Source organism: Beta vulgaris, chromosome 8 (assembly GCF_026745355.1).
Source record: "Beta vulgaris subsp. vulgaris cultivar EL10 chromosome 8, EL10.2, whole genome shotgun sequence".
Lineage (NCBI taxonomy): Eukaryota > Viridiplantae > Streptophyta > Magnoliopsida > Caryophyllales > Amaranthaceae > Beta > Beta vulgaris.
Window position 1 is genome coordinate 29,672,347 of NC_079209.1, and position 70,000 is coordinate 29,742,346.

Sequence of the window (70,000 nt, forward strand, 5' to 3'; positions counted from 1 at the left end):
CAATACTAACATAAATATTGAACCTCTATCAAAATATTAATTTATTACTTTTGCATCTTTGTTTGGTGTCTAATTTCTACATAACTGATATTGTACTATTGTAGACATGTAATACTGTCTAACGTTTAAGAATCCGATGATGAAACATACCGTGGTCTTAACGGTCCGACCCAAGGGTAGAGCAGTCTGAAAATCCTTCCAAAAACTATTTCAAAACACTAGTAGAATAAATGTTTATTGCTGCGGTTAAAAAGTGGCATATTGCGGCGGTTTTGGGCGCGCAGCAATTAAGGGGGCAACAATAGGTATTAATTATATTGCTACGGTTTTTAGGCCAAACCGCAGTAATATTATAATTTTTTATCTGGATAACACGTAATATTGCTGCGGTTTCTGGCCCAAAACCGCAGCAATATTGTTAATTAATAACAATAAAAGTAACATTGTTGCGGTTTTGGGCCAGAAACCGCAGCAATATTACTTTTATTGTTATTTAATTAACAATATTGCTGCGGTTTTGGGCCAGAAACCGCAGCAATATTGTTAATTAAATAACAATAAAAGTAATATTGTTGTGGTTTCTGGCCCAAAACCGCATCAATATTACTTTTTTGTTTTTTTTTTAATTTTTTTTGTTATATAATAGTGATTGGGAAGCTATATATATGCAACCTTGAGGAAGCTATGCAACAATATGCTATTAAATTTTCTGCATAAATTTCAGCAAAGCTCCATTTGTAAATTGGATAAACCCATAATAGGGAATTAACCTGTACAACAACCAATAACATCTCCGAGATCCACCATCCAAGCAAATCCAAAATTCCATCAAACAACCACCATTATCTCCAACATCCATCATCCAATATTCAAGCCAACAACCAACATCATATTCAACCCAACAACCAACATCATAAATACAATTCCATAATAATCTAACAAAAATATTTAGCGAATCCAACCTGTATATATATATATATATATCATGAAATCCAAAGCACTACATACAATGTTGGTTGTTACAAGTTGCAATAATGTATATGTTCGTCTAAAGTTAGAAAAACAAAGAAAATTAACATAAACTAACTAACCTACGCAATGCACTCATAAATAAAGTATCTTGCCCACTTATTCTTCACCTCATTGATTTGATCCTCCGTATAAGGATCTTTGGTAAAGGTTTGAGCAACCTGAAAATAATTTACCAAAGTTAGCATCAAATAGTTAAATATATTAAATATGAAATGAATAATTATATGAACTTACTTTGTCCATATCCCCCGAACAAAAATATGAAGCGAGTACGTCAAAAATGTATAACCGCACTCCGTGCCTCCTTGTTGTTGCGGGCACTTTATCAAAAGTTTTAAGAAAATGAGAAAATTTACCGTATAATGAGAATAAATTAAGCTTTAAATTGAATCAAGCAATTTTATTATATATACCTCAACATTTTTCCACAAAAGTTCTCCCGAGAACTTTGTAGCCCTCATCCGAAACCTCCTAAAACACTTGATAATACAACATCAAATGATTTAGTCTTTAATTGTTGTATGTTATAATCTCAATCCATTTAAAGTATATCAAACGTATACCAACTTACGCTATCATAGGCGTTCTAAGCTTTAACTTCCGCGGTTTGTGAAAGCTGGCAGAATCGAAGGTATAAATCATCCCGAGCAAGGGATATATGACAAGGAGCATCCAATGTTGGCTATTGCAAAATTGAACAACAATAATTACTTAAAAAATCACATATCATGCAACAATCAATATTTGTAGATATTAAGATAGAATATTACTCTTGAAAGATTGGCGCGAACATGATACTAGCATCTACATCGACGCATCCAATCATAGCCTGCACAATGTACTGCGTTACCTCCTCCGATGAATGCACCTCCGTAACGGTGCTTTGCGGACACATCCAACAAACACGTCCAATAGCATCCCCAAATCCATCCAAGTCCGACTACGTAGCCCTAAAAATTGGCAAAAGTAAACTATATGTGAAAAATACAACTACCATATAATTAAATGTAAAAAAAAATCATAACTTTGATTATTGTTACCTCATGTACACTTGGATAATAGAAATATTAATCATTTCTCCTTTCAAAAACTGACCAATATCCTCCTTGGTCAGAAAAGCGGTGCCATCATCTTTCGAATAATGGAACAAGGATCTCGGCAAGGTAACACCAACAGCATCATCGTCTGCGACGGCAAGGGCAAGCGTAACTGCTAACTCCCTGCAGTCTTCAGTGAGGGAGTCCAAGAACGATCGATCGTCGATAGATGGACTAAACTGAGAAGCCGAACCGGCTGAATGCAGCTGGCTAGAAGATCTAACAGCCTCCCCCGAAATCCCTTTTTGTTTTTTAGGTGTCGGTGTAACCTAATAATTATTTTTCAAAACGCGCATAAGATTATGAAATTTTTAAATTGAAAGCTATTATTTTTACAAAAATGGAGGCCTATATGAACAATTACCTCATCACTTAACATTTGTGCTAAATTTTTTGGCCATTGCACCCAAGTACCCAAAGCAGTAGCTGTAGTGTCGATCTCATATGCAGGGACGGGAACAGGTAGTGGCAAATGACCATATTTCTCTATAATTCGATGAATTTTTCGCTTTCAGGTGATCATTCATCATTCTAGACCCATGAACTGTAGTGGTCTCATCAAAAGCATAAGAATATGCATCTGCCACTAGACAAGTCTCTCCACTAGTTGGATCTACCAAATACAATCGACATGGAACCTCGTCCTAACAGCAACGTAAAGTTCATGTATATAAGATATTATTTGATATTATTTGAATAAAACACACATGTAAATATGATAATTATTTGTATAAAGGACATGTATATAGATAATTTTTGTTATAAAGCACATGTATATTTAATAATTATATGTACCTTCAGCTGAGGAGAATGAGTGTCGAAAAATCCAGATAGTGGAGTACGTAGCTGAGTGGGCTGTGAAGCAGCTACCTCAAGAGATGGCCCAGGATATTACCCAGGAGATGGCCCAGGAGATGGCGAGGAGATGGCCCACGATATGGCCCAGGAGATGGCCCAGCAAATGGTGAAGCAGATGGTGGAACAAATGATCGAATAGGTGGCTGAGTCGGCTGTGTAGAAGATGGCATAGTAAATGGTGGAATAAATGACGGAATAGGTGGCTGAGTGGGCTGTGTAGGAGATGACACAACAAATGGTGAAAGGAAAAAATGATATAGCCCAACAGGTGACTGAGTAGGTGGCTGAGTAGGTGTCTGTACATGTGAAGGAGATGGCCCAGCAGATGGTGAAGGATATGGCCCGGTAGGTGGATGTGTAGGTGACTGAGTGGGCTGTGAAATCATCACATTCTTCATATATGTGGCGATATCCTTCATGGTTTGGTTAGTCCTCTTAGTTTGACCATCAGTCGCAGGGTGAAAGCAGTTACAATAACCTAAATAGTATCATTACCACTCCTCGTTCTAGGCAAAGCAGTTACAAAATCCATAGAAATAGAATCCCACTTCCATGCAGGAACCTCTAAGGATTGAACCTTCCCCATGGGTTTCTTATGATCTATCTTCACTTTCTTACAGGTTAGGCACTTAGACGCATATTCGGCTACCTCACGCTTCATGTCTTCAAAGGCTTAGATACTCTAGTACCTACATGAATTCATTGATGCATGTCATCATTTTTCACGGTCTAACCTTGAATCTCAACTTGAAAAATATACCCTTTCACTTCTTCCCCCCCCCACCTTACTATGGAGATTATTTCCTCTAGATCTTCTTATATCTTCCCAAAGCTTTACTCCAGGTCTTCTTTTTTTTTTTCGGAAAATTACGTACAAAGAACTAGGTTAGATTTCCTCAAAGTGGTTTGGGAGAATGAACACGGAAGAAGAAGAAAAAAAAAGAGGGAGGGAGGAGGAACCTTCTGGTTAACGTGCAACAAGGGTTAGAGGAGGGAGAGTGTGTAGCTACCAAACGGTGGAATTTAAGAGTTTTGAAAGTTGTGTTGTCAACCTAGAGGTGTTTACTACTTAGTCCAATCCCCAATTTGACTTTTCCCTTTATTTTGAATGAAATAATCTCTCCCTCTTCAAAATGTTATCTAGCATTCCCTAACCCAACTTAACTCCATATTCGGGCTCCAAAATCTCTTGTTAATATAACTAAATGATGGATATATACTTAGCCTGTAATAGCCCATATTTTGATCATGTTTTAGTTAACGTTAATTATGTTTATTAGTTATTAAGTTTTCATATCAAATGGGAATCTACTTGAGAATTATTATTTTATATTCTATTATCTCATTGTGGGTTTTATGAAAATGAGGGTATTTGAGTTTAGTTTTAAGTAAAAGAAAAGAAATTATTATATTTTAAAGAGATCTTCATTCTCTCTCTCTTCGTGGCTGTTCAAGAGAAGCTTTTTACTTCTTTTCCTCTTTGTGTCATTTTGTGATGCATCCAACCAAGGTCTTATTTTTTATGTGTCAATTATTCATAAATCAACTAGGTTCTATCAATCTAGAAAAAAAATACTTGTTGATATAATCTCCTTCTAGAAATCTAGAGAATTAAACCCCACTCCTCTATTTTATCCACCTCCTTCTAATTCAATCTCTCTCCTCTAATTTTCTTGGTCCTAAAGTTGCTGCCGAATTATTTGCTCAAAAGCGATGGCATACAGTTGGTTTTTGGAAATATATGCTAAATGAAAGTTGTAGATCTCTTCAAGATATTCAATTTAGGCTCAAAAATCACTCAATTCCGACTTGTGTACTATGAGTTATGCCTATTGCAACTTTGGTGTTGCTACCTTCATTTCTCTCTCCTCTGTTTTCGTCAATCTGTTTCTGCGATTTTCTCCAATATTCAATCCAAATTTTCTCCTTGTTTCTTCATCAAAGTTGTAGATCTCTTTGAGTTATTGAATTTAGCCACAAAAATTGTCCAATTCGGAGTTCGGAGCTGTGAGTTATGACCTTTGCAAGTTTGGTCTTGCTGCTGTCATTTTCCTTCGAGGTTTTGCGATTTTTGCTGCAGTTTCGTGGTTGCTGCTGCTGTTATTGTGTTCATGTTGGTGCTCCTACTTCATTTCTTCTACTCTTTAGTGTATTAATGAATGTATAAAGTTAAAATCTTACTTCATTTTTCTTCAAAATGCTAAGAACAAATTCAAATGTATTATTGTTGGATTGAATTAGCAAATTCAGCTCTAAACCTTGGTTTTCTTGGTTTTGATGGCAAAAATCAACATGTGGTTGTATGTTAGAGCTAAAGATTGAATCTTTCTTTTTTTTTATCCATGGATTGAAGTTGTTTTGGAATTTGTAAATCCTAGTTTATAATCATCTTCATTTTCCTATATTAACTTTAGTAAATCAGATAATATACATTATATTTCTATGAAACTCTAGACCATGATTTCGTATTGCCAATTAGTGTCAAAATTTCCAGAGATTCCGTTAATTAAATTGGGTTTATAAGATTCTTGTTGATTAGTGAAAAATGTGAGTAGACTAGTGAGATGGTTTGTGCATAAGGGTTGTATTAGTTTATAAAGGAGTTTAGAAAGTATGGCAAGTCAATTTATTTATGAGAATTGAGTAATAAGAACGAATGTTAATTATTGTTATTATTGTTGTGGACCCATAACCCACAGGTCCAGGATCATTTTATAGATTATATTTCCGCTGTGATGAATGTAAATTCGAGGTTATTAAGTGTTAATTGAGATTTATAAATGTTAAGTGTAATTAGCTAGCAGCTCGGAAGTGCGGGCTGTTACATAGCCCATACATGGAAGGGTTCAAAATATTTTTTTTTTGGATTTTTCTCCCCTTCATCTTTGCGCCTTATAGGGATTATAGTCTAAGGTTTCAAATCTGATATAGAACTTGTTATTAATCAATGTTGTCTTCTAAATTTCCTTCCAAGATTTGTTTATTCCTCCTATTTTCTCCAAATATAATTTAATCAAATTAACTACTTCATAACTTAGGTAGTCCTTCACTCTTGTTTGGCCTACTATGGTTATATAAAGGAACTTTTCTATGATGACTTTGATCCTAAGTGAAACCTTTGCACGGTTAAAATTTATAAGAAAATTTTGTCAGAAACCACCTTTTAGAATTACTTTTTTGTGAGAAACCATCTTTTAAAAAAATTTGGTTAAACATCCACCTTTTTGGTTCTTTTTTTTGTTGGAAGCCACCACTTGCCGGAATCTGGCATTGACCATCAGATTTTCGCCATTTTTTCAGATTTGCGTCATTTCTTCCACCTGAGATGTCGGGGGATGCGAGGGAGGTGATGGGCTAGGGCTAGGAGGGTGGGGATGGTCGTGGGGGGGGGGGTGTTTGTCGGCGGGTTGCGAGGGAGGAGGGGGGTTGCCGGGGGATGTGAGAAGGAAGGGGGGTTGCCGGGAATGCGAGGGGGAAGGGTGGGTTGCTGGGGATGTGAGGGGGGAGGGTGGGTTGCCGGGGATGCGAGGGGGGAGGGGGAGAAAGATAAAGCGGGGAAAATGGCAAAAATCTGATGGTCAACGCCGGAAAATCAAGGTCAACGCTGGATTCCGACAAGTGGTGGCTTCCAACAAAAAAAAGAACCAAAAAGGTGGCTAATTAACCTATTTTTTTAAAAAGGTGGTTTCTCACAAAAAAGTGATTATAAAAGGTGGTTTCTGACAAATTTTTTCAAATTTATATGCAAGTTGATTTCCTTATTCAAAAACGATTTCTACAACAATATTACTAACAATACTTATGTGTAATATTTTTGTGCACACATATAAAGTGATAAAAGTGTTTTCACTAGGTTATTGGTTTCAAGTCGTTACAGTCAGACATAAATTGGAACTTAATTAGACATTAGTATCTATAGCAGTGATTACTTAGAACGTGGGATTACAACATTCCTCAACTAGAGGAGCACATTCCGTTGTAGTACCCATGATCTCCATGATCTATGTGAAACGTGGGTGATGGAAATGTTGATGTTTCCTTAATTTAAGTAACTACTTAAGTTGTAAATCGAAACCCTGATTTAATTAAAAAGTATTGTACTCCCTCCGTGTAATACCCCAAATTTTCAAAGTTATTTTACAAAGATAGACAAAACTCACATTAGAGAACTTGGCATATATTTGGTTTTTCCTCAATGTCTCCAAAATAATCCTCAAGTGCTCATAATGCTCAGCTTCATTCCTCGAATATATTAGTATGCCATCAATGAAAACCACCACAAACTTATCTAGAAACTCATGAAAGATCCTATTCAGTAAATCCATAAATATAGCAGGAGCATTTGTTAACCCAAATGGCATCACAGTGAACGCATAGTGACCATAACGCGTTCTAAAGGCAGTCTTAGGTACATCCTTATCGGCTACCCTCAATTGATGATATCCTGAACGTAAGTCGATCTTTGATAACACACTTGCTCCATTTAATTGGTCTAATAGGTCATCTGTTCTAGGCAAAGGGTATTTATTTTTTATGGTTACATTGTTCAACTCCCTATAATCAATACATTGCCTCATGCTTCCATCCTTTTTCTTTACAAATAACACATGAGCTCCCCAAGGTGATGCACTCGGCCTAATATAACCTTTATCTAAGAGCTCTTGCAATTGCATCTTCAACTCACTCATCTCAGGAGGTGCCATTCTATAGGGTGCCTTAAATATAGGTGCAGTTCCAGGGACTAAGTCTATAGTGAACTCAACAGCTCTAGCAGGTGGCATACCTGAAATCTCACTTGCAAACACATCCATAAATTCGTTCATTATCGGGACATCCTCAAGTTTTAACTCGGTTTCCTTACTCACATCCTGCACACTACAGAAAAATAGCTCACACCGCTTTCTCATCAATTTCCTCACTTGCATAGCAGAGATAACTCCAAACTTCTTTGGTTTCCCAAAACGTCTATAGGAGGTCAATTTTCCCCAAAGGGTTTCTCAACACTACCTTCTGAATCTCACAATCGATATTGGCCTTATAACGACTTAACCAATTCATCCCAAAAATCACATCTAGGTCTCCCAAATCAAATTCTATTAAGTCAGACGGAAAGACACAACCTCCTATTTTCAAAGGCATATTTCTAAACAACTTGGTACATACACCTTATGATTTCTCCAGTAGGTATACTAATAGGCAAATCAATCACTTTGAAATCTACTAACCCCAATTGAATTTCCTTAGTCAACCCTTGCTCAAATCACTGAGCCTTTAACTCCTCAGTGGCTATTACTCCAAGTGCAAATCTAGACAATGCTATGAATTTGCTATAATACTCAGACATGGTCATACTTCCCATCCTAAGGTTGATAAACTCTTGCACCTTTAATTTCCTCATAAAAGTAGGGTAAAATTTTTCTCTTAAAACAGCAATAAAGGATTCCCAAATAAACTCTTTCACAATACTAAGTATAATCTCATTCTCTTTCCACCATAAGTCAGTCTCATCTTTCAGATACGGTATAACTTGACCTACTTTCATACTCTCAGGACAATTCACAACCCCAAAAATCTTTTCAAACGCGCTAATCCGACTCTCTAAGAGGATAGGTCAGCTTACCCCTTAAGGTACGACGGTTTAATCTTAGTTAGTCTCTCAATCATGTCCCCATCAAAATCGGGATTCTCAGGTCTTTCTTGAGTCAATTTCTCTGCCAATAGGCGAGTAGCAAAAGCTAATTAAGGCATCATTGTTGTTTGACACTCTACTTCGCAACTGAAATTTTACGTAACTCTACTTTGGTTTCGGTTTAGACTTACTTGCCATTTCCTACAAAGGCAACATTTGATTTGACCATAAAGATCGCCTCAACAAACAATTTCTCGACTAGTTTCAAGTTCAACATGAATTGTTCTCTAATAATCACACAATCATCCATGTAAAATATATTCACATCAACATGCAAGTAGAAACAAACAGGCAATAATATAATCACATAATGAAAAATAATTAAATAATAAAAAATTTCCCATCACGTGCCCAGTATAAATTCTTACTCACGCATATAAATAAATAATAGCTTTTATTCCTCAATCAATAATAAGAATATTCTCCCAATCCAAAATAACCAACTTATATATTCCTTAACAATATAAGATGCTAAATAAGGAAATTTAACCCATTGTAGCGTGACTACTTTCTAACAACTAATCTTAAAGCATAAATAAATACTCTATGGAATTACACCATCATTCTCATCCTTATTTCCTTTATATGGAGTAAACATTTCATCTTCAAAGTCTACATAGTCTTCACTATAATAATATTAATAACAATAATAATCTGAATTCCTAGATCTAGTAGATCTTCAAAACCTTTTGGGTTGATGTCCATTTTCATCCACCTCTAAATCACTTACATCACTCAGATAAGGTCTCCAAATAATATTGTAGATGTCCTTTCAGGTTTGCACTCTAGTACAATCAAACTCTTGAATTACTTCATATATCGCTAACAGGGATGCCTACTTTTAACACATAATGTCTAATGATCGCCAGGCTAATGGAACTATAACTTCCAGGCTCATGACATCGAAAATTATCATCATCACTCAATACAATTAGGTTATGATGGCTTCCTACTCTATTAACTTGTCTGACAGACATAGTTAGGGATCTACAATAAATAAACTTATTCTAATGGATATACTTAGTACTCGCCCTGAACGCAATTCCCAACAATAAACAATAAAGGTTGCCATTAACATCATAGGCATAAGAATATAACACTTAACAGGCAAGAAAAATATAAACAGCTACTAGGGAAGAAAAATATAATGCATCAGTTAGCAGGGAAGAAAAATATAATGCATCATTAGCAGGGAAGAAAAATAATAATGCATCATTAGCAGGGAAGAAAAATAATAATGATGCTGAACTAACTATTCAATGCAGGCATATAATAAATCTATCATATATGCTCTTCCTATACTACCCATTCTCACAATGCAATAATATAAACTCTGAAGGCATGAAAATATAATGCAGACACTTTTGTAAATAATATTACTTAAAGTGTCTAAAAAAAAAATTTCGAGTTGGGAAAAAAAAATTTCGGACTATTTCTTTCGAGAAAAGAAAAATTTCGAATTACAAAAAAAAAATTCGGACTTACCAACATATTCGAAAACAAAATCCCGAAGCACTATGATTTTTCGAAAAATTTCGAACACTAAAAGAAATTTCGAATAAAAAAAAATTCGAACCATCCAGATTTCGGTTATGTAAAAAATTTCAGTCTAAAAACCAAATATATACTCTATATAAGTTTTCAAAATGAATAAGTAGGAGCAATTCTAAAGTTTCCTTCAAATAACTAGTAAGCTAGTTAGTTAATTAGGCGCCTATAAGTTTTAAAATAACATAAAGCTCTGATACCACTTTGTAACACCCCGATAATTCTCTCTTTTTAGAAATACCTCTATAATATAAACCTTAGAGAATTACGCAGGCATTATCGCCCGTGTGATAACGTATCGGCTTATTCAGAATTTTGCAGCGGAAAAACGATTAACAAAAACCAACTTTATTAAAACTTACTAAGTAAATGACAAATGTCGAGAATCTAAACAAACCAACTTAAATATCAACAACTGAAATAACACATGTTCCTACGAAAGCAGAAATTAAACTATGTACATACAAGTCTCTCCACTCCAGATTCCCAATGAGATGCACCTCAGCGAACCTGTAATGTCAATGCTATATCGACTCTGCTCACCAGAAGGATCATCACAGGATCAATAGGCAAAGCCATGATCACACACACAAATAAAGCACGTAATCAGCAAAACTGAGTACTACATCTCAAACATACACATTCCTAAACATGATACTAAATAATAACATGTAGGAATAAATAATAAATAAACATATAATAATCTGCAGGCAACTTTTACTGAACTAAACTCAAAACATCTTTTATTTACTTTAATGGAATAGTTATTGGACGAGTTGACTTATCTACTAATGTGAAATACGGGAGCGACTCCATACTTCAGAGTGACCTACGATATCGAGGAACCATTGAACTAAAAGAGGATGGTGATCAATCCATTCCTAGAAAAGTCATGGGCTACCACCATGTACTCTAACCCTTAATGTCCAACTCTAGACGTGCACCAGTTTAAAGTTTATAACTTATTCTCGTTACATTTTACGTTATTTACATATTATTACTTGTGTTGACTCTCACATATAAGTAACACATACATAAATAATCAGACAAACATAACTGGACTTCTTTTATCTCTGGATTTAACAAGTGATCACAACTCACAATCCAAGACTACTTTAATTCCTTTTTACACTTAACTTTCTTTACTTGTTGAACCTAGCCAACAATAATCTCACCTTTATATAGGTATAACTTATAAACTTACCAAATAAGGTCCACGGTCCTCATAAGCTAATCAAAATAATACTTCTCAAAGAATACATGAATAATATGATTCACTTTATAGCATATACTAATTCTTATGCGAATTAATAAATAAACTTTCTTAACATGCTTGCATCAATTATTCCATACAAACATATAATTCGATATTCATAATCAATTCCAAGTCACATGTTGCACACAGGCATAAAACATGTAAAATAATTTCCAGAAATCACATATACGAACAAAAATAGGTTCCTATACATGATACTAAAATTTAAATCTCCCTTAGAACATGATACTAAGCCACATAGCACGTAATTATGTACGTACCTCGTGTATACTAGCCTGTAGGCCACTTTTAAATCGTTAAAAGTCTCCTAATACGATGTATTCTCCGCCTAGAAAACAAGGTAACTAAAATTAATAACTTAAAATAAAAATTACAGCAGCTTTAAATAACTTAAAACATCCTTAAAACACGTTTAAAAAAATCGATTTTAGGTGTCAAACTTAAGTTATTTTTAATTCCTAGCAAAGTACTACTATTCTAGCAATTAAAAATTCTTAAAAACCCTTTAAATAAGCCTTTTTCTGAAATTACAGCATCTTTAAAATTCAATAACCTTCCTTAAAACATGTATAACGTATTTAGAATTACATACTAAGTAAATCTCATAGCACATAATATACTACTATAGTTTTTTTTAGCAATTTAAAACCCTAAAACTCATGTTTTCATGGTTAAAATTAGAAATCTACTCATAATAATAAATCTGAAATTTTTTATTTCTAATATAAACTATAGATGAATCCAAATTACTTAATAAAACAGTAAGTAAAACTAATAAACATGATTAATAATAATAAAACAACATAAAAATCTAGTCTTTTAATGGAATCTTAAGAAGGAAGAAAGAAAATAACCAACAAAAGAGGAGGAGGAGAGGGGCGCCGGCAGCAACAACTCCCACAGCAGCACGGCGGCTGAATTTTCAGATTCAAGGGAAGGCATGTGACGTTTCTTGTTGAAGAAGAAACGTTACTTGAAGAAAAAGAAAGGTGATTTGAGAGAGAACTAAGAACGACGGACGAAGAGGAGAGAGAAAAATAAATCTTTGTGTGGAATAAATAATCGGGTATTAAGATATTTATAAAGAGCTTTATTTTTGGGATTAGGAAAAAGAGATAAGGTTTAATGAAATTTGATGATGAACAAGATAAATAACTTGGGACTTTAATCATCAACATGACTCTTTTTCCTTTTATCCTTTTAGGATTTTTTAGGTTCCTCAATTCCATTAGACTTCTTTTTCAATATAAATTAGTATTTAAAACTTTTATCAAAGCATGCTTAATTAAAATATTTTCAACTTTATTAAGTCATGAAAATAATTTCATTTGACTTTTGAAATAGTCAACTTTTTTAAATAGTCAAGTCATTTCAAAACTAATTTGGGTTTAAATATAAATATATAAATACTTAAATATATTTATAAAATCCTTTAAAAATTATGGGGTATTACACCCACTTACAGCCTATAAGCTTCTTTCCAAGTGGAAGATCAACTAAGTTCCATGTGTGATTATTTTGCAATGCAGAAAGTTCTTTGTCCATTGCTTCTATCCATGTAGGATCATTAACAACTTTTTTATAGGACACGGGTTCAGTAAGAAGCTCAGTGGAAGAAATTAGAGCTTGGTGGTCAGTAGGTAAAGAAGTATAAGTAACAAGAGCACACCATTGATTGGAGGAAGAAACTGCATTACATATGAAGTCAGAGAGGTGTGCAGGTGGAAGAATGGTTCTAGAACTCCTTCTAACTGGAAGTGGAGAACTAATATCAACCATGTTGTCAAGATCATTGTTGTGAACAGAAGAATTTGGAAGAGAGCTAGTAAGAGGAGAAGAATTAGGAGAGGAAGATGATGGTAAGATAAGGGATGTATCAGGCTGTGAGGGAGAATTTGAGGGAGAATTTTCAAGAGTGTGAAATATATCTGGTATGTCATCATGAGATATGAGAATGTAGTTGGTAAAGATAGGTAAAAAGAATTGAAAAGTAGAAGTGGAATTTTTATAGTGATAAGGGAAATGTTGTTCATGAAAAACAACATCTCTTGAGATAGTAATCTTAAAGGTCTGAAGATTGAGGACTTTATATGCTTTGTGACCACTAGGATAGCCAAGAAAAACATGAGGGATAGCTTTAGGATGGAATTTGGATCTGTTATGTGTAGGTGTGGAGACAAAACATAAGTAATCAAAGACTCTCAAGTGGTCTAGGTTAGGTATTTCTCCATATAACTTCTCATAGGGACTTACATTGTTTAGAACAGGTAATGGCGTCCTATTCATGAGATGCACTGCACATAAGACACATTCACCCCAGTACTTGGCAGGAAGTTTAGCTTGGAAGAACAATGCTCTAGAAACCTCCAAAATATGCCTATGTTTTCTCTCAATAACTCCATTTTGTTGAGGAGTATCAGGGCAACTTCTCTGATTGATAATGCCTTTGCTCAAATGAAATTGTTTTACGAAACCCTCACATAATTTAGGAGCATTATCAGTTCTAACAAATTGAACAACAGCTTTAAAATGTATTTCAATATATTGCACAAAGTGAGGAAAAATAGTAACAACATCTGATTTGTTATGAAGTAAAACACCCATGTAATCCTAGTGAAGTCATCAACTATTGTAAGAAATAATCTATATCCATGACTTGTTTGAACTCTATATGCACCCCATACAACTACATGTAAAATTTGAAAAGCAGTGGTAGTCTTTATACTACTAGAAGGAAAACAGACTCTAGGCTGTTTAGCTACAGGGCATATTTGACACATACAGTCTAAGGTTGTCTTGTTGTTAAATATGGGTAAGATGTGATGTAGTTGACCAACTGGTAAGTGGCCCAACCTAAGGTGCCAAAGCTTGGTTTTGTTAGCATCATTTACATTCATCAATGTTGTTGAAAAACCTAATCCTGAACTGGATAAAGGTGCTAAGGAGGCTTCCAAGTAATATAGACCATTCTCCAATTTACCAAGAAGTTGTGGCCTCGTTGAAAGGCCCTGTATGTAACAAATACTGTGAAAAAAAACTGCAGAACACTTCAAATCTTTGCAAATTCTAGGAATAGAAACAAAATTAAACTTGAATTCTGGTACAAATAACACATTATGCAGTTTTAGACCATTTTTCAAGTCTATATTGCCAACATGTGTTACTTTGACTTTATTTCCATTAGGAATTGTTATAAATTGTTCTTTAGATGCAGCTTTGTATGATGTAAATATAGACAAATCATAGCACAGATGATCACTTGCTCCACTATCAACTATCCATGATGTATTGAAAATAGAGGTGAAACAATGTGTACTTGCCACATGTGCTGAAGATGTAGTTTGATCTTCTGTAGTAGATTTATGTTGATTCATCATCTGTATGAACCTATCATAATGACTTGGTGTGTATGATGCAGAATGTTTCACATCTTCTCTGTCGTCATTGTAAGCTACAACAACCTTTTTCTTGAACTGGTTGGCTGGATGATTGGCTGGGTAACCAACAAGTTTGTAGCATTTTTGTTTGGTGTGCCCAGTCATGTGACAATGATCACAATGGAGATTGTTGTTCCATCTCTTATTCTCACCTCCAAACCTCTGTTGGTTATTATTGTTGTTGTAAGAATTATTGTTGTTCCTATTTCTGTCTGCATATTCTCCAAATCTCTTCTTATACACAGCAAAAGCCATGTTATCTTCAGTACCATTGTAATGGTGAGAAAGTTGTCTGTGTTTCTCCTCTTGCATTAACAGCCTGTAAGCTTGAGTTATCATAGGCAATGGTGACATCATTAATATACTGCCTCTGATGACTTCATATCCATCACTGAATTTCATCATGAATTCAATCAACCTTCTATCTTGCTGAGATTTGAGTAATTTTCTTGTAATTGTACATGTGCAATTTTTGCACTCACACTGAGGTGTTGGATCAATTGAATCAAGCTGATCCCACAACATCTTCAACTTAGTGTAATAAGTTAAAATATCATCTTGTCCTTGTTTAAGATCATTTAAAGATTTTTTGAGAGAAAATAATTGAGTTCCAGAGGACTGACCATATCTTTCTTCAAGATTTGTCCAGATTTCATGTGCTGTTCTAAAATACAACACACTTCTTGCAATATTCTGATCTAACACTCCAAGTAACCATGAAATCAGCATATTATTGCATCTCTCCCAAGCATTAAAAATAGGACTAGAAGGCAAAGGTTTAGTGATTGAACCATCTACAAATCCTAGTTTATTTTTGGCAAATAAACTGATTAACATGGAGCGTTTTCAGTCACTGTAAGATCTCCCATCAAATTGGAGAGAAATCAATTTCATTCTTGGATTATCTTAAGGATGTATATAGTAGGGTGAAGTGGGATTTTGTATGTTTTCAGTTGGAGAAGTTTCAATAGTAGAAGAAGACATCTTAGAGATTTCAGTTAATCTTCAAAGATTCTAGAATTTTGACAGCAAGAATGATGAAATTGCATATTCTACTTTAAAGGAAGTATTCAAAACAACAAATTCACAAGTAATTACTGATTGTGCAAAGAATACAGAAGATCAAGATTCAATTTGAAGAATTATCGAGAAAGAAGACTGTGAAGATTACCTTTCACAGATTTGATCAATATCAAGCACCTGGTGCTCTGATACCATGTTACAATTCTGAGAATTGTTTCAGTAATGAAAACGCAACAAGAAATAACAATGGAGGACACACAAGATTTTCTCCATCACTGCTCTACATTGGGAGCTCAAGCTTAGAACTAATTCTTATTATTTGAGAGAATATTTACAATGTTGAAATGCTATATTTTCTGAATGAATAGAACCACTGCATCATGTGTTCTATTTTTACAACAATGTGATAGAAAAAACTAGCTAATAACCAAAAGAAGAAGCTAACAAACTAACTGAAAATATCAGTAACAAACTTAACAAACTTATAACTACTTGTAACTGATTATGCTGAGCTGGCAAAGTTAGTTATCATCAGGTGGCTGTGGTTGTGGCTGCTGCTGATGATTTGTCATTTCATCACATTCTGTGATGTTATATTTAACAAATACTTATAAAAGACCCATAACTCCATTCAAGTCATCCTAGAAGATCTTCATGGCCTATGCAACATAATCTCTCATCTCAAGAAAAGTATCCCTTTTTTGTTTCTTTCACCTTTCCTCTTTCTTCCTTCCTTTCTAACATTGACTCTAACGGCATTTGAAAACTTAATAGCGTTTCTTAAACGCCTTCAACCATCAATTAGATGATTATTTCTTTTTTCTACCATTATTTTAAAATTATATTTCTCCTAAAGTATTACAATTATAGCACTTGATGTGGTTCTAACACATCTCCAAGATGAACTAGCACCTCGTATAAATGATACAAATCTTTATCAAATAACAAATAAAGTGAAGTATGAGAACCATTTGAAAATGGACTTTTAACAGAAAAATCTACAGAAAACAAAAGGAGTAGTTTGTTTGTTCACTTCTACAATAAAATCTTAATAATCTATCAAAGAATGAATATAATTATTAGTTGATTGAACGTTCACAATCTTCTATTAATATTCAACCAACGTTAATTATCTAATGAATTTAACAACCATCATGCACCTTGTTTAAGCAAACAAGAAGTGGGCTAACATTTGCTGCTTCCCGTGGAGAGCACATTTTCTATTCGTCTCAATTGTGTTAGTTAAGCTCAGAAAATTCCAGCTTAGAAGAGCCTAGCCTTATCCCCAAGGATCCTATTTAGATATATACCTCGCCACAATCTCCTATATCGGCATATCTTAACAAGTTATTAGATAGCTATATATCTCTGCCACAATCTTCTATGTCCGTAATATCTTAACAATAAATGTTCTCTTGAGTGTACTAGATCTACCGACGTTGGGTCCTCAATCCATACAACTGTGTACAAAAATATTGAGCCAAATAAGGAAAGGAAAATTTACAAACGAAGAATCACATCTCATCCAAAGCAGGAAAGGAGCCTGATAGAAATTTTCATGTCATTTTCAATGCACAGCACATTTTATAATTTTATATCCTATATGGTGAACTACATGATGAACATACATTAATAGATAGAAAAACAAACTAGTATGAGCAGGCAAACACGAGCTGCAGAGAACGTTGCAGAGTACTGTGATGCATCAACCTTTAACTTGTTACCGTTGAATTATAGGGTAAATCAACTGGGAATGCAAACAGCTCAAATCCTATGCCAATCGGGAGCTCAGATCACAAGAACTGAACATAACTTGGAAGACGAAAATAGACAAAATGGTATTAGGATCAAAGTAGAAGGCTGGGCTGCTTCCTGATCAACTTCTTCAGTGCAATCTGGTCAACTCCTCCACTCTCTTGCTAAGTTCCTCTATTGAAACACCCATTGCCTTTGATATCTCTTCCATACGACTACGACTGAGATCGAGGAAAGATTCAATCAGATCTCCATCGAGGAAGTTTCTTGCATCTACTGTTTTCTTCTCATTATAAAATGACCGCCAATGTTCATGACTCAGTCCTCCTACACCTTTTATAACCTTTCTCAAACTTGACTGCAGTTTTTCCAGGAAAATGTACTGGTCATGTGGAAGGGAAGCAATGACCCCTATTACGCCATTAACAGTTCCAAAGATAACAGTTGGTATTTGACCAATATCAGAGTCCGGCAACCGCATAACAAGAGAGCCATGGCGAAAACGATTGATGAATTCTCCAAGGTGGTATTCCCCAACCACTTCAAGACGTGCACGCTCCTCATCAGTGGCACCTTCGCTGTTTTTTCTCACGGTGAACAGATTGAAATTATTTTCTGCACCAAGATATATATCATCATCAAGAATCTCTACAGCCGACATCCAATTAGCATTGTAGTCCCGTGCACGCTCTTCAATTGCACCTTCCTCATGCTGCCATCAAGGAAGAATTAATGATTTCAAATTGCTACTGGTAAAGAATAAAACAATGCACAATTCAGAAAACATGCATGCATACATACACACACACACATACATGGAGAGATATAATACATTCCAAGATAATTTTCCCAGCTCCTTACCTTATATATTAGCAGAGAGATTGATTTCATCAAGTCCCCAACAACAATGAAATCACCACGAGTCTGCACATACAAGGCAAGAATGTGCCCATGGTGTCCACACTCAGACTGTAACTCATGAGATCCATCGTCCCGAAGCATCCACTTATAAAGCTGAATTTTCTGATTGATGGCAGCAAGCAGCTTGCCATTGAAAGCATTAAGCGAGTAAACAGCACCTTTAGTTTCCTTCTCTGCAATGAGTTGCAGCTTTCCATCCTCCACGATGAAAACCAGAATTCTTCCCTACATCATTTGGATGATAAAATGTTAATAACTATTCAAGGGATTCAAAGATCAGAGGGAGATTCCAGAAAAATATGCACAGATGAAAGGGACTCCTAATTTCATAATTTTACAAGATCCCTCCTGCCAAATAAGAACCCTTCATTCCGTTCATGCCACATACTGACACATGGATGGCTGGACAACTAAAAACAGTACAAGGGGAGCAACCTTCAGTAGTTGCAATCCTCACAAGAAAGGTAAGGCACAAAAAGACTTGGGCCTTCCATTACAAGATGCCCAAGATATCTCTTTATATTTTTCACTCATGCCATATGTTACCTGAAGACAGATAAATGAAAATCCATGACAAATTATCTGTACCTTGGTCGGCTCATTTTCTTCCGGTAAAACGTATGCAGTCCCAACACAATAGTAAACATTGCTGTCATCTGAGAATGAGCAACTCAGTATTGAGCAACCACATTCATAAGTATCAAGTGGATAAGTTGATATGATCTCAAAACTTTGGCCATCTAACAAGCGCACAAAATGCATTTCTGATTCCTCTGCACTAGCTTGGTTGTACTTCAAACTACAAATAGCAAAAGTGCGAGTTTGTTCCTGGTGGCAGATACGTCGAGCATGCTCGCCAAGAGGGATAGACCGAATATGAAGCTTCTGAATATCATCAATGGTGCCAATTGTAAGTTCACCTTCTTTTGCAATTGCAAGGCTGTAGATAGAGTGAAAAGAATGTTACCACAAAAAACACAAAATTTGGATATCCTACAGAACAATAGATGGTCACAGATTGGCCAATGGCCCGATATCAAACACGCGCAAGCAGGTATTATTCAGAAAGCATATGTCTCCTTAATTTCTACATGCTTCTCATTTGAAATAGTGTTTATGGGAACAAATCATGTATTACAATTGGAAGCTACTTAATTGCTGAAGAGAGTGACTAAAGTGATGCATATAAAAGCAACACCAACAAAGGCAAACAGAAAGAAGAAACAAGGCATAAGAATTTGTGAGACTCATGAGTCATGACCTCATCGCCCATGATCTTAATGCATTTCCCCTTCACAAAGAACTAGCAATATTCAGATCAAAGATTAATTGCATAATTTTAGCGAATAAGTATACTTCTATTTTCCATTGAGTAAACAGCACAAACAAAACCTTTTATTTTCTACAACATTTTTTGCTGATCTAGTAAAAAGAATAATAGCACATACAAGTCCTGGTAATATCAAAGAAATAAAATTTTAATAAATTATATAAGCATATTCAATTATAATGGTAATACTAAAAAAAGAAAAATTTAATAACAGATATAGGCATATTCACTTAAAAGAAATGAATTAAACAGAATCAAATGCGGAAAAAGGCTGGCTTGCATTTGAGTACAACTGTCAGCACTAGAAAAGCTGACTAGCTTAAGTACAAAGACAGGTCAACTTCTCGGAATAAAAATAAAATCAGTAACTCAGAGGAAGTGTAATTCTATGTAGTTGAGGTTCCAGATAGATTGTGACTGAAAAAAGGTAAACGCAGCTCATGCTAGACAATCTAATTCTTGCACAACGACCATAGACTAGATACGTGATATGGCACCATTAATTCAATTTTGAAAAAACAACAGAGAAGGTCAATTAAAATCACTCATTTCAAATGCTGAACATAAATTAGCTAATAAGTTGTAAGCATCGAAAAATTAGATCACAAAGACAGCAATTATATCTAAGTTGTCAACACGACTGCAAAGATAGAATCACTGAATCAACAATTCAGCATGGTGCTACAGTGGCATTACATTCCCTTACTGACAACGAAGTTGGCAGAGATATCCTGCCCAGCAAATTTTTAAAATGACATTATCACTAACAAAACTATGAAGCATCACATGTTTACTTCAATATACCAACCCGCACAACGAATGGACAGGCAATTTTTCACAAAATATCAATCTCCTTTCTATCACAGGACCAGGAATCATAAATTTACCACAAACGTATGAATATCAGCTATACCTGTCAGGGAAAGCCGCTGAATTAAAAGGGCACATATGACTGACTTCCTTAAGGTTGACATTACTGTAAAGTAACTTTTTGTTGCTGCTGTATATAACAGTTGGTCGATCAGAGGCTGCAAATACATGAGTAGCATTCTTGGAGGAGAATGTCCTAAGTGTAATAGGCTGTGTACCCAGTGATACCTTCTTCCTGTCGGTCAGTTCACCAGTACCCATGTTCAATATGAAGTTCAGAAGATGGCCATCTCCAAGAGCACACAGTAAATAAGATATCTGAAAACAAGGAATTAGAATGTTGGAATCAAGTATATATAATATATAGCACCAAATCATGCTGTCACAACAACCAAAACAGAGACATTAGCAAATGATACTTATGTCTAGCAGCACATGATTTCTAGTATCAGACCATATTGTTTTTATAAATGGGCTTTAATGATACTCGGAACCTCCTATATTTTTTCACAAAATAGCACGAAGCAGTATATATTCCAAGTATAACAAATATTCTATAGAAAATAAAGTCCCAAAACTCTATAATTATGACTTAATCTTTTCCAATTTGACCATTCACACTTTTTGATGGCCATCAACCAGGCCATTAACAACTGCAAGATGCTGTTTTCCTGCTTCTGTATTACTGCAATTGTTACCACAATCATGACCATACTTCTCAGATTTAAAACATCTCGGATTGAATACTTCTTTGAAAAGATACAGTTTTGTATACTTTTCAATATCTGCCCATGTCCAGTCCAATTGTTAAGACCAGTGTCACATAATTCCCTAATCTCCCCGCAAATTGCGATCCGAAAAAAGAGAATCATGGTCGTGTTCGCCTATTTTTTACCCATTTTGGGCGAACCGCGAACTGAAAAAACGAATTACATAACGTATTATGTGACACTGTGTTAGACCAAACTGTTGTCCTCATACTAGCATCTTCAGAGATTTGATGCAACTATATGAAAGTTAAACATCTAGATACTACCTCTGTTTTTATTTAGTTGCAACGTTTTGACTTTCACGCTTGCCAATGTATAATTTCAAATCGTTTTATCTCTAATTGTATGTAAGTAAAAATTATAAAAATTTGATATTATGAAAGCTTACATCGAAACGAATCAAACAAGACCCCACATGACTACATTTTGTTTAACATATAAATCAATAAATGTGGTCAAATAAGAGAACATGAATAGTGCAATTTGTCAAACGTTGCAACTAAAAGAGAATGGAGGTAGTATTATTACAAAGTATCAAGTCAAAATTAATCAAACCTCGCTAAAAAGCACCCAACATCAAAGTGTTCTGATGAAACTTTTCGTTCTATTATCTGCATGTTCTATGCTAGATATATACAACACCATCAACAAGAAACCAAAAACCTGAGAATCTAAACAGTTTGCAATAAAGTAAAATGAACACAGAGATACTATGCCTCATAGTCATGTTCCAGAACAAAATCGAAGCAAACAGATTCACTATTATCATAGAGATTTCAACACCCTTCACTGAATCAGAGTTGGACAAAATGAACACGAGTTGCATGAATATGGACTCATACAAGCATGCTGAACTACTTACCCCTTCAAAAGAGCATAGAAGAACAGAGCGAGGAATTATCTCTCCTCCCAGATTCTCCTTGGTGATTAGATTAAGATCTGGAAGCGAAAATATCCTAACACTTATATCTGTCCACATTCCAACAGCAGCTAGCTGACTATAATTTGGATTTTGACCGATTGGATTTATGTCAAGAGATGATATCTCATACTCCAATTGTGCATGTTTCACTTCTGTCAAAACTCCATCACCAATTTCCAAGTAAACAAGATGCCCACCACCAGTGGCAAGTAGAACCTGCAAAAGCATGTGGTCTCAAGCAGATCAGAGATTAAGGGTCTTTAGATGGGGAACAATATACTGCACATTGACCTCTGCTTTGATTCTATCCAGATTTGAATAGAAATTTTTACATTGTTGGCAACAAGATATAATTACTTGAGCGGGGTAAAGGGCAAATATTGCTTGCAGCACAAGGCAATGACTACTGAGGATTGAATACTGAGAATTAATTTTTTGCATTTTCCCAAGATCATTAGAATATTATTGTTTACCAGTTTCTTCTCTTCCATTAACAGAAACATCAAATAACTGCCTTCAGAACTCATAAATGAACAAGGAACCTGAGATTACAACAGTATGAAGATCCATTGGGAAACATTGAAATAAGCAGATGAAAGGGAAAATTTTAAGACATTACCTGAGAGGCATTAGCAGTAGCAACATTCACAGAATATCCTGTTGGGGCTTTCCACTCATGTCGTAGTTCTCTAGATATTGAGCTGACCAGTCTAACTGAGCCTGAAGTGACCTGCCAGAATATTCAGCAACCAACATTAAGTACACTACAAAAGAAGTACCAAGAATGTTAGGGAAAAGAACCTACATTTAATTATGGAATGGAGAAGGGGGAAGTGGGAAGGGGGGTGAGGAGAAAACACCAGAAGCTCACACCAATTAGTTGTATCCTGACAATATGATTCAGCAAAAAGCTGGATCGTAAATTTTTTTTCTTAATTAGTATCCATTCATAGTCCCTGGTGGGGAGATCCAAACTCAGGTCCAGGTGTATTGATTAGGAGTAAGAGCGTAATAGTGGTTGCATTTGCATATGCATTTTCCATCAAAAGTTCAGCTATCCTAATAACCAAAAAAAAAAACCCCCCGAATTGAATGATCCTGTATTAAGGGTTAGATTAGCAAAAGGTATGGGGTATAATTATTATGGGGAGCCCGCATGGCCGATTGATCTTTTATATATTTTTCATGTAGTAATTTTTAGGTACTATTGTGTGTAACGTAGGCTTAGCGGTTTTAAAACCACCAATGATTGGTGAGCCGGCGGATAATTTGCAACTCCTTCGGAAATATTACCCGAATGGTATTTTCTTTTCCAGTATTTCAAGTACTACATACAGTACCAACCAACTAAGTTATTAGGCGTTCTTTTTATGATTACCGTCCCTTCGGATTAATACTAGTTCCTATTTAGAGGATGTTAATTAATTCCAAACTCCATTTTGTCGTCTAGTAGCTACAACTGTCTTTTAGGTTGGTACCGTAGTCATGGTGTCAAAATAAGACCGCATCGTATTTTATCGCCCGTGTCGTAAAGGGTTTTAAAACACCGAACCGATAACATCCGCATCGTACAGGTGTAAAAATACCGCGTTTTAGGGGGTTATAAGAGATATCTCACGGTCTAAGGCGATATTTGGCGGTACGACAGAAACCGCATTTTCAAACCATGACCATAGTGGCCCTTTGGTTAGGTATAAATGCTTTAAGAATTAATAATTGGACCTTAGCAAAGGCCTAATTTATCACAATGGCTGTAAAAATGTCAAACCACCAATCCAACTCGGCAATAGGTAAACCATTTACTTATATGGAGTTTTTTAGTGTCCTTGGAGGAGCATAAAACAATAATTCTCACATTGATTTCTCTTATGTATAGTTGAAAAAAGTTATATTCTTGAACCGTATTTTCTACAACCTTCTCTTTTGGATCACAAAGCATTATTTCATAAGATCCACTTATGGTTTTGATCTTCTCTGTAGATCATAAAATATGCTAATACAACTAAAATATAAATAGGTAGTTTAGATGTTGATGCAAATTCAAGAAACAAAAAAAATATAAAAATAGAGTAAAAAGAACAGAATCATAAGACAGACAACAGATGGAGAGGTGAGGATGCAAAAGGCAAAGGACCTACTTGCACCAGTTGGTTGTACAAAGCATCATGGCAGAACAAAGTCTGCACTTGTGAGTCAAACCCTTCAATTTCTGTTTCTTCCAGTTCATCCTCAAGATTCATAGCTAGAATCCTGGTCTCGCTGATGAAGCTAACAACCAAGAAAGTATCATATACATCATCAGTTGAAGACCTCAAGGACCACATTCCCTTGATGCCTTGAAGCTCTACTGATGCCTAAACAGATTACTCCAGAAATCAGTACAGTTACAAAAGAGGCAAATATAAATTAGAATAAGCATCCAAGAAGAGTAAGAAAAAGATAGACCTGTTCATTTATCCCAATACCGTTACGGACAATACGAAGAGAACCATCCTTGTAGGCCCCGGAGCAAGTTACAACCTGGCCTTGACCTTGCCTCTCAAGGTCAACCACACAAAAGTCTACAATCGGGCCCAAATTGACATATCTTTCCAAGACTTCTACATATGATCCTTTTGCATCTGGTTGTAGATTTAATTTTATAAGCTGCAATAGAATCACTCCCAAGGATCAAAATTTATAAAGACCATAAGATCTGTCAAACCAAACATGCATAAAGTGCAGATTTAACCTAACGCCTTGTATTGTCTCCCTGATCATGTCTTGCCTTGCGGAATCGTCATACAAGTAAAGTTTGATTGACAGATTAATTGAGGAAAGATAAACATTGGGTAGAATCCCATAAAATAAACTACCAACTTTAGTTTACTACTTCAATGATTTCCCGGCATCTTTTTTTTGTACCTCTTTATCCAAAATTCCAAATGGGCAATACTCCTACGCATCCTTCAATGTTATTCTTTCTACTTTAGAAAATATGCTTTTTCAGTTGTACTTGAAAAAAATTGTGGCCAATAACACTTGTTTTTGTTCTTTCTTCCTCATATTAGTACTTCATTATTCACTTTTATCTATTACCTCCATTCGTGATATTATCACTTGTATATATTCACTCTACCAAATTAAAAATCTTGGTGGAAGATGTAGCATGTTAGCATGTTGTTGGCGCTCTTTGTCTGGACAGGACAGGTTATAATGTCAGAATGAGGAGATGACATCAAAATGCATCTGTGAAGAGCAGTTTCCAGAGCTTTCAGGTCGACATCATTTCCTGAACAACTTCTCAACAGATTGCACACAGATATACGGTGCACTTAGCACACTACCATCTAGACTATTATAGCTCCAAAAAGTCAGATGTCCTTTTTATCAAAAAGCCAACCAATGTGTTCGAAAATAATAATTGTTTATACATTTCCATTGAACTAATATGATAAAATCACATTATTACTAAGTTTGAAGAGTTTGAATGGACAGCCTATTCCATGTTTAACAAATAATTGTTACAATGTACATGAAACAAAAGCATAACAGCTTGAGAACAAGGTATTATAAACAAAAGTGGGTAACATAATTTCATGCAGCACAAGTTGCGGATTTCATCATTTCCCTTTTCTTTTTTGTAATTTGTACTTTTTTTTGGAGGGGTAGAAAAGAGCGCAAATAAGTACATGCACCCAAGTGCATATAAAGCATGGTGCACCCTTTTCTAAACTACGTCGTTTTATCATTTTTAGAGTCTATAATTTTAAAAAAATACTGTTAGTTGCTTCCTTAAATTTTACAACTAAAGATTCATTTTTCAAATTTATATTTAAAAGGTATATGTTCTTTTACCTTAAGTGTAGATGTTCATTTACTATATATTCTTTTCATTATAACCTTTGTTCTTTTATAAATATAAATTTACACGTTCTTTAATTTTGAGTCGTGTATTCTTTTTAAAGTATAAAAAAATTGTTAGAAAAAAATTCGTGTTCTTTTATATAAATGATATGTTCTTTTTGGGTCCACAATGAGCATTGCGCACCCTAGTGCATAATCCACGCTTTGAGAAAAGAGGGGAACAAAAACAAAGCATAAGCATAAGCATGTCGATTTAAAAGGTGTTGAACTATGTCTTGAATAAATTATCTAGCGCTAGGATTAACGAAGCACGGGGGTCTCGCTATAATTAACTTCTATTTTTTGTAATTTGTACTCTTTCCTAAACCTAATAAAATAGTTTCTTCTATGAATGTGGACGTAGCTAACACATAGCTAGTAAACCACGTTAATTTTTATGTCAATTGTTCATTAATTGTTTGTTTCGTTAATTGCATCAGTCACAACAACAGGAAAATCCCTAGAATGGATAACCACCATGAATTTGAGAAATATCCTTAATTCATGTACTTTATATATTGAATTGGAATAGGGTAGATAGCTAAATAAAATCTATAAAAATATAAAAAATATATATAAAAAAAAGTGAAGTTCTAATTAATTTATTGGGTTTTAGGTGGCCGAACATTTTATTGTTTTGCCTAACATATACAAGAACTAGAAGCACACTTCTCCAGTAACCTTCACCCCTTCCCCATTCCCTAAACAAATGAGGGGAAAATTAACCCCTTTTTCCGCCTCTTTGGTTTAACAGAAAACAAAGGGAGAAGATAATTAAAGCCAAAATCATAATTTGTAAACTGAGAACTTATTACACCATAATATTGGTATCTAATATTCCAAAATCAGTAAATTCCCAACAAAAACAAGCAAAAAGACAAATGTGAAATTAAGATTCTCCCATAGTCAAGCACATTGACCATACCAGTGTTACCTAATTCCCTACTTCCCCCGCGAATCACGAATTGAGAAAAGCAAATTATGGTCGGTTTTGGTTCATTTTTGGCTCATTTTGGGCAAATTGGCGAATTCAAAAGGCGAATTAGATAGCGAATTAGGTAACACTGGACCATACCTGTGAATCTCCATAACTTGAGCCAATATAAACAAACGCATTATCCAGGTATGATATTGTAGATGCAATAGATGTGTCTCCCAAAAGCTCGATTTTCAGCCCAGTAACTCTGACAGACCAAGCAAATTACACACATTACTTGAGGACCACAAAATCAGTATGTTAAAAACATAAAAAATAGAAAAAAGTTCACATAGCTTAGAAATGATGGATGAAGAAGTTGTAATATTATTCTACTACAGTGTGGAGGATGGTTGCTCATTCAGAGTGTGTTAGACTTGCACATTTCTTAGGGTAGGGCACCAGGGCTTGCAGTTGTCAAGAGTTCAACCTCCTTCTTTACATAAGTGTACTTGAAAACAAAATTTGATCTTAGAGACGCACACAGGTTTTTTTTTGTTTTTTTTTCAAAGAATTTATAAAAATTAGTTGAACAGCTCCTGAAGTAGCAGAATTATCATCAAATAGGCAGTTGCTTGAAGTATAAGATAGATAATTTGTCAGAGGAAAGGTCCGTATAATATAAAATATTAGGAAAAGAGAATCATGCTGAAAATTGTGAGTTATTCCAGTTTACTGTAGTACTTTAGGGAGTGAATCAGGCCCCTCAAATGCCTTGATATTCTGTTTCATTTTATGCAACTTCCCAATCATCTATCAAAAGTCCATCTTAAGTTCTTAATTATTTACATTATATTGTCCCTGCTATGGCAGTTCATAGCATGATGCTTCTCTGATATTGAAATTCGTCTGCGACGTGGATCTTTGAGTACAGCCTAAAGAAAATGAAAGATGCATAGATAGCTTAGAGAAGAAGGATGAAAGATAATGTGATTGCTAAATCATTAAAGCCGATTATCTCGATAATTTTCTACAATATAGAGAAAGGAACAAACTAGCAGGTCTTTTAGGGATAACATGTTTAAGCAACTCAATCTTATACATTCTTTCTTCTAAGGCTTTTGTAATTTGTTTGTATCATTGGAGTGAAGCACTTGACTTTGAGTGGCATTTCTCCTTTCTCCATTTTGTGGATGGGATCATTTATGATTTATCTTCAGGGCATGTTTCTTTTCATCTCTTGCCCTCCTTTTGTGTTCCATGTGTTGAATTTAAGGGCTTCATGTTAAAGATGTTCAGGTATACTCTTCAACTCTTAAAACACGAGAACAACAAACGCAAAAATCGAAAAACTCCAACCACCCCTCTCACCAGAGGAAACAGAAAGGAACAGACAGAAAATGACAAGTAAACAAGTCATGTTGCATCAAGGAAATGCAGCATTCTAGTAAACCCAAAAGATGTCGTAGTGCTTTTGTTTGGTGGGGGGGAGGAATCCTATACGCTACCCTTCTCATTTGGAAGGTTCTATTTGTTCAACTACGTTTTTCGAAATTTGGTAGATTGATTGTCCTTTCATTATCAATTTCTCCTTTCTCCCTCTCCTCCCACCAAACCTATCATCGTAATCACCTCCCTTTCATCATGGAAGCAACTTATACCCTATTTTGCCAATGTCCTCATATTGCTAGCCTCTTCTTAAACCATGTAATAGGGACTCACCATCAAAATTACTCAAAAGAAAGAAACACCTAACTTCAATATGAATGAGAAGCGGGATGGGGTGGCTATCAAAATGTGTTAGGTGGGAAAAAGATTATGGTGTAATGTTTTTGCCTTTTGGAAGGTCATAATGTAAAATTAGCCAATATTAGAAGGATACCATCTAAAAATAAAAATTAGTCTATCACACAGATTTGTCAAAAAATGAGGGTACCATGTAAAATTCCTCTTTATTGCGTTAAAAAAAAAGGGTCAAATTATCACATCAGTATCAGCGCCAAGGTCATATAAGCCAAAATTGACGCCGGATATAACTTTCTTCCTACCGAACTTAACTTAAACTCGTGCTTAAGCAGCAACGAAATACTTTAGACCTAATTTGTACTATGTTTTCCCCCTCTTTCTCCCTGTATATGAGATAAGGGCAGCAAAAACCTTAATGATAATGCGTGTGAATAAAGAATCTAATAAAGGGTCAAAAGGGGCAAAAAGGGAAATAAGAGGTGGTTAACGGATATGTATTGATTGAAATAAAATCACACATAAAAGCTAAATCTGGCACAAATTCGATGCCAGAGCAAATTATTATAATGATGTGTCCAAGAGTCCCTATTTTTTATAGACTCTTCATTTTTAATACCAATCGGGTATGTTAGCCCAAAAAATGATAGTTGAGTAGAGCCCTTGTTCTATAGTAAATTACTAATATATCAAAGACTCTTCATTTTGTATACCAATCGGGTAAGTTAGCCCGAAATCTGATAGTTGAGTGAAAGCAGTGCAGCTATTAGCCTGCACAATAATGCTGCCAGGTCCATAATTGGTTCAAAGAACCTTATTTTTATAATAACTATATTGAATCACAAATGTTGTACAACGAAAATAAATCATCGCCATCATCAAAACTCTTTATCGCAGCTAATAATGGTGGTGATGCCTTGGTTTTAAAGTACAACCTTTGTGATTCAATGAATACCATTCGTTGTTGAATATACGATCACAATATGTTATGAATAAAAAGAAGGTTTACAACGATTCTGAACTAAGCATTTCTCCATGTGCAAGGAGCATATCACCCGGTCCTAACTTTAGAGGGTCTAAACATTGAGATGCAATATATCTTTATTTCTTATTCAAAAGCCTATTTATTTGTTGCAAGAAAGTCATCTCCCTCTCTCACATTAGGATTGCAGCTGAAATTCTGAACCGCAATAATATTGCCATTTCCTCGTTAATTAATCTGTATCTTTCTCAGAAATCTCTCCAGTTCCCTTTTACAATTGTTCTTTACTCTAGAAAATCTCTCATCCAGATACTGCCAGTCCTTGCAAGAAGTTCCATAAATAATATAGCTTTCACAACTATATCACGGAAATAATGTTAGACTTCTATCTTCCTTTTTTACGGTCCCTGTTTTATACCTAGTACAAGCCTCCTAAATGTTTGAGATATAGAAAGATGTAATTATCATATGATAACAATAAAAAAAAAGCTACAACTCACTTCTCCTTTTCATGAGTGATAACCAGCAGATGCAGAAGTCCAGCATGATCACCAAGCAGATACCGAGAACCATCAGCATCCACCCTTCCATAGGCTCTTGTAATAGACTGAAACCATCCAAGACAAAAATTTACACGTTGCCAACTCCTTTAACTATAAAAATGCAAATCTTTTACTTTTTTTGGCATAGGAGATGAGATGATGTGCTATTTTGCCTCATTTGTATCGAAGAATGTAGATGGTGTGATGCTATGAATCCATAGTAAGGGGAGCGGATATTAGGTAGTACAATTAGTAGTATCTCGAGGAGAAAACAGTTAGTTAGAGGAGTAATACTATAAAAAAAAGAAAACAATAGGAAGGAATTTCATGTTAAATATTGATTAGAATAGTGGTGAACTTTTAAGAATTCATTTGGGAGAGAATCAAGCATCTTGAAAGCCTGAATATCATCACATTTGCAAATTTAACTCTTACTAATCAACCAGAGTTCAATTTCTTCCCTTCATTTTTCCATTTCAGCACTATAATCTGTCCAGGCTAAGTGAGTTCTTTGCATGTGACTAAGCATGCCCTTTAAAACTTACAGGTCTGATGGGGATTGCTTTAAATGCAGTAGCACTGCAGTATACAATCGTCTCCTCCCCCACAATGATAACTCCACAAAGTGGTGGTGGAACTGGTATAAGCAAATCAGCCCCATTATCAAGATTATTCTGGGACCATGGACCCTCAATAAAATCTTTATCCTTCAATGAAACCTCATACGTTTTGACGTGACGAGCATCTTTATTATCCTGCAGAAGAACACAAATCCATCAGTGCTAGTTGAGAAAGACTGACAGCCAAATGCAAAGTTGAGAGAGAGATCCAGCGCAAGGTAAAAAACAAAGTAAAAAAGCAGCCCCAACTTTTATGTAACGTCACTGGTGCAAACTTTTTTTTCCTTTTTTTTGCACGAAGTGGCTATATTTCTTAATTTCTTTTGTACAGAGCAAAACTTAGAGCACCTGATAAAGAACTACAATTGTAGGTCTTGAGCAGCCATAGAGAAACTTTATATCAAGCACTTGAAGCTCCTCAAGCCTGTACAAGGGCACAAAGTTGTAAATATACATTAATTGAAGATAATCAATGGAGTATCCAGACATAAATACATTAACAAATATATGCTCGTAAAGTAAGAATTGCAGGCCAAGCCATGCTGATTGTCAATTTTGGGCCGACTAACTGGTTGAGACAGGGTCCCCCCTTCTGAAAAATCATCCACACAATGTTCATGGTGTAATCAAGCTAGAGAAAATGTAGATTTGCAGACAAGAGAGCCACAAAAAAACCTTCATAAGCAGAAAGAAAAAGCAGACATGGAAGCTTTTCAGCCGAACATACAATGAGAGGTACAAAAGGAGAACGTCAACTAAAAGTTACAAAATGAACATAAAAGAACATCAAAAACAGGTCATTCTCCACCAAAAATAGTCAGTATTTAGGCGCCTATTTCAGTCAGCCACAAGGAATTTTGCAAGAGTGCAGAAGTCTTAGTTTTTATTTCAACCATCCCAGGTGTTCAACAAGGATAGGGAAGAAAAGCTAGAGCTGGGTCTAGCAGAAAAGGTTTCCAAACACTATTTTCATTGACAAAGACCAATGCATAGATAAAGTATAATTAAAGCAGAATTACAGTCAATGCTCATAGAAGAGACAAATGATCTTGCAGATGCCACATGCAGATGCACAATATAATTCAGAAAAATCCTTCAACAAAAGTGATCTCCCTAATAGTCATATAGTTAGATACCGGATATTAAATGCTTCTTTCAGCTGTCCTTTGTTATCAAATGGGATGACCTGTAATCAGTACCAATAACATTAGCATTAACAGTCAATTCCAGAATTAGGTTGGCAACCCTCTTAAGCATAAGTTAGAAATCCACTGATGGATGAATGTGAAATCAAAACTGTCCACACACCTTGAATAACCCGTCATATAAATGGAGCCCAATCAACCTGCAATCAGGATCAATGATGCCAATCTATAAACAGGACCAACCCCTCCAAGGGGTAAAAGTATGAGAAGAGCTTCAATAATTCAGTGAAACAAGAAAATGAGCATTGTTACTCATTCTTTTGTTTTCTAGGAGCAAAGGGGAAAGAAAACTATTATTAGCCAGCTCACCTGACCATTGTCAGTTGGACGGCCAATGCGATCTGAAACATCCCCCATTGCTCTGCAGCACAAAGCTTTTAGCAATTTTATTGAAAAATATCAAACTTATTTCAATAAAAGTTTTAGCGAGACTGATGTCAGCAAGAGATAAGTTGAAACTTCAGGTTTCTCTATTTTAATACAAAGAACTCTCATAAGTTACTCCAAAGCTAAAAGTGTAAAGGTCGTTTGTAAAGAACAGACGGGGGCCAAAATCTAATCACATTTGGACTTGATCCCCTTGTAAAAGTGTACACAGCTACAATATTAAAATAAATGAGAAGATGTGAGTTACCAAGCATATTGTAGGACTTGGATTTCTTTGCTACATGAGTGAAGCTTTCAAGGCAAGATGGCTCTAAAGGTTTCCGCATGAAGATGAGGTGTTGTGGAAGCAAGTCAAAAGATCAGATATAGTGCAGATAAAATAGGGTGGAGCTTGAACATCTCTTTCCCCCACAGAGCAAGCATGTGGATTTGTGGAATTCCACTTTCAAGGGGTTGCATAATTCAAGCATCTCCATTTTATATGGCAATAGGGGTAGGACACGAAAAAATAGAAAAAGGAAAAAAAACTAAAAATACAAATAAAGAAGGATGTAACTACCTCATTAATTAAATTAAAAGGATAAAAAAGGTACAACAAAAAGAAAACTGTGAAAATTTACAACACAGTCAGTTATTTACCTCTCAACTAAATTTTTGAAAAAATTTAAAGATCCCTCATTTAGTAGGATACACTGATTAAAAATTTAAAAATCCCTGATTTATTAGATGTAATTAGCAATTAATTTAATTTTCTACATATTTCGCACGCATCGTGTGCGTTATGGCTAGTTCAATCATGGTGTCAAAACAAGGCTGCATTGTATCGTATCACCCATGTCGTAAAGATTTTCAAATCTACCGAACCGATATTACCCGCATCGTAAAGGTGTAAAAAAATTGTGTTTTAGGCCGGATCTAGGGATATCTCATGGTTCAAGCAGATATTTGGCGGTACGATAACCGCATCATCCCCATTCCTGCATTGCGATCGTGACCGACATCGTATTTTCGAACTACGAGTTCAATTAGTATCAAAGTATGAAGTGCTAGGAAAAGTTAGAATGATATGACGTGCTGAAAAAATTTCAGAAAGCTCAATTTCCATATCTCGTCAGAACTGCTTTACTTAAGCATGCTCCTTTGGATAGGTACTAACATGGAATGGTGATGAAAAGCCCCTGAATGTATCTTTCTTGAGACTTGCTAATGATAGGTAGGAAGATTCAGTCTTAAGGCTATTGGAGTATCTTTCTCTTGAAAAGGTCAACCCCAAGGGACATTCTAGCAGCATGAAAAGAGAGCTTCTCTATGATCTAGAGTATCTTGAGAGAAATTTCTCACGAATTTTTCCTTTAATGATATTGCAGCATGAAGCTCCTTCGAACGAGGAGAGATTTATTCTTGAAAACCAATGTAGTTTATGTCATAGGAAGGAAGAGTGTTAATATCAATTACTCTACATTCCTTGGTTACTTTCACTTTAGAACCTATCCTTAGCCTTGTTTGGGATGAATTGGGTGCACCCTTGTTATACCAAAGTTCTTGTGCTTGGAAAAGAAAGAAGAAAAAAGTTGGGTTACAGAAACGTGGAGAACAGTTCACGAGCAATACAGTGATCTAAAAGAAACCAGTGAGTTTTATTTGAGGGTGGAACTCGCTGCCTCAAGAGTTTTAGGTTCATATACTGAGGTTGTTGTATAGCTAGAGTCTAGTGTTAAGTTTCAAGCAGCACATGACTTTTTATTTTGTCAATAAATTAATACATGATAGCTTGAGGGCATGCGTGACACCTTAGTTACCTCCCTGATGTCTATTTGGTATTTTAGTTTTTAACATCTCTTCATTACTCATCAAATACAGATATATAGATATATATTTATATATATACACACTCACACAAGGATTAAAAGTCGAAAGTGATTGGTTATCTGACTACAAATAGGAGCACTTACATCAGAGTATAGTTTCCAGCGACATAAAACCAATGAAACAAGCACAATATATGTCATGAAGGACATAAAGCTAATTGCAGCATTATATTCTCAGGAAGGAAGTGCATGCTGCAGACAGGCTAGATCAGGACGTATAAAAACAGTAATTCTGAACAAAACAATCTGAATAGAATAAGACCTGGTGACGAGCTCTGCTGTCTCAGGATCCCATTGAAGAACACAAAATTTGTATCTTTCTGTTGCAATGAACAAGAAATCTTGTGCTTCACCCTGTAGACACAAGAAAACATCTAGTCAAGGAGAAAGATTATGAAAGTTGCATTATCTACATCCTCCATTCTATTTCTATTGCAACAATTGAGTTTTTACACTATTCATTCACCACCATTTCACTATCTATTGTGATTTTCACGTAAGGAAAAAAATAGTCGTGAGAGATTTTGTTAGTTTTTTCCCGGTATACGTTCAAAATATGAAAGTTTTATACTATTTACTAAAAAGTAATTAAGGATATTAAGAGTTAAAGTTGTGCATTGACAAGCATGAAAACTCAATTGTTGCAATAGAAAAAGAACGGAGGAAGTATATAACAGATAAAGTTGACGATGTCCAGTGTTGCAATTCTTCCATTATCTAAATAGCTTTACTCACATGAGGTCGAAAAAGTTCCAGTGTTGCAATTCTACCATATATTGGAACGTCCAGCATTGGCTTCAAGGAGATAAAAAGAAGAGACATTAACATCACATGAAAACTACAATTGGAGATGACACAATAAAAAGGATTTCATGAAATGGCTAAAAGACACATGATCATCTAATGACGGAACACAATGACCCTTCTTACAGAGTCTTTCTCGCCCATAACGAGTCAATGATCATATAAAAACTTCCTGCGTTTTCTTTTAGTTTGTACCATATTAACCTGACACTATTCAGATACTTCATTTTAACCCTCTTATTGTATGACAAGGAAAAACATAGTCATATGGGATCTTGTTAGATTTATCCCAGAATATATTTTCATAATATCAACTTCTATAATGATTACTTATACATAATTAAAGATAAGGAAAATAGGAGTGATAACCTAAACTATAAGTTGGTGCAATAATAACCTGATCTAAATTAATTGGATAGTGTAACGTAATATATTCAATTTAGTGCAGTCAGTATCTTAAACAGATGTGTGGCATTATACTGTAATATATATAATTTTTTTTTCTCTTTTCCTTATCCTCCCTCTCCCTTTCTTTCTCCTCCTCCCCACCTTCACCACCACAACACCCATCCCCGCCACATCCCAATTAAACACTACCACAACCCAAAGTGCAACAGATTTTGGCGGAGGAGAAGCAAGCTTTAGAACCATACCACCCTGCTCTGACTGCCCGACAATGCCTCTCCCCCACCTTAAGCCAGCCAACCCCTCCTCCAGCCTACACCAGTGCTTCCTTCACCATCTCCAATGAATGGGGTGATAAATCTGAACCGGACCATGAGCAAGAGGTGGCAGGGGCAGTGAGGACAGTCATGGGGAATGATGCGGGTGTGAGTAGGGGATTTGTTGGAGAGTGGGTAGGAGGTGGTGGGTACTCCTAAGGTGGTGGTTGTGGTGTTTGAAATGTAGTGGGGATGGGTGTTGTGGGGAGGGTAATGGTGGAAGGTGGAGAGAGAAAGGAAAGGATGGATATTGTTTGCAACGAATTCAAAATTTTATTGATCCAATTAATTTAGGTCAGGTTATTCCTCGCACCACACCTATGGTTGGGTCATTCACGTTAATTTTCCGTTAAAGTTGTCAAGGTTCAAAGCTTTGTGTTGACAAATGTGCCAAGTCCTATGGGTACAACTAAAAAAGACAAAGTATTTATCTAAGAGTAGGGCACTCTCTTTGTGTTCCAGAGTGTACAACATTCTAATTTGGCAGACATATTGAGGCTACTTTACATTTTAATAAGCATCATGAAAAACCTTTCTACCTCTTTTCTTTCTGGAGCTAGGAACGGCCTACAAACTACTTAATATTCAATAAAATGTGTCCTCCGCCCCCTCTTCAGTTCTTCACTTTGAAAAAGGGAGGCGTTCTTGCTGTTACCTACTCCATCCATATAATTTTGGTTGTAACATTTCGAATTATGCACTATTTACATATGAACCTTGTTTGGAATATTATTAGTCATATATATAAACCTTGTTGGATTTATCTCAGTGTAATAGTCAAACTTGTGTGGGCAAGCTTGGAAGTCAAAATGGTGCAACTAAAATAACATAGGGAGCAATAGGTTTACCAGAAATGTGCCATTCATAGGCAAACAAGAGGACAAGATCAATCTACCTCAGTGCAAGGCATCATCATTGTTGCAGATTAGACTCAAGAGCATATTTATCTCAATTAACCCACTAAATTTCTTCACCCTTGTAGATTTTTATCCTATGCCCACATCTTAAAGTTATGTACGCAATTTATGATACAAGGGTCCAACTGATTAACATTACAGCAAGAGATATGTACCAGCTAAATCACCAAACTCTGACCTTAGGTACTTAGCCTCCTTCATCGTAGTTGGAAGCTTACTTGTAAAAAGCGCGCCCACGAGGTGAGTATAGGTAGGAGTGTGCAGCTTTGGACCGGGACCGGAATTCAGATTGGAACCTGACCAGACTGAAATGGACCGGACTGAAATGGACCGGACCGGAAAATTCCGTTCCGGTCTATAAACATTTATGATTCCTGGTTTCCGGTCTGGTCCGGACCAGTGGACTGGAGTTTCTATTTTTCTTAACTAAAAAACATATATATGGGTTAAAAAAAGTTTAGAAGTAAGAAATCTAAAGCCTCATCTTTATTGCCTTTAGGATTATTGCTTTTGGAAGTAGTATATGGTACATCTGAGTTAAAAAAGTTTAAAAGAACATCTGAGTTAAAAAAGTTTAAAAGAACTTTCAAATTTAGACTTACCTTGGTTTTAATTTAGATATTTCGAGCAAAAGCCCTTTATTAATTGTAGTGAATCTCATCAATTCAAACCCTGATAAAAAAATCCTTAATTTGGGAGAAAAACCCTAGTTCAAGAATTGGTGGCAATTGATGGCCGCCAACTCATTAGAGGTGACAGAGGATGCCAACGAGCCAACCACCATCATCCCCGACACCATATCTCTGACGGCCCACGAATGGCGACGACAGTCTTTCTTCGATCTTCTCTCCTTTTTTTGTCTCTTCTCTTCTTTGATCTTTTCTCTTCTTTTTTCTCTTATCTTCTCTTCTTGGATCTTTTGTGTTCTCTTCTTCGATGATCTTTTCTTCTTCTAATCATTTTCTTGAGCTTCTATCACATAATCTTCTATCTTTAGATGAGCTTTGAATCTAACTTTTATTTTTCCTATTCTTTTAAAGTTGAATGGTGTATTATTGAAGTAGAATGGATACCCACTCCCCTTACCAATTGACCCCACTGTTGTCCTTTGTGTGCAATATTTTTCCTTTTCTCTATAGAAATGTCATTTTTTATATTATTATCAATTTGTAAAGCCATATTTATTTTACTTTGAAATGAGAGTCATCTATTAAAATTTTAATACCACATATGCTAAATAATGATAATAAAAAGTGTGCCTCGCTTACATACGTGCGCCTTAAGCCTTAGCATCGGTGCGCCTTGTGCCTTTAAAAGCTAAGGTTGGAAGGCAGCTAAAAATTGACAACATGGACCCAAGGGTTTCCTCTTTTACAACTAGTGAATCTTTGTCCAGTGAGATTCACACTTCATAGAAATCTTTGATTAGGGCATTGGATAGACTGATGAATCACACACCTAATACTATCTAGGTTCCCCAATTTCCCTTCTAAGGAGATTTGCCAATTGAGAGCACCAATTTAGACTTCTTGTTTGCATAGGCGAAGGTCGAAGATAAAGTGAGGATGTGGTGCTTGAAAGGAGAAAATTCAGTCTAGCAAGTCAGAGATGCTTATTTGGAGATAAGAAAAAATGTGTAGGTCACCTCCCACTCTTTGTCCTTGGGTGTTTTCATCTTTCTCCTAAACACTTACCCTATTAAGGAAAAGTAAGGTACAGCTTATCAAAGCCAAAGAAAAGTGGATTAAAGGAGGTAAAAATTAATAATTCCAAACTCTGAACCTAAATCAGCCAGCATTGGAAGCATGAAACTACTCCCTCTTAAGTGTGTTCCCATGTAAAACCATGTGGTCAACTTAATCTAAGGATAAAACTCAGCTTTTGAATGGCAAACTTCCAAGTTCCAACAACTTGGTGACAACAGAAATTAGGTTTCCATGCGAAACTCACCAAGAAAAGTTATTTATATGATCCCAAGATATCAGAACTTACATCCCCATCTTATGGAAAACTCTTACCCAAGGAAAAGGTCTTTTGTTCTTCGGGAAATTTACTCAATGAGATAAGCCCCTTGAGCTTACTAGCGATGCAAAAGTCTTAATCAAGAACAAATAGCATATTCGGCAAGGTGAAACTCAGGATGATTGTATGCAAATAAAAGATTTATTCTCCATATTTTGAGCACATATTGCATGCAAATAGTTTTGGGGACTTGGAGAAGATAGCATACCTGAAGACCTTGAGGAGTTAATAAGTGAATCTCAATTCTGGTGCATTTTCTGAAATAAGGAAATATTATCAGTAACACAAGCATAAGATGCATTATATTTTCAATCACAATTAGTTAATTGCTTTTCTACTTGACAACCAATATAGTAGTCCAATATTCAAAATATCATATATTAAAGGTCTATAAACCATTATCATCAAGAAGATGTGGAACAAAGCAATTGGTCCAGCACCACCTCACAAAACATGTCAGACCAAACTAGCCAAACCGAAATCATTGACCACTTTTTTTCACAGGAAGTGCACACACATCACGATTTCATATACTCAAAATATCATATATTAAAGGTCTATAGTAGTCCAATATTCAAAATATCATATATTAAAGGTCTATAAACCATTATCATCAAGAAGAATGTGGAACAAAGCAATTGGTCCAGCACCACCTCACAAAACATGTCAGACCAAACTAGCCAAACCGAAATCATTGACCACTTTTTTTCACAGGAAGTGCACACACATCAGGAATGCATATACTTCGGCTATGTTTAGTTCACCTGACTGAACTGATGTGTACTTATTTTTTCTTATCTAATCTGATTTATAAGATCTTATCTTTTATAAAATATATTATTACTGTTATATTATTACTTTGTAATTCATTATTATGCATTACATTATAATATCTTATTTATAGCATTACTATTATTATCATTTTATTTCTATAACAACTTTTACACAACTTTTATTAATAATAATAATTATTATTATTATCATTATTATAATAACAACAATAATTATAATCATAATAATAATAATTATATAACCCAAGTCATTAACTTATAAGAGCACTTATAAAATGTTTCACACTCACCTTAAAAAAAAAATGTTTATAGTATTACTATTATTATCATTTTATTTCTATAACAACTTTTACACAACTTTTATTAATAATAATAATTATTATTATTATCATTATTATAATAACAACAACAATAACTATAATCATAATACTCCCTCCGTTTCATATTAATCTACACACTTTGACATTTTACACTATTCACAAATTACACTTTGACTCTTGTTTGTGATTTATACGTGAATAAAAACATAGTCATGTGGGATCTTGTTAGATTCGTCTTAATATGTATTTCATTAATATATACTTTTTATAATTTTTACAAATACAAAACTAAATATATATGTCTTCAAAGTTTTACATTGGCATGCGTGAAAAGTGTAAGTGTGTAGATTAAAATGAAACGGAGGGAGTAATAATAATTATTACTAAAATAATTATATAACCCAAGTCATTAATTTATAAGAGTACTTATAAAATGTTTCACACTTTCCCTTAAAAAAATGTTTCACACTTGAGAAGTCGGCACACTCAACTCTTTTTTTTTCATATAAAATAAAATAAGATATACAAACAACTATGACTTGCGCAAGAAAGAAATGGATAGCGTGCAACTTCAAATAGCTAGAGAGATTTGGAATTCGCTAGGAAGAGGTATACCGGATCTAAATTTATAATTTGTATTTCGCACTTAGCTTATTTTGAAATGTAATCCGAACTTAGTAATTTCGTTGTCATGAATTTGAGCTATCATAGATTGGGTCCGTTTCGCGAAATAGCTTATAATGGAAACATAGATTGGCCATCGCGGCGTGAAATTTTTAAATAAAGTTCACACAAGTAGCATTTTAACCTTGTTTTTCCTCTATTTTACTTCCTATACAATATTATGTCCAAAATTGTAATAAATACAATATTTGGGGTACTTAAGATGATATTTGAACATAAAATTTTGTACAAAAGCTCGTTCATAAGTAAAATGGAAAATGAAAGATATTCATGAAAAACAAGGAGCGATTTAAAAGATAAACGATAGAAGAAAATGAGGTAGAAAATTTGGAAACGTATCCATTGGTGTTGTTTTTATCCATTTTCGATTGATGGTAGGAGGGAACGGAGTTGCAGAGGACACAGGTTGAAGGAGGAAGAGGAACCGATCGAAAAGTTGAAGTGAAGAGGAAGAAGATGAACATAATTGGTGTGCCAACTTGGTGAGAGAAAACGTGGGTTTCTTTCAACTCACATGTTCTTACTTTTTCAAATAAAAAAATTGGTGGGCCAAGGAGCTTTATCATCTTTCTCTTTTTATGAGTCGTCACGTGATATGTTATCATCTAAAGATTTTTTTGCAATATTATAGTTCTTTCTTCTCAATACATACCTAATTATTTAAGACCAAAGTACCCTTTGCTATTCCCTTATATATGACATGGTGTAATTAGTGAGTAAGTCCTTGTAATATTTTGGAATTTGGATATGAATGAAAATCTGATTTTTGTGAATTATAAGTAAAATTAATTATTATTATATTGTAAAAAATTAATTTCGCATACCCGTACCCGTGTCCAAATTCCGGAAAGAGTCCCCGTGTCCTGATTTTTTGGATATGCCGTACCGGACACTCAAATCCGTACCCATTTTCGACACTCCTAGGCCCTAGCCGAGTCCAGGTAACATAGGTGTCAAGTATTTTGAACAAAGGAAGTATATCAATAGATAAGTGCCTAAATAGCTAAAACGATATCTCCTCCTTCATATAAGAAAAATGTTCACAAGAGCATGGCCAATAGAGTTTACTAACAATAGGTCTCACATTCTCTAATTTTTATATGATGCTTCAAAGTCGCTTTCCTAGTAGCAGTAGGAAATTATCTCAAGATTACATGACAAAAGCACCACCAAAGATTAGAAGATAACCTCCCCCCAAAAAAAATGATTACAATTCTACATTCATTATAACTAAATTAATATTGTATAATATGATAATGACATTAGTTTGGGGTTCCAATTACACAAATCCATATTGTTAGGCTTTTGGCTAGGTACAACATCATTCACGAGATATGCAGCCAACACTTCTCACACATAAATCATCCTTACGTTTGAGCAATCTCTAATTAGAAACACAATAATCCAAGATCAATAAAGGGGTAGGGGAGGAAAATGATAATTTAATAAAAAAAAATATAAACATAAATATAAAAAAGCAGAAAGAACATTCTTGACCAAGTTGCCAATCTAATCTCAATTGAGAGACTTAAAGTTTTAAGTACAATTGGTAGATCCTTCTTAAGTCACTATATATAACTTATAACTAAAATTTCTATTTGAAATTCTAAGACATGTTCCCAACTTCCCAACCAGTCACCTAGAGAATGAAAAACATTTGAGTTTATTCTTGGCAGACAACATCACCCAAAACATGGCATATAAGTTCTGCTCTCCTCAAAGACACAAAAACGCCAACCAACAAGGAACATAAGCTTGAAGCTAATCACTTAAGTTGTGGTCCACTGTACCCAGCACAACCTGGATCGCAATAACTAACAGGTAACCGCTATAATCAGTGCCTCGTTCTTCTCCCCACAGTCGGGTAACATTTGCTACATAGTTCTGATAACTCATAATCAACAATATAAATCATTTCACTAAGGACGTTGAAGATAGGCACGTCAATTCCATAAACTCTCCATTACTCGAACTATGTAAGAGCATCTTAGATATGTCAATCATAAACCACTACTCCACAGTCATAAGAAAGGTGACAATCTATAACGAAAAACCCAACACAGTCCATTGAAGAAGCTGAGTACTCACTCACAAGTCACAATTCTAAAGTCCAAGTACCAAATTGGACTAAGTGAATCATCAACAAGTATGAGAAATCAATAGAAAACCCATATACCATTTCTCGGTCATCCCAAGTGTAACGCTCCAACATATCCCTTAATTCAAAAAATTAAAAAGCCTTCTTAAACTTACCGCTCCCTTAAAAAGTAGGGTAAACAAAAACATAATAGATAGCGATAATAAACAGTGAGACGGTCTTATGGTATTTTAATTTGTATGTGAATCCAATAAAACCATATACGAATTGAAACTATAAACCCTAAGAAGAATAAAAAGCAAGATAGAGAATATACGCCACAATAAGATTGAGCTCTTGAGGGCTGGTGAAATTGCCGACACAGGAATGCGTGACATTGGTAGGCTTGTGAGCGGTGACGACGTAGTTCCATACGCTCATCTTTCTCTGAGTGTGCGCGCGATTTCTTCTGCTTCAGCTCTCTTTTCACACTCTCTTTCTCTCTCCTCTTCTAAGGAGCTGCTGGAAATGAGAAATCTCTTGTTTTGTTTTGGTTTTGGTTTTGGTTTTAGTTTTTTGCGGGATGTTGAGGAGCTAAGAAGATACTAACCCAGGCCCAGCATCTATTCCTAATCTCTATGGGTTTCAAAGGGTTAAAGAAAGAGGATATGGAAAAGAATGTAAAACCTAATTAATTAAGAAATAAAAAGATAAAAAGAAGAACTATAATAAGAAAACAATGATCGTATAGTCCGTTTTTTTTCATCTTATCTGTGAGTCTAGTTTTTTCTAGGACGTGTAATGAAAGCAAAATACTATCCTCGTAGTGACTTTCTCAACGCGTCTCTAGGCTATTAATGTAGTTTTTCGTGGAGAAGTATTTGGAGCTTGAAAGCATAGATGAAAGAAGACATGTTGTGGCGTGTGGGTAATGGCATGGATATCAACATTTGGAGTGAGCCGTGGGCAGCCGATGATGATGGGCTGTTTATTACTTCATTACCGCAAGACAGTGTTACTAAGGTGAACCAACTCATCGAAACAAATGGTATTGAGTGGAACGTTGAGTTAGTTGATGAAATTTTTAGTGAAAGGGATAGAATAGTGGAGGGCAACCTTTGAATAGTGGGACAAGCTCGAAGATCTGGAGCCCTCCACCTGTTAACACCCGCAAAATTAATTTTGATGCCAGCCTTGTTGTGGATGGATGGGTTGGACTTGGGGTCGTTGCTAGAGACTCGAATCGTGATGTAATTTTTCGCTGCTATTCGTCGTTTGCATGCCTACTGGACTCCTGAAATTGCGGAGGCCAAGACTCTTGAGATGTGCGTGAGATTGGGCAAATAATTTGACTTGAAGGATGTCATTTTGGAGTCTGGTTGTCAGACGGTGATGAATAGGCTTTCAAAGACTGCTTTTTATCTTTCGAACCTAGACAATATTTTAGCAAACATTCTTTCTTCTTGTAATTCTTTTTCCTCTCTTATTTGGTCTCATGTGAAAAGAGAAGCTAACTTCGTTGCGCATCATTTAGCTAAGTTGACTCCCTTTGGGATTGAACAAATTTGGGAGAACCACGCTCCTTCGGAGGTGACTCCTTACATTCTAATGAACAATTTGTTCGTGATTAATATTATCCTCTCACTTTTCCCGTAAAAAAACTAAAGTTTTTTATAAAAATTTTGAGAGTGGGATGAACTGATTAAAAATTCAACAGTCCTTGATTTATTATATGTAAGTACCAATTAATTTAATTTTCTACATTGTTTCACACGTATCGCGTGCATACACTAGTGGAAAAAACCTTATATGTCACTTAGTAACAGATGCGTTTTTGTAAAACCGCATCCGAAAATCAACATTAAAAATGGGAGGGGAAGGTGGGAGGATAATCTGATGTGGTCCTCTTGTGGACCGCATCAGATTATAAAAACTGATGCGGTTTTTTTAAAATCTGATGCGGTTTAGTTGACCGCATCAGATTTCTTAATTTTTCGAAGGTGATATAGCTGGCCCAATCTTCCCAAAATCGCTAGCCCAATATTTTCGCCCCTAATAAAATCTAAGGGGTTAATCCTAAGTGTGGGCATCCTCAGATTCCTCACTCAACATCTTCTCTCTCCTCACCTCCCCTCTTCTTTCTCCTCACCTCCCTCTCTTAGGCGTCGCATCTTCTCTCGTCACCTCCCCTCTCTCAGGCACCCCATCTTCTCTCTCCTCACCTCACTATCTCACGAGCCTCTATCTTCTCTCTCCTCATGATATGGATGCAAAGGCACTTGTTAACCATGAGCCTATTGACTTGACCATGGACACCTTAGGGTTTGAAATCAAGAACAAGAACCAAGTCTTGGCTTGTGTGATAACATGGGACTTAGAAGGAGGCGTGGAAAGGAGTGAAGAGGAGTCCTAGGTCTGTTAGGATTACTCCTTGCTTGCTACATAGAATCCTAGTTCTATTAGGATTGCTATGTTTATGTTTTACAAGATAAACATGTGACTTGTACGTACATGTTATCTTTAGGCGTGTGTTTTACTAATTAGGAGTAGGATAAGTTTATATTTTCCTAGTAGAATTAGTATAAGTTTTTATGTTTTCATAGTTGGATTAGCCTAAGTTGTACCTATATAAAGGGACCGTTTCTTTCAATAATAGTTAGAGTGATTTTGAGTTATATACATCTTCTTGATTGTTTGCTTGCTAGCTTAACAATTGAAACCATTAATTATTCTTCAGGAGTGTTGAATACTTAGTGTTAAACATCTTAATTCAGGAGTGTTTTAAGAGTGTTTAGAGTTTTTATTCAAGTTTCAGGAGTGATCTTGAATAAAACCATATCCTTGTTCGACTTTTATCCTTGTTGTTCGAAATTCTTGGAGTCTTTTCTTCAAGATTTACATTCATACTTGATTATTAGACTTATTGGTTTAGTAATCATATCAAGTGGTATCAGTTTTCCAGAGAGGAGAGGATAGAAAGGATTCTCTTTGATCAACAAAGATCCGAGGGCTACCAATAAGGTTCGAACATTACTACTTGTCCAAGACTTGATCTTTTGCTACCAAGAACCAATCTTGACACTTCAAGATTGCTAAGACAAGGTTCAAGAAGTGGTTTTTTATCCAAGATTGCATCAAGATCCATTCTTTAAGATCAAGAAAGTAGTAGGAGACACTCGAAAGCACCTTAACCATGGCATCCGAGATGGACAAACTTGCTATGGCTATGAGTGATTTGGCTCGTTCTTAAACTGAGTCACGTACATAATTGAGTGCCTTAGCACAATCTCAAGCTGAGTCACGCAATCATATGGGAAGAATGGAGGCACGTCTAGATGCCATTGCTAGCATAATCACCAAGAAGCTAGATCCAAATAGCGCGACATACATGGGCGCCAACTCGGAGGATGAAGGTGATGAAAGTGAAGCAAGATCATCCAAGAACACCTACCAAGATGATAGGGGTTTGAAACTAGATGACTATACTGGAGAAGGCAATCCAGAAGACTTGTTGGAGTGGATTCGCCAACTAGAAAAGGTGAGTGATTATAGGGGCTTTGATGATAAAAAGAAGTTCAAAGTGGCTGCTATTAGACTCACGAAATATGCTGGAATTTGGCTTGAAGGGTTGCACGCACAAAGAGCTAAGAAAGGCAAAACCAAGATGTTTAGTTGGGAGAAATTAAAAGGGAAACTTAAAGACAAGTTCTTACCTGATGATTATGAACAAAAGCAGTTCATAAGACTCACATCAATAAGCCAAAATAATCTAAGTGTACATGAATACACCATGGAGTTTGAGAAGCTAGGCCTTATATGTGATATAGAAGAGAAGGAGATGCACAAAACAACAAGGTACATTAAAGGCTTGAATAGGAACATAGCCAAGAGAGTTGAAGTTTCTACTTACCACTCCTTTGCGGATGTGACTAAGTTAGCTAAGAAGTTTGAAGAACATGACAAGGAGGAGAAACCTAAGGGAACATACACACCTAGGTATGACTCTAATGCAAAAGGAAAGGCTACTACTTCCTACACAAAGTGGATAGAAAGTTCTAAACCTAACAATACGCCTAAAGAGGACACTACTATGGAGAAAACTAAAGTGGCTGTGCCTAAGGAGAAGTTTGAGGAGTTGAGGAAGTGCTTCAAGTGTCAAGGAAGAGGACACATAGCAAGCAACTACCCTACAAAGAAAGCTCTCACCATGAGACAATACTTAGCCTTACAAGAAGAAGAAAGTAGGTATGAGTTCAACCCTGAAGAGGAGCAAAACATGGGAGAAGATGATGAAGAAGAGGATGCTTTTGCAGAGGATGATACAAGACTTATAAGGGTGATTCGACGCACCTTACATGTGGACCATACACCTAATATGGCGCAAAGGGAGAATCTTTTCCACACTAGATGCAAGGTAGGTGAGTATACATGCAATGTGATAATAGATAGTGGTTCTTGCACTAATGTTATTGCATCTGAAGTGGTATCTAAACTCAACCTAACCACAAGAGCACACCCTAAAGCATACAAATTGAGTTGGTTGGATGATAGCACTGGTATGAGGGTGAAGAAGCAAGCCTTTATTTCATTCTCCATAGGAGGCTATAAAGATGAATTGTGGGGTGATATGTTGCCTATGAGTGCATGTCATCTTCTACTTGGGAGACTATGGCAGTTTGATAGAAAAGTCATTCATGAGGGAGATTCTAATGTGTATTCTGTGTTGGTTGGTTTAAAGAGGGTTCGACTACATCCTTTGGCTCCTAACCAAGTGGCGCCTAAACAACCACCTAAAACACCAAGTTACTTCCTAAATTCTAAGGAGTTCGAACATGAAGTGGAGGAAGAAGGTTGTGCTTATGCTTTGGTTGTGAGACAAGTAAACACAAGTGTCAAAACTCCTAACAATGACCAACTTGAAGCCTTGATGCACGAATTTGAAGATGTATTCCCTGAGGAGTTACCACAAGGACTTCCACCTTTGAGAGGGATAGAACATGCTATTGATCTTGTTCCTGACGCTCCACTACTTAACAAACCTGCTTATAGATGTGATCCACTGGCTTCTAGGGAATTGCAACGCCAAATTGAAGATCTCATTGAGAAGGGGTATGTGAAGGAAAGCAGGAGTCCATGTGCTGTGCCAGCATTGCTAGTCCCTAAAAAGGATGGAACATGGAGGATGTGCATAGATAATAGAGCAGTCAACAACATCACAGTCAAGTATGGCTTCCCTATGCCTAGATTGGAGGATATATTGGATGAATTACATGGTGCTTCAATCTTTTCTAAGATTGATCTTCGAAGTGGCTATCACCAAATGAGAATTAGGGAAGGAGATGAATGGAAAACAGCATTCAAGACAAAAATCTGATTTACTAGAAAAATATGATTTCAAAAATTTTATTTTTTAAAGGATAAAATCTAGTTTAATAAAAAAAAACGAGTTTCCATAAAAAAATTTGATTTATTATAATTATAATTTATTTTTTGAAATTTATACTTATAAAATTTTAATATAATAAAATAAATTTCATAAAATAGTTAAAAAAAATTTGGGATACTACACAATGCCTGTGGAAATTCCATTTTTAAGATAATAACAGTTATAATAAATCAAGAGAGATAAGAAGAAATTATAATAGAACCCATGATATCAAGGAATTGCAAGACACAGGCTAGAGTGATTGCAATTCATAATAAAAGGCATGATATGAAGTAATTGCATTTTATAAGCGCAAAATATGTTGATTAATTTCCAGTGCTTTAATGAGTAGAATTGAGCACTAATAAAAACAATGAACAACTGAAACTGTGATAATTTTTTAGTTTAATTTTGAATTTCACAGAGGTGAGCTTCGTACCATTAAAAAAGGCACGAATCTTATGATAATGCTCGAGATATATCACTTATTTGTCCATCAAATATCGTCGAGCTCCTCGATTATCTTTGATAACAGCGACATTGTTGAATGCCCAAAATGTCAACTCGTCACTTCTCTTTCATTTGTCAAAGCAAACAATGATAAAAAAAAGTATTGCACAATTGAGAAATTTTAAAAATATCAAAAGACAAGCAGTGAATAGTTGGCAACCTTTTAATATCATATCCAACCCACATACAAATGAACCTACATGGAAAGAAAGCAAAGATCGGTTGAGAATTAAATTAGATAAAAAAGCACAAACATCAAACAAAGAACAAAGCACAAAATGTCCAACTTTCCAACTGCTAAGAACGACCATTATTCAATTCTAAGACAAATTCAACATCCTAGGGAAGGTTCAATCCCAACTTATTGGCACGATTACATCGATCAAGTCTATTCATACCAATACACGGTCTATACGCCATGTTCAAGTCGAATTGCCTGACACCTCCTCGTTATGATCATAATCATCTCATAAGAAAATAACACTAAATCAGTGAGCATGTTTACTCAAATACTGCCATAACATTCTACTTATTAATCAAATACTTCTTTCCAAAACTGATAAACCATATTTCTTAAACAACAGATTAATATAAGACGAAATCATCTTGGTCGATAATTACTTTCATAAAGCAAAAGTATCAAAATTTGACAAATACTTCTTTCCAGAACTGATAAACCATATTTCTCAAACAACAAATTAATATAAAACGAAATCATCTTGATCGATAATTACTTTCATAAAGCAAAAGTATCAAAATTTGACCACGATAGCAAACGCAGCCTACAAATTGAAGACAATGAAAGTGATTTCATAAGCAATCATTCAATAGGTTAATCCTTAAATCTTAAATTTGACCACAAAAGTCGAATGCAGCCTACAATTTGAAGACAAAGGAGATTATTTGTTGTTAAGTTACATACCCTCAAAACTACCAACCCTATACTAGCCTGTAGTTCATAAACTACAAACTCCTTTTCCCGTGTCGCTTCTTGCACGCCCTCAGTATACATTAATTAAAAAAAGGGTAACATCACCTTGTTGTCTATCATAGGTTATTAATCAAATTTCATAGCTCAACAATCATAACTTACATTAAATTAAAGAAATTTCCTTCAATTTATCTCCCTTGTAATGTTGTATTAAATAAAACTCCAACAACTCCATTATCACAAATCCTCACACCTAAATGTGCTATATACACAAAATATGTCAAATAAGTGAAGTGATGAGTCATATTAATATAGGTATTTCATGATGCATTTAGGTTGCATTTTAGGATCATTTAGTTGCATTCTTAGTCCATAATTGCATATAGTTACTTAAGTTGAAAAGATATTACTCTTGTGTGTGTTTTCGGTGTTTTTGATAGTTTTCAGGTATTGATAACACAATTGGAGTATTATTGGACAAGCTTAAGCATGAGAAGCATCTAGGAAGGAGCTAAGTCAAATGAGAGGTCCAAAGGGCATCTTCAAGTCGGATTGCAACCCAAACATAGCGGAAACGTATTAAAAGAAGTATGGAAATTGAGTCATGTGCACTCTTTTGATCATAACTTATTATCCAGAGATCTGAATTCAGCGATTCTAGTGGGGTTGGAAACTAGACTTGAAGAGCTTTCCAACGGTATATTACACACCCCGATACGACTTCTAGTTTGGGAGATATGGTCTTTGCAAGTTGACGCTGTTTTGCGGCCCGAAAACCCGCGGCCGCGGATTATTCCGGGTTTCCTAGTCGAATAAGGCTTTATCTTTTGACGAATTAGACTCTATTTTTCTAGTTGTTTTAGGAAATAGAAAGGGATAAAGACTCAAGGAAATATTATTATTGGCGACCTTGTTTTCAATTTTGTTTTTTCCATCATTAATTCATTAAAGATTAGAACTCTTTTTCTCTCAATTATTGAAGAACCCTAGTTTTGCTTTTTCCCCAATTACATTGAATTTTCAATAGAAGCTTTGATTTTTGCAAGATTGGTTCTACAATTGGTATTATTTCTCTTCTCTTCTTATTCCTATTCAATCCTTTAGTATTAATTCATGTTTGTTTATTTAATTATGAATATGTTTTCCCCAATTATGATTGAGTAGTCTATTTATAGGGTTCAGGGGGATCCATGATCAATTAGGAAGGGATGTTTGATTAAAGTATTGATTTTTATCATTGATTAAAGTATTGATTTTTATCAATGCATGTTGATTCCTATTGAATGTTTTTATGTCTATTCAATCCAATTTGGCCAGATTTGATTGTTATAGTGTTGCAATATTAGGTTATGCGCCAAGAGGTATAAACTTGATATTAAGGCTAGTTTCGGTAGAATTGGTGTTAATAAATTGCGAGAGCCTGTTAATATCGTTCTATGCTTGATTTAGACTTGAGAGAGCGAATCAATCTGTTTAACTGCATTATTAATTGTTGATTATAGTGTTTCATCCCGAAATATTGATCATTGGTGAACCTATGCCATAGACTTTTTATTATTGATAATTCTTGATATAGTTATAGTTTAATTTAGTATAATTACTCACAAACACTCGTTCCTATACTCTAGATTTGACTGACAATTAGGAAAAGAACACTGTTTCTCTGTGGATTCGACCCTACTTCCCTGACTACTATTTGTTAGAGGACTTAGGATTACTTTTGATAAGGTGATACGACTTTAGCCTGTCATGAAGTAAGTAGTTTAGTATTTTCGCAGTTCCAAATCCTTTTTTTTTTACAGATTTAATATTCTAACTTGCACATTCTATATATCATTCAATTAGGTTAATCCTTAAACCGGAAATAAAATTTCAACATCCGGTCAATAACATCAATATATAAAATCCTAAATTCAATTATGAATCCTAAAATACTCAAGTAAAAACCGTTACATTTTGTTCTTAACTTTTACATACAATTCATCACATCATATCCTAAAAAGGAGCGATGAAATCCAAAATTAATCAAAAACTCCTGAAACGACCAAATCTAAAACAAAATCAAAAGAAATCCATTATTACGAAAGTCGCAAAAAAAGTTGTGATACATTCACTAAACGTAAATATGAATAATTCAATGAAATTAAAAATAAATAAGATGCTGGAAAAAAGAGGAGAGAGAAAAATCGTGACCTTGAAGATCAAGAGAGACATGGTGGGAGAGAAGGGGGGGTTGAATAACGTCAGATCCAAGAGAATTAGAGTGAGAAGTGGTATTTTTCTTTCAAATCTTAGGAGAAGTCTTTGAAATTCTATTATTACTCTTCTTATTCTGATGCTCTTGTTGTCGCCATTCTTATTTACTCTTGTTGTCGCCATTCTTATTCAACTTTGGTGCTTCAATTTCTCTCTCCTCTTTTTTAAAGTAATTTTGACTTGTGAATTTGTATGATTCTGGAAAAAGGCGAATTTATAGAGAAATCGTAAGTGAAAACAAAAGTTTAGAGTTGAACCCTTTTAAACAGATATATTCACTGTGCATCAAGAACTTGAAATTCAAAAGTGAAAACCCTAAAACTTGGGGAAAAAGTATGCTAGCGTTTTGAGTGGAAGTAACTGAAGTTGTGGTGAGAAACAAGAGATAGAAGAGACATATAGTGCAATATATAAAAGACATAGAAAAGGGGAGAGGAGAGAGACGCAGTGGAGAGGAAAAGAATTGTGCGGCTCATATTAGGTTAGAGATGGACGGTTGAAATTACCCTTCCTTATGAACAATGAATTTCAGCGTCTTGTGACTCAGAACACTATTAATTTCAACAGTGTTTCCAATTCTAACTTTTAAAAGGTTAATGATTTGTTATATGCTAGACCCTTTATATGATAAAAATATTGATTAGACATTGATCGAGGCCTACATGATGATGCATACATGGGCTAGACTTAACATGGGCCTATATGATGATGCAACACATGAGCTTGACTTTGACTTAAGCCTACATGATGATGCAGGCATGGGCTAGACTCTAACTTGCACCTATATGGATGCATGAAAACATTGACTATTGGACATGTTGATAATTTTCGAAATCTAGTTTTTTTTAGTTGGACCCCTTTTGGGGTTTTTCATTGAATTTTTTTTTTTATTTTCTCGAAAAGAAACTTGTTCAAGGATTAAAGTTACTGGAGAAAATATATTTTAAAAGATGTGATTAGAGATAAGATTGATGATGACAAGATTGACTTTTTTCATTGAAAGAGTTTTTTTTTTTTTTTTTTTTTTTGAAATTGGGGAGAATAATTATGAAGATAAATACCTTAGAAAGATAAATAAAGAGAGAGTAGGATAAGATAAAATTAAATAGGATGAGATAGGATGATATCAATTTTTTAAAAAATAATTTTTGAAAATAGAATAGGATGAATACCTAATATTATATCATGATCACTTATCTAGATGGATTCAAAAGATAGACTCAATCTCAGATGATATGTATGAAAATCGATAAGCTTTATCTTTGAGTTAGATAATTTTTGTTTGAAACAAGAACTAAAAGTCATCATAAAAGACGATGCATGCAACGGATAAAAAATTGGTGAACAATTGGTCATATAAAAAGCTGCTTATGACGCAACTATGCTGTGTGACACACATATTGGCTACACACTAGGCACATATGTTGCGGCTCTCACAATAATTTACATGGAGATTGGAGCGCATGCTTGGTGTGCGCCGCGAACAATGTTAGGGGTGCAGTTATGGAGTTTGGTGAATATTGGTTGTTTTTCGATTTTTTTAGGCTAATATGAAGAGAAAGCAATGTTTATCCATAAGAAACAAGCAATCAAGAATGTCAAATAGGAAAAGTGTACAAGTAGTTCCAACCTAAAGTCAAAATCTATATTTTAGAACTATAGTAAGTTTTACGTTTAGGCAAAAGGAAAAATTGACAAAGGGAGGCTCAACTATGGCCCCTTCTATATAGATCCCAACTTTTGAATACTCCACAGCGGTCCCAAATTTTGAGTACTCCATAGGGGTCCCAACTTTTATACCCATTTAACACGCCTGGTCCTTTTAGGTAATTCACTAGCTGATCCCGGTGAGTTGGAGTCACTTGAGCTAATTAGTTAAGTCATATGTCATTTTTCCCTCGCTTAATTCCCCTCAAAATAACCTGTGTGCAATTAGGGTTTTAAGCATTTTTCCCTCCCTTGTACAAAGCAAAGTTCTTCCCCTTTGAATCTTTTCCCATGACAGCACAAAGCTCAACTGGTTATGGGTCAATTAATTCAAGGGCAAGTGCAAGAAATGTCTCCCTGAAGTGCACCATGACATCCTTACAAAAATTAGGACTTGCTTAAATGGATTGAACTTTAGAAAGAGATCTTGCACTATTCAGGACCTCGTTGAAGTCACACATCATGTCCTCACAAAGCAACAATTTTTGCTCTTCCACAATGTTTCCCTATCCCTTTTCATTTTATCAATTACAGATTTGATTAAGCATAAGTTCTCCATTAGAATGAAAGCACAAATGTACATAATAACATAATATTACTAAGTTCATGCACTCAACAAAACAATCAGCATCGTGCTTGATAACTACCAACATATGAACTCCGTACGTAGCTACTCCTATTTGCAAACCACTAATACAGTATAACTATTTTTAAACCAACACTGCTTCATAAACTAATTATCAAATACATAATACTTATGAGTCCGACTGCTGTATCATTTTCAGCTTTGACCTCGACCATCTCATCAAGTCCCCAAACTTCCACAAACAGTCCACAACTCCAAAATACTAGTCCATGCGTAGCACATATTTGATGAATTCAAAATTATACCCAAGTTTATTTTTTATTTCTACAACCACAAAATGCATAACACTTACCAACTTTTCTAAGGAAACTTGATAAAGGTCTGCAGCTGCGTTTGTTTACATGGAGTCTATAACCATCACTTCTTCTATATTGATCGAGAATGTGACACACCACTAATGACCTTCTTCAATGACAGGGATAAATACTTGAATTTCACATAAGTTAGAGGACTTACAACGACTATATGAACATCTCCATGTAATTCACAAATAAAGAGTAATGACATATAACATACGACGTTAATTCTCTCACATGAAGGAACTTTCAAGTTCTTTATACACGACTGGATTATCCGATCCACACTTTCCCACTTGTCTCCATCTACCTGGAGCACTCTTAGCTACATGTGATAAGCGCATATATTTCTATGTTTGTGGTCCCTAAAATTAGTCTTGTGGTTGTTTTTGTATATAATTCTTGTTGACTTTTTCTATTGGTTGTGGTTATTTATATCCATATTATATTTTTATTGAATAATTAGCCTAAATAGTGCATTATTCTTGTTTTTAGGTATCATTTGAGGAAAATATATAAGAAAGAAAAGAAAGAAGGAAGTGAAAGCATGCCTATCACGTGGATTTGAGAGTCCCACCATCTTCTTCCTTGCAAATACAATAAAGCCCCTTTTTCTCTTCTATTTCTTCTATACATCAACAAAAACACATTACATAGGACAAAAATCTTATTTCTTGTTGAAACCGCACAAAATACTTAGAGGAACAAACTACGATATGCAAATTTCAAGATTTGGTTTTATCAGCAAGGGGATTAATCTCCTTATTTCTACGTTTCCAAAGGTAAAAATCAGTGTAAATTATCTTTTGAGAGTAATCTTTTCGCCACACAACAAACCACACAAATCCAGTCCGTGAGTTCAGATTTGAATGCAAGGTTTTTATCTGACTTGAATTAGTGCAATTGGATAAGAGAATACAACCATTGGAGGCAATCTTAGTCTCGATTCCAAGGTAGAGCAAGAAGACGGCGAGTCACGGTGTCAAAGCCGGGTATCGTTCGGTTGATCTTAAGTGCAAGAATTTATAAGTTCTTCTGCTTACTCCACTATTGAAATTCTTTCCTTTTAATTACTTAGTTTTCATATCTAATTACTTTTATTGAGTTCCTAGTATAATACTTCGTTTTGAGTTTTCTTTAATCTACTAGAAGTATTCTTCATTTAATTAGTATTTGGGATTGCTTAATATTTAATGTTAAATTCACTATTATATGTTTTGTCATTATCTTTCATAGTATAATTGTGAGTGATTGCTAATTATATGATTTGACTTATTTTAGATCATATAGTAAGTAGGCCCTAATTTTTATTGAATATGCGATTATGGTTATTGTATAAATTAAAGATTGGTTTCAATCTAATTAGTCTAAATATTTATGTGGATAGATTAATTAGGACTAACAATGTCTCCTAGTTTATAATGCTACCAATTCTAAATTATAACAAGTTGCGATCATATTTGTTAAAGTTAGATTGGTTTAGAGTCAATTTAGGTTTAGTACAAGATTGGTTTCAAGTAAGGGAAAATCGGGAGTCTTTATTACTAAAGTCACTACAATTAGTCTATTAATTATCGTTGGTTAGATATTCAAGGTTAATCAAATATTATGACTAACCGCTTAATTTAAGTAATAGTCATGGAATTGAGTTGGTTTGGTTATGTGTCACATGTGTAACTAGTAGATTAGTTTTGCATTTACTTAGTTCTACTAGTTAGTATTATCTTCAACCCCCCAATATATGTAAATAATGTATATAATTGTGTAGTCTAACTTATTATGTGATTAATATTTTTTTTTTAGTTAAACTTCGAGTTTAGGAAATCTAATAGTCTATCTGTGGGATCGACCCTTTCTTATCCCTTTTTACTTGTTAATATTTTTGAGGTCTAAGAATAGGTTTTAATTTTATACAGTAAATGACACGTATCAACTTAGAAATAAAATTTTGAATTAACCAGTTACACAATTACTTCCATCTTTGTATTTGTATTAACCGTTCATGTGAACTTCGCTACCATAGTACATGACTATGAGTAACCGCGAATTTTGGATCCAACATCAACCTCCTACTCCTCGTCCCAAATCGCCTCACCCACACTTTCACATACAACGCACACTAGCGCAACATTAACACACTGATTGTTACTACTCAAATTAATGTATTCAGTACTTAGTGTAATACTTACATTGTCATCTAATTAGTTATGGGCATGTGACAATTATCTACAACAAGTCAATGTGGCATAGTTCCTATCAATCTGAATTATGATTGGATTTCCCCTTCCAAAATGAACATTAATCAATAATACATTTTACATATACTTCTCATATATTTTACACTACAACTTACTTGCATTTGAATCTAAGTTCAAAAACTTTGTCCTTGTACGTCGCCTTAGGACGCCATGTTTACTCGTAGTCCTCCCTAAAAACTTCTGAGGTGTTCGTCTTGCTTTGTCTACGGCTTCGTTCTCCCTTCATTTCCAAGACTACTTGTCGATCATCGCCACTCGTCTTACCTCCTCCATTAAATGAGGACCTTGTTTCATCTTCTTCTTCACCATCTTTAAATTTGTCTTCCTCCTCCCTCTCCAACAATTTTCGTCAATTATACTTAGACCCCTCAATACCGTGAACCCTACTACGGGTTCCTCCTCTTATAACCGATCAAGAATTACAATTAGCCACAACCTTATCTAGTTCCGCTTCCATAGATACTGTCAAAATACAACAATCACATTTATTGTATACCAGTTAAATACAATAATCATATTAGATTATGTTCCATGGTAAAAAGGATGATTACTACACGCGTCCAATGACTCTTCAAATGTATCAACATTTTATTGCAAATTCACATAGTGATGTAAACTCCATCGATTCGTTTTGCTGATCTTTAGGTACCTCCGCTTCCGATACTTGGTCGCTCCTAAATGATGTTGGGGAAAGTGTACACGTACCACCATCCTTCTACATTTCCTCCGCCTCCTAATGTAACACCCCGATAATTCTCTCTTTCTGGAAAATAATTTTATAACAAATCTAGAGAATTACCCAGGCATTATCGCCCGTGATAACGTTTCGGCTTACTCAGAATTTTGCAGCGGAAAAACAATCTACTAAATAAAACCAACTTTATTAACTTATGAAATAAATGACAACTGTTTTGAAACTAAAGCACACCAACTAAAAACCTCAAACTTAAGTAAAGATGTCCCTACGAAAACAACTTAACTATACTAAGTATAAGCCTCTCCATTCCAGATTCCCAATGCAATGCATCTGCAAACCTGTAATGTCAATGCAATACTGACTCTGCTCACCAGAAGGATCATCACAGGATCAATAGGCAAAGCCATGATCACACACACAAACAAGCACGTAGTCAGCAAAGCTGAGTACTACATATCAGACACAAATAATCCTAAGCATGATACTACAAACATAACTTGAGGAATAAATAATAACATAATAAATAATACTCTACAGACAACTTTTACTGAACTACACTTGACCCAACTTTTATTATTCTTTAATGGAATAGTTATTGGAGAGTTGACCAACCAAAAATAGGAAATACGGTCATGACTCCGTAAACCAGAATGACCTACGATATCGAGGAACCTTTGAACTAAAGAGGAATGGTGATCAATCCAACCCTCGAAAATACATATCACGGCGGACTATGTATCCCAACCCTTAGTGTCCAACTCTAGACGTGCACCAGTCTAAAGTCTATAACTTATTCTCGTTTCACTTTACGTTAAATATATTTTATTACTTGTGTTGACACCACAACAACCAAATAACACACAATTCAAAATCACATAATCAGAACAACATTCTTTTTATCTTTGGATTAACAAGTGTTCACAACTTATCAATCAAGACTCCTTTTATTTCTTTTATCCTTTGTTGAACCTAGCCAACAAAACTCCGTACCTTTACATAGGTATAATCCATACTTACCAAATAAGATCCACGGTTCTTATAAGATAAATTAATAATCTCCAAGAAATCTATGTAACACATGATTCCAACTTACTTAAATTAATCCACTTACGAATTAATACCAAAACTGAACTTATTTCTTGCATCAAACTTCCATACAAACAAGTCATACTCATACATATTCTCAGTTTACATGTAGCACACAGGCAAGTAACATGTAAAGCAATTATAGTAAATCATATACATGAACAACAAGGTCCTATACATGATACTAATAAATAAAAACATCCCTAAGGCATGTTTCTAAACCATATAGCACGTAGACTATGTACGTACCTTGTTAAACGCAACGGTAGGCCACTTTTATGCTCTAAAAGTCCCCTACTATGAATTCTCCGCCTAAAGCAATCAAATAATCAAGTAAATACTTGAACTAAAAAAAAACACAGCAACTTTAAAAACGTCCCAAACCCTTTAAACGTCTTTAAAAATCGTTTTTTAATAATCTCTCGTTATTTTTAATCCCTAGTATAGTACAACTATTCTAGTGATTAAAAATCATTAAAAACCTTAAAATACTAACTTTCTGAATTTCCAGCATTTATAAAATTTTCTAAACCTTCTGAAAATATTTTAAATGCATATAAAAATCGTATTCCAATCAAAATTCATATTCATACTTTAAATATACGTTTCTAGTGATTTAAAACCCTAAAAACCATATCTTTCATGATTAAAAACTAAAAATAATAAATCTGAAATTTACTTTTATACATATGAAACCGAATAATATTCTTCATAATAAATAATAAATTAAATCATAAACATGTAAATAGTAATAAGATAACAATAAAAATTAGGACTTTAATGGAATCTTAAGGAGAAGTAAAGAAAAACAACCGAAATAGGAGGAAGGAGAGTGCCGGCGGCTGTGACAGCAGCAAGGAGGTGGCGGCAGCAGCTTTCTTGGTTCAATAAGGTTTGTGACGTTTCTTGTTCAACAAGAAACGTTACTTAGCGAAGAAGAAACATTTTTGAGAGGAAAATATGAAACTCACGCTCAAGAGGAAGAGGAGAGAGAAAATGTCGAGTCGTGCAAGGGAGGAGAGAGAAAATAGAGTGTAGGGCAAAATATTTGGGTTTTTAGGATATTTAAATAGGCTAATCCTTTTGGGCTTAGGAAAAGAATTTCAATAATTAAAACTTTGATGACTAACAAGATGGGCTTATTAGGACTTTAGTCATCAAATTATCCTTTCCCTTTTTATTACTTTTGGGCTTTCGATTCCATTAAGTTTTCTTTTCAAATATGCTTTTAATAATTAAACTCTTATTTAAAACACGCTTAATTAAAATATTACAAATTTTATTAAGCTAAGAAAAATATTTTTAGTTGACTTTTAAAATAGTCAACCCTTTTTAAAAGTCAAATCATTTTCCAAACTCATTTGGATTTAAATATACTACATAAATACTTAAATATATTTATGAAAATCCTTTAAAAATGTGGGGGATTACAGTCTACCCCCCTTAAAAGAAGTTTCGTCCCGAAACTTAACACAAAACCCTCGTACTTTCGAAAGTTTGAACTCATCATTTCGAAAACCTTTGAAGAAGGTAGTGCCTCTCGTGCACTTTCCCATTTTTAAAACACTTGTGTTACTTATGAACACTTTTCTTATGCGGAGACTCTACTTCTTTTGCACTAACATGTGCAAATTGCCCAACATAGGCATACATATACATGAAAATCTCATAAAAATAGACAAAAAGCGCGAAATTTATCGCATTCTACCCCCCTTAAAGAAAACGAGTTACGCCCTCGTAACTCACCTCAAGGAATAGGTCTGGATACTTTTTCTTCATATCCTCTTCGGCTTCCCACGTTGCCTCTTCTGACTCGTGGTTAGACCAAAGAACTTTGACAATATGAACATCCTTGTTACGCGTACTACGCACTTTCCTGTCGAGAATCTTGACAGGTCTTTCCTCATAAGTGAGGCTACTATCTATCTGAACTCGTTCAGGCTCTAACACATGGCGCTCATCAGGGATATAGCGCTTCAAGTTGGGATATATGAAACACATCATGCATCTTTTCAAACTCCATTGGCAATGCCAATCTATAAGCTACTTTCCCAATGCGCTCCAAAATCTCATATGGGCCTACATATTTAGCACTCAGCTTGCCCTTTTTCCCAAATCTCATAACGCCTTTGGTGGGTGATACTTTCAGGAATACTTTATCACCTACAGCGAACTCATCTTCGCGCCGTTTTAAGTCTGCATAACTCTTCTGCCTATCTTGCGCAGCTTGAATTCGAGCCTGAATCAATCTAACGTTCTTGACGGTCTCCTCAATGAATTCGTCCCCAAAACTATATTCTCACTTAGTCATTCCAGCAAATGGGACTTCTACACTTCCGTCCATATAACGCCTCAAAAGGTGCCATCTTATACTCGCATGGTAACTATTTTGTAAGGAAACTCAATCAAATCTAATTGGTCCTCCCAACTTCCTTGAAAATCTATAGCACAAGCTCGCAACATTCCTCCATAGTTTGGTTAGTCCTCTCAGTCTGACCATCGGTCGCAGGGTGAAAGGCGGTACTCATCTTTAATGTTGTCCCAAGGTTTGATTGACCTTTTTCCAAAACTTGATAGAAATCTAGAGTCACGATCCGAAATAATGTCCTTTGGAACTCCGTGCAACCTCACTACATGCTTGATATAGGTTGTAGCGAGTTGCTTCTTCTTCCATGTCTCCTTAATAGGTATGAAAACAGCGGACTTGGTCAGTCTATCCACTATAACCCAAATGGTATCATTTCCACTCCTCGACTTGGGTAAGGCAGTCACAAAGTCCATAGAAATCGAATCCCACTTCCATCCAGGAACCTCTAGTGGTTGGACTTTCCCCATGGGCCTCTTATGGTCTATCTTCACTTTCTGACAGGTTAGACACTTAGACACATACTCAGCTACTTCTCGCTTCATGTTCGGCCACCAATAGATCACCTTAAGGTCCTTATACAGCTTGTCACCCCCAGGGTGCACAGAATACGGAGTATTATGCCCCTCATCCATAAGACGTCTCTTTAGGTCGTTGCACTTCTGTGGTACACACCACCTTCCTTTAAACCTTAGACTCCCATCATCATGAATCTTGAAGTCTACTTCCTTACCTTGCTTCATTTTCTCTTTATCTTATCTAGATGCTCATCCCCACTTGACCCTCAATGATCTCATCGAAAACTGACACTCCCAAAGAAAGATTACTAGTCTAGCCTCACTTTCCCCAGGATTTAAAATTTCTAGGTTCAACCTTTGCATATCTCTACACAACTCCTCAGGGACTATCAAAGCACTCAAGCTATGACTCGATTTTGACTCAAGGCGTCAGCAACCACATTGCTTTCCCCTCATGATACTGGATATCTAGATCATAATCCTTAATCAACTCTAGCCATCTTCTTTGCCTCATATTCAAGTCTTTTTGGGTAAATATGTACTTCAAGCTCTTATGGTCTGTAAATATCTTGCAAGTTGCTCCATAAAGATAATGTCTCCAAATCTTCAATGCAAACACTATGGCAGCTAACTCTAGATCATGGGTAGGGTAATTAGCCTCATAAGGTTTCAATTGACGCGACGCATAAGCTATTACCTTACCATTCTGTTGCAACACACAACCCAAACCATTCTTTGAAGCATCACTATAGACCTCAAATCCCTCATTCCCATCAGGTAGGGTTAAGACAGGTGCAGTGGTTAAACGATCCTTCAAGATCTGAAAGCTTCCTCACACTTCTCATTCCACTCAAACTTGGACTCCTTTTTCATTAAATTAGTCATAGGTCTTGCTATCTTGAGAAATCCTCACAAATCTCCTATAATAGCCAGCTAAACCCAAGAAACTTCTAATGTCAGTCACACTCTTTGGAGTTGGCCACTCACTCACAGCTTGAATCTTAGCAGGATCTACGAGACTCCTTCCTTAGACACAAAATGACCCAAAATGCCACTTTCTCCAGACGAAACTCACACTTAGAGAACTTGGCATATAGTTGGTTCTTCTCAAGGTTTCCAAAATAATCCTCAAATGTTCATCATGCTCGGTTTCATTCCTCGAATATATCAAAATGTCATCAATGAAAACCACTACGAACTTATCTAAAAACTCATGAAAGATTCTATTCATCAAGTCCATAAATATAGCAGGAGCATTGTAACCCAAATGGCATTACAGTGAACTCGTATGACCATAACGCGTTCTAAAGGCAGTCTTAGTTAGTACATCCTTATCTGCTACCCTCAATTGATGATATCCTGAACGTAAGTCAATCTTCGAGAACACACTCGCTCCATTCAGTTGATCGAATAGGTCATCTATTCTAGGCAAAGGGTACTTGTTCTTGATGGTAACATTGTTCAACTCCCTATAGTCGATACATAACCTCATACTCCCATCCTTTTTCTTCACGAACAAAACAGGAGCTCCCCAAGGCGATGCACTAGGTCTGATATAACCCTTATCCAAAAGTTCTTGAATTGCGTCTTTAACTCACTCATCTCAGGAGGTGCCATTCTATAAGGTGCCTTAGATATAGGTGCAGTTCCAGGAACTAAGTCTATGGTAAACTCAACAGCTCTTGCAGGCGGCATACCTGAAATTTCACTCGGAAATACGTCCATAAACTCATTCACTATTGGAACATCCTCAAGTTTTAACTCGCTTCTTACTCACATCTTGCACGCTACAGAAAAACAGCTCACACCCCTTTCTCATCAACTTCTGCACTTGCAGAGCAGAGATCACTCCAAAGTTCTTAGGTTTCCCAAATCGTCTATATGAGGTCAATTTTCCCGAAGGGTTTCTCAACACTACTTTTGAATTTCACAATCGATGTTAGCCTTGTAAAGTCATAACCAATTCATCCCAAGAATCACATCTAAATCTCCTAAGTTGAATTCTATTAAGTCAGATGGAAATACAAAGTCTCCTATCTTCAAAGGCAGGTTTTTAAACAACTTGGCACACCTTATGATTTCTCCAATACGTATGCTAATAGGCAAATCAAACACTTCAAAATCTACTAAACCCAATTGAATTTCCTCAATCAAAGCTTGCTCAAATCATTGAGCCTTTAACTTCCCAGTGGCTATTACCTCAAATGCAAACCTAGCTATGAACTTTCTATGATACTCAGAGATGATCATGCTCTCCATCCTAAGATTGATAAACTCTTAGGCTTTAGTTTCCTCATAAAAGCAGGGTAAAATTTTTCTCTTAAGGGAGCAATAAAGGATTCCCAAATAAACTCTTTCATAATACTGAGTCTAGTCTCATTCTCTTTCTACTATAAGTCAGTCTCATCTTTCAAATAGAGTATAACTTGACCTACTTTAATACTCTCAGGACAGTTCGCGGCCCTAAAAATCTTTTCAAACGCCCTAATTCGACTCTCTAAGAGGATAGGGTCAGCTTACCCCTTAAGGTACGACAGTTTATTCTTAGCTAGTCTCTCCAACATGTCCCAGCAGAATCGGGACACTCAACTTTTTCGAGTCAAATTCTTTGCCAACAGGCGAATAGCAGAAGCTAAGGCATCATTATTGATTGACACTCTACTACGCGACTGAAATCTAACGTAACTCTACTTTGGGTTCCAGCATAACTTACATGTCCATCTAATAAGGCAACACTTGATTTGATCATTAAAGATCGCATCAACATACAATTCCACTAAGTTTCAACAAGAAGTGTTCTGTAATAATCACGTAATCATCCATGTAAAATATATTCACATCAACGTGCAAGTAGAAACAAGCAAGCAAGAATATAATCACATGATCAAAAGAATAATAAAAAAAAAAATATTCCCATCACGTGCCCAGAATAAATTCTTACTCACTCATATAAAGAAATAATAACTTCTATTCCTCAATCGATAATAAGAATATTTTCCCAATCCAAAATAACCAACTTATTCCTCAATAATATAAAGAATACTCAATAAGGAAATTTAAACCATTATAGCTTGACTACTTTCCAACAACTAATCTTAAAGCATAAATAAATACTCTATAGAGTTACATTATCATTCATATCCTTATTTCCTTTATACGGAGTAAACAATTCATCTCCAAAGTCTCCAAAGTCTTAACTATAATAATAGTAGTAACAATAATAACTTGAGTTCCTAGATCTAGTAGATCTTCAAATACTTTTGGATTGATGTCCATTTCATCCATCTCTAAAACACTCACATCGTTCAGATAAAGTCTCCAAGTAACATTGTAGATGTCCTTTCAAGTTTGCACTCTAGTACAATCAAACTTTTGAATTACTTCATATATCGCTAACAGAGATACCTACTTTTAACACATAATGCTTAATGCTTTCTAAGCTAGTGTAATTATAACCTCCAGGCTCATGACATCGAACATTCTCATCATCACTCAATATAATTGGGTTATGATGGCTTCCTACTCTATTAACTTGCCTGGCAATTTTATTAACTAGCCTGGCAGATATGGTTAGGGAGCTACAACAAATAAACCTATAATGGTTTAGCACTCTCTCTAACGTGTTCCCACAAATAACAAGAGGTAAACAAAAACAAGGCATGTAAATATATACTTCGCAGGCAAGAATTATAAACAGTTAGCACGGAAGAAAAAAAAAATATTTATGCATCGATAGCAGGGAAGTATAATAATAATGCACTTATTTGCAGGGAAGAAAATAATAATGATGCTGAACTAACTTTCTAATGCAAACATATAATGTTTCTATCTTATATGCCCTTCTTATACTACCCATTCTCACAATGCAATACTATAAACCTTAAAGGCATGAAAAATAATGCAGACACTTTTATAAATAATATTACTTAAGTGCCCAAACATAAATTTTCGAATAAAAAAAAAATTTCGGACCACATGATCACTCGAAATTTTTTATTTTTTTTCGGACTAAGCACTTTTCGAAAAAAAAAAAAAAATTCTTTTTTTTTCGTCGAGAACTCAAAAAAAATTTCGAACCCCTAATTTTTCCAAAAAAATTTCGGTGTTTATAAAAAAAATTTCGAAATAAAACGTAGGAGCAATACTAAGGTTTCCTCCAAATAACCAATAAGCTAGGTAACTTAATAAGCTAAAGTCACTTAATACGCTAAGTTAGTTAGGCGCTATAAGTCTTAAACTAACCTAAAGCTCTGATACCACTTTATAACACCCCGATAATTTTCTCTTTCTGAAAAATACTTTTATAACAAATCTAGAGAATTACACAGGCATTATCGCCCGTGTGATAACGTTTCGGCTTACTCAGAATTTTGCAGCGGAAAACATTTACTAAAAAAACCAACTTTATTAAACTTATGAAATAAATGACAACTGTTTGAAACTAAACACACCAACTAAAAACCTCAAACTTAAGTAAAGATGTCCTACGAAAACAACTTAACTATCAAGTATAAGCCTCTCCATTCCAGATTCCCAATGATGCATCTGCAACCTGTAATGTCAATGCTATTGACTCTGCTCCCGAAGGATCATCACAGGATCAATAGGCAAAGCCATGATCACACAAAACAAAGCACGTAATCAGCAAAGCTGAGTACTACATATCAGACACAAATAATCCTAAGCATGATACTACAAACATAACTTGTAGGAATAAATAATAACATAATAAATAATATCTACAGACAACTTTACTGAACTACACTTGACCCAACTTTTTATTACTTTAATGGAATAGTTATTGGACGAGTTGACCAACCAAAAATAGGAAATACGGTCATGACTCCGTAAACCAGAATGACCTACGATATCGAGGAACCTTTGAACTAAAGAGGAATGGTGATCAATCCAACCCTCGAAAATACATATCACGGCGGACTATGTACCCAACCCTTAGTGTCCAACTCTAGACGTGCACCAGTCTAAAGTCTATAACTTATTCTCGTTTCACTTTACGTTAAATATATTTTATTACTTGTGTTGACACCACAACAACCAAATAACACACAATTCAAAATCACATAATCAAACAACATTCTTTTTATCTTTGATTAACAAGTGTTCACAACTTATCAATCAAGACTCCTTTTATTTCTTTTTATCCTTTGTTGAACCTAGCCAACAAATCCGTACCTTTAATAGGTATAATCCATACTTACCAAATAAGATCCACGGTTCTTATAAGATAAATAATAATCTCCAAGAAATCTATGTAACACATGATTCCAACTTACTTAAATTAATCCACTTACGAATTAATACCAAAACTGAACTTATTTGCTTGCATCAAACTTCCATACAAACAAGTCATACTCACATATTCTCAGTTTACATGTAGCACACAGGCAAGTAACATGTAAAGCAATTATAGTAAATCATATACATGAACAACAAGGTCCTATACATGATACTAATAAATAAAAACATCCCTAAGGCATGTTTCTAAACCATATAGCACGTAGACTATGTACGTACCTTGTGATAAACGCAACGGTAGGCCACTTTTATGCTCTAAAAGTCCCCTACATGAATTCTCCGCCTAGAACAATAAATAATCAAGTAAATACTTGAACTAAAAAAAATACAGCAACTTTAAAAACGTCCCAAACCCTTTTAAACGTCTTTAAAAATCGTTTTTAAATTTAAACTCTCGTTATTTTTAATCCCTAGTATAGTACAACTATTCTAGTGATTAAAAATCATTAAAAACCTTAAAATACTAACTTTCTGAATTTCCAGCATTATAAAATTTTCTAAACCTTCTGAAAATATTTTAAATGCATATAAAAATCGTATTCCAATCAAAATTCATATTCATACTTTAAATATACGTTTCTAGTGATTTAAAACCCTAAAAACCATATCTTTCATGATTAAAACTAAAATAATAAATCTGAAATTTTTCTTTTATACATATGAAAACCGAAAATATATTCTTCATAATAAATGATAACTTAAATCATAAACATGTCAATAATAATAAAATAACAATAAAAATTAGGGCTTTAATGGAATCTTAAAGGAGAAGTAAAGAAAAACATCCGAAATTGGAGGAAGGAGAGGCCGGCGGCTGTGACAGCAGCAAGGAGGGGGCGCACAGTTTCTTGGTTCAAAAGATTTTGTGACGTTTCTTGTTCAACAAGAAACGTTACTTAGCGAAGAAGAAACGATTTTGAGAGGAAAATATGAAACTCACGCTCAAGAGGAAGAGAGAGAGAGAAAATGTCGAGTGAGAGAGAGAATTGGAATACGTGCAAGGGAGGAGAGAGAAAATAAGTGTAGGGCAAAATATTTGGGTTTTTAGGATATTTAAATAGGCTAATCCTTTGGGCTTAGGAAAAGAATTTCAATAATTAAAACTTTGATGACTAACAAGATGGGCTTATTAGGACTTTAGTCATCAAATTATCCTTTCCCTTTTTATTACTTTTGGGCTTTCGATTCCATTAAGTTTTCTTTTCAAATATGCTTTTAATAATTAAACTCTTATTTAAAACAGCTTAATTAAAATATTACAAATTTTATTAAGCTAAGAAAAATATTTTTAGTTGACTTTTAAAATAGTCAACCCTTTTTAAAAGTCAAATCATTTTCCAAACTCATTTGGATTTAAATATAACTACATAAATACCTTAATATATTTATAAAATCCTTTAAAAATGTGGGGGATTACACCTAAGCACTCCTAGGTGATGCTGGTGTGGATGTACACATACCTCCATCCTTATGGATTTCCTTCATCTCCAGTAGTTGACTAGTCCTAACTGATGATTGTGGTGATGTACCTGTACCACTATCCCTCTGTATTTCCTCTGCCTCCTAGGCACTCCTAGGTGATGATCGTGTGGATGTACAACTACCTTCATCCTTCTGCATTTCCTTCGCCTCAAGTTTCTGGGCAGTCCTAAATGATGATGGTGGTTATGGCTATGTTTAGTTCACCTGAAATTTTCTGATCTAGACTGATCTGATTTGATCTGAACTGATCTGATCTGATCTAATTTGAATTGATTTACAAGATCTTATATATCTTTTATAAAATATATTATTACTTTGTAATTCATTATTATGCAATACATTATAAGATCTTATCTATAGTGTCACTATTATTATCATTTTATTTCTATCACAACTTTTACACAACTTTTATTAATAATATTAACAATAATTATTATTATAATAACAACAACAATAATTATAATCATAATAATAATTATTACTAAAAATAATTATACAACCCAAGTCATTAATTTATAAGAGCACTTATAAAATGTTTCGCACTTTCCCTTAAAAAAAAACGTTTCACACTTATGAAGTCGACAAACTCAACTCTTTGTTTTCATATAAAATAAAATAATATATACAAACAACTATGACTTGCACAAGAAAGAAATGGATAGTTTGCAACTTCAAATAGCTAGAGAGATTTGGAATTCGGTAGGAAGACGTATACCGGATCTAAATTTCTAATTTGTATCTCGCACTTAGCTTATTTTGAAATGTAATCTGAACTTAGTAGTTTCATTGTCATGAATTTGAGCTATCATATTATATATATTTCTTATCTTTGCGCCAATCTTATGTTCTTAACACGTGGCTTTTTTTAATTTTCTATTATTTCATAACAACAAAATAACTTAAAATAATGATAACAATGACATTTATAATGATAACAACGAGATTAATAATAATTACCAATATTAATAATTATTATGTACAACAACAACAAAAACAATCCTTTTGAACAAATGTACTAGTAAATAATAGTATTAATAGTAATAATGAGTTTATAAATATAAGCATGATCTGAACTTATCTGATTTGATCTGATCTGATATGATCTGATCAGCTCTGAAATAAGCAAAAATAAGGTGAACTGAACATAGCCTATATACCCATATCGCCATCATCATGCATTTCCTCTGCCTCCGGTACTTGGTCAGTCCTAAATGATGATGGTGGTGATGCACACGTACCTCCATTATTTCGCATTTCCTACGTCTCTATTACTTGCCTATTCTCAAAATTTGTTGGGGATCTACATGTTCTATTCTCCATTTCCTCCCTTCCATTACTACTACCTTGTTCTACTTCCTTATGCGACTTATACTAATGAGAATTTAATTTAGACATTCCTTGAAGCTCCGGTTTCTTTTTCTTTTTGTTCCACAATTAGATAGCCATCTGCTCCACTTCATAGGATTTAGACATCTTGTCATTCGCTTCCAAAGG

At 35.0% G+C, this 70,000-nt stretch overlaps 3 protein-coding genes across 4 annotated transcripts; 1 reads left to right on the plus strand and 2 right to left on the minus strand.

Moving 5' to 3' along the window:
* Window positions 1–1,889: 1,889 nt before the first annotated feature.
* Window positions 1,890–2,848, minus strand: LOC130589787 (uncharacterized). The gene is made up of 3 exons (XM_057391361.1): window positions 2,494–2,848; window positions 2,073–2,398; window positions 1,890–1,982 (listed from the first exon to the last, which is right to left on the minus strand). Exons 1-3 carry the CDS (start codon window positions 2,506–2,508, stop codon window positions 1,973–1,975), a joined length of 351 nt encoding a protein of 116 aa, XP_057247344.1. The 5' UTR covers window positions 2,509–2,848; the 3' UTR covers window positions 1,890–1,972.
* A 14,611-nt stretch (window positions 2,849–17,459) lies between these two features.
* LOC104901181 (DNA damage-binding protein 1) lies at window positions 17,460–43,588 on the minus strand. 2 transcript variants are annotated; one of them, XM_010688731.4, is made up of 19 exons: window positions 43,351–43,587; window positions 39,350–39,398; window positions 35,412–35,471; window positions 34,939–35,030; window positions 32,731–32,782; window positions 32,525–32,587; window positions 32,353–32,402; window positions 31,565–31,640; window positions 31,142–31,351; window positions 30,555–30,661; window positions 27,489–27,597; window positions 24,974–25,174; window positions 24,667–24,882; window positions 23,148–23,258; window positions 22,469–22,744; window positions 20,880–21,154; window positions 19,225–19,576; window positions 18,577–18,861; window positions 17,460–18,427 (listed from the first exon to the last, which is right to left on the minus strand). In XM_010688731.4, exons 1-19 carry the CDS (start codon window positions 43,452–43,454, stop codon window positions 17,846–17,848), a joined length of 3,270 nt encoding a protein of 1,089 aa, XP_010687033.1. In that variant the 5' UTR covers window positions 43,455–43,587; the 3' UTR covers window positions 17,460–17,845. The 2 variants fall into 2 exon arrangements, with proteins under 2 accessions (XP_010687033.1, XP_048490723.1); XM_048634766.2 differs by having other exon boundaries at window positions 18,326–18,464; window positions 43,351–43,588.
* A 2,744-nt stretch (window positions 43,589–46,332) lies between these two features.
* On the plus strand, window positions 46,333–48,387 carry LOC104901213 (uncharacterized). The gene has a single exon (XM_010688762.1). It carries the CDS (start codon window positions 46,333–46,335, stop codon window positions 48,385–48,387), a length of 2,055 nt encoding a protein of 684 aa, XP_010687064.1.
* The last annotated feature ends 21,613 nt before the right edge of the window (window positions 48,388–70,000 follow it).

What these genes read in the sequence shown, in the direction of transcription:
- LOC104901181 (XM_010688731.4), bottom strand. Translation starts at nt 43,454, where the DNA reads ATGAGCGTATGGAACTACGTCGTCACCGCTCACAAGCCTACCAATGTC. An exon ending in GTCCAACTGACAATGGTCAG is followed by an intron (nt 32,588 to 32,730) that starts GTGAGCTGGCTA and finishes TCCTGTTTATAG; the next exon opens with ATTGGCATCATTGATCCTGA. An exon ending in CAAGTTATGGAGATTCACAG is followed by an intron (nt 25,175 to 27,488) that starts GTATGGTCCAGT and finishes ATTCTATTGCAG; the next exon opens with CTTATAAAATTAAATCTACA.
- LOC104901213 (XM_010688762.1), top strand. Translation starts at nt 46,333, where the DNA reads ATGGAGGCACGTCTAGATGCCATTGCTAGCATAATCACCAAGAAGCTA.